Below are 72,089 nucleotides of genomic sequence, written 5' to 3' on the forward strand. Positions count from 1 at the left end.
CACATCAGAGGAGAGACAGTTGGAAAAGCTGGGACTTAAGGCAAAGCCTGTCTATGTAGCTGCACCAACTCCACCTGTATGCTGACAGCATGGCTAAATTACTAGACTTGGGAGAGCCAGGAAAATCCCTATAGTTGTCCGTTCTATCCCAACCCTATCTCCCACAGTTCCATGAAGACACATTGATTCCCTTAGCAGCATAATGGAAAGCTCTCTGAGAGTTTTCTGCCATTCATACCTTGTAGAATTATGTTCACCAACCTCTTGTCAAGATCACTTGGGGCTCAGGCATCTTCTACAGGTACCTTCTCCCTGGACATAATCTGCAACAATCTGATGCTGCAGCCATGTTGCCTTCCTGGGAACTTCCAGTAGGCTGAGAATAGGCAGTTTATTTCATTCATGCATCTTCTCTCACCTTCTCTATTTCCACCAATATTGTGGATATTTTAAAAAGGGATGAGAGATTGTATTTTGGTATAAAGTCTCATCTGCTACTATTTCTTACCTAGAAAATGATCTCTTCCTTTATCCACTTCACAATCTTCTGATAAAGATTTGAGAGCCAAATCAAGAACGTCTGTTCTCTTACCTCAGTATCTTTCCCTTAAAGCAATGTGCACAAAACAAAAATCCATGAAAATGGGCCCTGGGATGTACTTTCGTCATCACTTCATGTCTACACAGCCAAACAGAGGCAGGATAATTATGATAGGAGAGGGTTGGAATGACCTGGAAGGAATAATGAGCTGAATGAATGGCTGACAGACAACCCTAAGTCTGAGGGCAGAGAGATGAGTGAGACATTTCTACCAACAAGCCTGATAATCTCTGCCATCACCCTCATATTCCAGGAAAGACACAGAACATTCCCTATCAATACTGAGCTGTAATAAGCCACTGCCACAAGAATGGGTTCCCAGCCCTAGAGGATTGCTAGCTAGCAGAACTCTACAGACTTATCCCTCCCCCTACTACCCCCGTCCCCCATTTCATGTGCTAGGAAATAACTCTACAGCTTAAGTTTTGAAATTCTTTAGACTCTGCTTTTCCCATTTATGGTACATCTTTGCTATAGATATGTTTGAATGGGAAGAGAAAAAGAAAAAAATATACAAGAAGGTACATGATCAGATATTATTAGGCTATCCAGGTATGACAATAACAGTAACTGGGCTGATGCTTTTAGCTATGGAGAACACTGAGGTAGACAAGTCATATGGCAAGAATTATTTTGGAGTTAGAATCAACAGAACCTGAGGTTGGTTGGATGGAATTTATGAGCAGTAGGGATGGTTGAAGAAAACCCCAAGATTCTGGCATGTACATCTGGGCAGATGGTGGTGTCAATGAGTGAAATGGGAAGCAAAGGAAGAAGAGAGAGTCAGAAGGTGAGGAATGATGTGCTCAGCCCTAGACCACTGGTTTTGAGAGGCCTATGGGACCTCTCAACAGATTTCCAGGACACTGCCAAGAATCAGAAGAGGAAGCAGCCAGCTGTGTGAGAAGTGACGAACTATGTGGCCTTTTATTCTCAGCATTCAAAGAGGCCTCTTGAAGATGGGCTGGTGGATTGCAATTAAGGACATGAAAGTGAAGGCCTCCATCTCCCATGGAGTGGTTGTAGGTCATTGGCACACTACCCCACGCTCCCTACACTGCTCTCCTACAAATAGCACCTCTAGAGAGAGGAATGCCAATTCCACATCCATTATTGTTGGCAAATTAAAATGTGTCCTTCAATAATATGCAGAGTGAAATGAAATGGCATTCAAGGGTATAGAGGTGGTTATTCCATGCCCATGGATTCATTTTGATATTCATGAATCTTATGTAAATTTTCCTTATCACTGTGAATTAACCAGCCTGTCTCATCAACCCATATTCCTAAACCCTAGGTGGGTTATACTTGTGTAACCTCATAGGGAAAAATCAGAAAAAAAGATGTGGCTTCATGCCAATTAGTACACTGTGTTTAGTATACATACACAAGCTGTCACATCCCCATATAATCACATTCCCCTAACATCAAAGCCGATGCACACTGTAACAATCTTTGTGCTTTAGTAGGGCAAAGAATTCAGAATTTCCACCCTATCTAATTTGGTCAATAAAAGTCATGTTAAAAGTAAGGTTGTCACCTCTACAAACTGACTTTCAAATGAATATTACAATAGAAGTCTCAAGTCAAATTGTTGCCAGGTACACAAATGTATTGCTAATCAGAAACAAAACCTAGTTACTCTGGGAGAAATACTTTGAGGGAGAATCAATGACACTTTAAAAGGATGTAGAGGGCTGTTCCATCAGAGGCGCTGATGGAACAAGTAAAAGGAACACCCCACACACATCTAAGGAGATCGAAAAGGATGGATGTTCTGAAAATTATAAAGGGCTTATTGTATTGGGTGATGTGGTGTTCTGTTTCAAGACAGGGAATTAATATGTGGTTGTATAACATCAAGAAATATGAAGCTTGAAGCATGGTTGCTGTTCTTGGCAATACTAAGATTTGAACTCAGACCCTTAGGCGTGCCAGGCAAGTGCCCTATCACTTGAGCCACACCACTAACCTGAAGCCTGAAACATGGATGCTGAAAGATACTTAGTAGCACTGGTAAGACTGGATCTAGGCATGGACAGTAAGAATACAGAAGTAGAAGCCATGCACGTGGTGGCTAACACCTGTAATTAACTTCTCAGGGGGCTGAGACCCAAAGATCCTGGGACAAAGCCATTCTAATCAGAAAAGTCTGAGAAACTCTTCTCTCCAATTAACTAGAAAAATGCAGGACTAGAAGCATGACCTAACTGGTAAAGTGCCAGATGTGTGCAAAAAAAGCTGAGAAGTGTAAAGTACTGAGGTCAAGCCCTGATATCAGCATGTGTACACACAGACAGACAGACAGACAGACACACACACACACACACACACACACACTACAGAAGTGGAGTTATATCTAGATGCTCTCAGGGTTTTTCATTTGTGACCTCCTCAGAAAAATCTTTTCTAATCAGTTTACATAAAATGTCAGCTCCTTGCCCTTATTCTGCTTTGCTTTTCTCCTTAACATTCTATATTGCTGCCATTTGATCCATTGCCTATCTCTCTCAGCTAGCTGAAAGTTATAAGGTCACCAACTTTATCTGTTTTTGTCTGTTGCCAATGTCCTGGTGTCTGGTACATAATACAGAATCATTTATTGAATAAATAGAGTGGAAAAATCAGCTGGATACGTGAGTGAATAATAGACATAGATGATAAATGTAGATATATAACAGATCAATAAATGATTGATAGATAAGACAAAGAGCAGAGTGGCCACAGAGACAGTGGATGCGGGAGGTGGTAAGGGGAAAGTCCTGGGATTAGTTACAAGGTTTCTAGCTCAGTTACATAGGTCAATATTAATGTCATCAACCAAGGGAGGGGTGAGAATGATGGTGAGAGGGAGGTGGGGAGACAGCAAGTTTGGTTTTGGACTTAGTGAATTCAGTTTGTCTGCAAAACCCTCCCAGGGGAGCTCTTCAGGGGGAACTAGAAATATGGATGTGAAATTAAGTAGACAGGAACTCAACATGTAGCTATCAGCTGGGTTGAGAGTATTGGCAAAGCCTTGTGATTGTTCTGAGGTGTGGGGTAGGAAGAAAGCTGTGGTGGAGAAGGGGAGAAAGCTATGATGGCTCTGGCACCTTTTGAAGGGCTGGCGGAGAAAAAGGAACCAAGGGGACTTAGCGAGGACCAGCAGAGAAGGAAACCACAGAAAAACTGGTACCAGGTAAAACAAGGAAGTATATTTCCAATTGAGAAAATGGTCAAAAACTTCAGATGCAACAGAAAACTAGCATGGATACATTTTTTAATATTTCCACAGGAACTTTCATTGGTTAGCATGGTGTGCAATGACCTCTGCAACTTGTTTCCTTTTTCATTTTTTTCCTCTGAGCCGATATAGAGACCAAAATTCTATTTCAATAGAGGCCAACCTCTGTCTCTGTCTCTAGGAATAGACAAATCCATAATGAGAGGATATTAATCTAAGTTGTTTTACTAACATCACAACTGTAATGACTTGAGCTGATCGTTAATGTGTACTCACTGGATAAAGAGCTCCTGTGGGGTAATTAATGGACACCATATGAAGTCATTGTTTTGAGTATGATTTACAGACGCTAACAGTTTGCTCGTCATTAATTGAAGTAAATGAGGCATGTTGAGGAAGTCAGTTATGAGTACTTGGCTGAAAGTGATAAAAAAAATTCTCTGAATTGCCACCCATCTTTGTTCCCCATTCTCTGTTCCTCCCTTCACTGCCATCTTGACAGAGTATCTATCCCCCTCAGATGGTTCTCTGCACATCAGGACCAATACTTCATGTCTGAGCATTCTTATCTAATCTTTTGTCCTGGTTGATCACCATCAAACTTCATCCTGGCTTGGAAAACTCATCAGTTTCTCTGATACTACTGCCATGGTTTGAATACTTGTGCCCCTAAACTCAACAGCAGCCCTATTACCAAATTCTTTTGTTGAAACTCTAACCATTAAGCTAGTAGGTCTTTAAAGGTGGAGTCCTGGTGAATCAGATTGGTGCCCTTCAGCCATGTGAGGACACAGGTAGAAAACAGCTGTCTAATCAACAACCATGTCTTCTAAAATTCAATCTTGGTTCTTCAATCTTTCTCCTACTTCTCTGTTTTAAAATTTGATATAATAGCTGATACCTTTTCAGATGTTGTTACAGGGAACATTCATATACATAGTTCTATACAAATTTTTATATACAAAACACTGTTAAGGATGTGGCCCATTCAATTCAGTGATCAGTCTGGGAGATTCTTTTATATTAGAGTTAAAGACGCTATGCTCACTTAGGATTCCACAAAGCAAATGATTTTGAGAGGGAGTATCTGATGAATATCTAAGGATGAGATTGGCATAGTCTAATTCAGACTGAGAACATGTCTAAACTAGTTCAATTAAGAAAATATCAACTCAGAAGTAAAATAATATGAAAATTAAGTGGCTAACCTTAGGATACATGCTAACTCCAAGATACAAACAGTTTAAAAGGCAGACATATTGAAACCAATTAACATTATCTGGAGAATTTATCACAGGGGTTAAAAGTTCACTATTTCATACATTCTTCTTTAAATTTATTTATTTTTATTGTAAAAAAAGTCAGGCAATGAGTATATTTCTTTTTGAACAGTGTCACCTCTTCTCTCGCGTTCTCCCAATTTTTTTCTCCCAACAGCCCCCACAAGCTTGCTATTTCACACATTCTTAATAAAGATTAATTTATTTACTATGGCACATGCTTAGTTTGCCACATGCTTGAGGTAAATCTCTTGTCTACAAGATTTAAGATTCAAATGTCATTATATAAATCTTTTAGAATCTGAAGAATAAATAAAAGGCACCCATGTATGTGAAAACCAAATCTTCAGTCACTTCTTTCAGATGCTGGGGTTGTCCTGGTACCTACTGACAGAAAGTCCTTAGATTCAAAGTTCAATATCAAGTTGCTTAAATGAATGATGGATGATAAAATGCAGCTAAAAACTACAATAAATAAACCTTTAAAAAAACAACACCCTAAGGCCCAGATGCAATAGTGATATTAAAGTTGCCAGCCCTTCAATGGAACTTTTCTATTTCTGCAAAAGAGCTATTATTTCCCTGGTCTACAGGCTTGACATGTTAAAAGATTGCTTTATTTCTGCTAACTCTTAATGATAGCCAGACATCTGTAATTACCATTTATTTTGTCTCATTTTCACAGCAACTATATGATCTAGGCTATGAGTTCTGAAACATGAATGGTATGGATTGGTTAAGTGTTCACCTAAGGCCCATGTGCTAAAGGCTCTGTTCCTATTCCATGGTGCTATCCAGAAGTGATGTAACCTTTAAAAAGTAAGGCCTAGTGGAAGTTAGGACATTGGGGGAATGCCCACAAAGGCAGACTGTGGGACTCTGATCCCAAAGATTTTTTTTTTGTCTTTTTTATTTCCTGGCTGCCATTAATGAGCAGTTTGCTCCCCACCATAGTATACTGCCTCACCCTCAGCCCCAAAACAAACAGGGAAACCAACAATGCACTCACATCTTTAAAACTATAAGCTAAAATGAACCTTTCCTCTTTTTAACTTTTCTATCTCAAGTATTTTGTTACAGTGAAGGAAAGCTAACACAATGGGTAGTAACACGGTTTCTGCAGTCATTCTCTGGTTCTAATCCCACTATTTCCATTATTTCTCATCAGATGAATTTGTGTGTGTGTGTGTGTGTGTGTGTGTGTGTGTGTGTGTGTGTGTGTGTGTGTGTGTGTGTGTGTGTGTGTGTGTGTGTTGGTCCTGGGGCTTGAATTAGGGCCTGGATGCTGTTCTTGAGCTTTTGTGCTCAAGGCTAGTGTTCTACCACTTGAGCCACAGCTCCACTTCCAGCATTTTGGTGTTTAATTGAGTGGATTTTCCTGCCTTGGCTGATTTTAAACTGCAACCCTCAGATCTCAGCCTCTTGAATAGCAAGGATTATAGATGTGAGCCACTGGTGCCCAGCTCAGATGAATTTTCTTGTGATTATGTTTTCCCCTTTTTAAAGGGTACTCAAAGGCTGTCTATTACAACTGGTCTTATGCAAACTAAGAACCTGGGTTTTGAGGCTTCTATCTTAAAATAATTTTGCAAACTCTAAAATTCTGTCTCCACTTTTAGAATCACCTTCATTATGAAAATAAATATTTAACAAGTGTTTGTCAAAGCAAATCAGCTAATTTTCATTTAATTTCTGTTTCATTACCATGATGGCTTGTCAGATTGCTTACCCATGACAGACTAGATGTGACTGAGAACATTTTATCAGGTCAGTGGTAATAGGTTCTATCACAAAGACTCTCAAACTCTGACTTCACCATGAAATGTCCTGTCTACCCTTCATTGCATACTTAGAATTTAAATGATTAATATCTCAGACAAATACCACTTGTCTCCTGCAAAGCAACATTAACAGATGTCTCTAGAATTAGTTTCTAATGCTTCTCTCTCTCCTTCCCTTCTTTTTTCCCTCCCTCGTTCCCCCCTTTTACTCCCTCCTCTTACTTCTCCTCCCTTCCCTCCCTATTTCTTTCTCTATCTTTCCCTCCCTTTCAATTACGGCAGGACAGGTAGCATTTGTGACTTGGTTGTACTAAAAAGGGATGGTTGACATCCCAAATGGGAAGGAACTAGATAAGAGACTTGATTTTGTCACGCAATTCAGAATGGTGTGCAGTTTGAAATTTAAGAATTGTTACTTCTTGACTGTTCCATCAGTCTTTTCAGAAAATGAGTCACCATAGACAGCTGAAAACACAGAAAGCAAAATCCACATACATACTTGAGACTACTGTATTCCTGAGCACAGACACACACATATGTCAAACTACTGTACACATGAACACAGACACATACAAAAGCAAAACAACTTTCCCAAATAGATTCCAGGGAAGAGCAGTTTCTGAGGAATTTTAATAAGGCTTACTTGTATAAAATCATCTTAATGTCAAACAAATTTTGGAATTGCTAGATTACATAAAGATTAAAGAAATGTATAATACACATCATATTATCTCTGGCTTTTAATCTTACTTTGTTTATGAGATTTTGTTACTACCCACGGGGGGAAAAAAACAACCCCACTAACCAAAAGCACTTTGGTCTTACCAATTTTGAAACAATCTGTTATTGACAAATGTTTTGCTAGCTCCTAGTTCAAACTCCCAGAGAGCTTTTATCTGAACTCTCAAGAGGCCTCATCACTAACATCTCAAATGGCTTCTGGAAGGAGGCAATGAGCATATCCTCAGGGCAGATGAAGAAGCAGGGAACAATGACCACCCACTGAGCCCCTGGTTCATGTGCCAGAGCTTTGGCCCTATCTGGCAAAATTGAGGCCAACCCTTAGCCAGAACACAACCATACACACTTGTCATTCCAGCTACTTAGGAGACAGGGCTAGAAGATTCACAGTTAGAGGCCAGCCCAGTCAAAAAGAACAAGATTATATCTAGAAAAAAGGTTAAAAAAAATTAAGGAAGGAGGCTGGAAGTGTTGTGCAAGTGGCAGAGCACTTGTCTAAACAAGTGCAAGGCCCCAAGTACCGACAAAACGAAATTAAAATTTAAAAAGATGTAGAGCCTAATGGAAGGTCATTAGGTTCCTGAATGAATTGACCTTTTGAGAGATTTTTTCCTTGTAGGAATATTGAGTTTGTTTTCAGGATGGCGAATTCCTGTAAAGCCTGAGTCTTTCTCGGAATCATTCTCCGGCTTTCTGTCTTGTCCTGCAATCTCTCTTTCCCTTGCCCATCGTCCACGTGAGGTTCTCATGAAAGCCTAGCCATGTCAGATTAAACAAAGTTACTCAGCCTCAGGTATTTCATTATAGCAATACAAAACAGACTAATACAAAGCCCTTAGCTGAGATGGACCAATTATCCATTGGAATGATCTAGAAAGATCAGATGTTTTGATTTGAGGAGAAGGGAGTGAAAGCTAAGAACCTATGTTTTAAACAAGTGCCTCAGAGAAGTCTAGTGTGGCCAGAACACAAAGCCTGACATTAGGAAATACAAGCCTAGCCCCTATCCTACTTCCTAATCCTACTGTTCTCCATAATGTGAGTACATAAGTCATCATTATTCATCTATATTCATTTTGAGGCTCCTTGGAGTAAAGAATCCAAGGTATTTTGGTCAGGCTTGACTAGTGACAAATATCATACTACAATTTTTTCTTAATTAATACATAAAACAAAAATGTTATACATATTAATGGGGTCATATAATGTCTCTCTCTCTATATATATATACATATATATATATATATATATATATATACACACACACACACACACTAGGTAATATTTAAATGTGGTTAAACATATTTAGCTCCTCAGAAATTTATTTCTTTATTAGAGAAACACTCAAAATTCACCTAGCCTTTGGAAAGATCTAGTACATAGTCACTTGGCCACTGTACAACAGTGAGTTGAGATTCCTTGCTTTTATCTAACTGTAATGCAGTCCCCATTTACCAACCTTTCCCCGTCTGATTCCCTACCCCTCATGACTCTCCCCAGTCTCTGGCAACAACTATCTTATTCTACATTCTATCAACTTTTAGAGATCCTGTAGATGAGTATAAGCTCATATGCTTGTCTTGCTGTGCCTGGTTTTTTTCATTTAACATAATGATCTCCAGTTTCACACATTATCACAAACGACAGGACTTCATTCTTGCTTGTGGTTAAATGGTATTCTGCATTATATATGTACCAGGTTTTCTGTGTCTAAATTTCCATTGACATTTAGGCTGATTTCATATATTGGCTATTGTTAAGTGGTGCACTAGTGAACATAGGAGAGCAGATATCTAAGACAATTCTGTTTTCATTTCCTTTGGAGATATACACAGCAGGGGTATTGTTCATTCACATGATGGGTCTACTTTCACTCTTTGAGGAAACTGTTTGCTGTTTTACATAAGGGTTGTACTAATTTACATTTTTATCAACAGTGCACAAGGGTTCTCTTTTCTCTACATCCTTGCTAACATTTGTTGTCTTCAGTGTTTCGATAATATCCCTTCTGAATAGTTTATGACAATCTGTCTTCGTGGTTTTATTTTTAATTTATTTTTTATTGTGAAAATACTGTACAGAGGGGTTACAATTACATGGGCAAGATAATGAATACATTTCTTATCAAGCATTGTAGCCTCCTCCTTTGTTTCCCCTTCCCATCCCTTCCCATCCTCCCCCCCCCAATCCTCCCCGGCCCCCCCCCTCCCCCGCACCAAAGTTGTAAAGTTCGTTTTCGACATAACGACTTGTACTTCTCATTGTTGCAATAGGTGTCTTCGTGGTTTTGATTTGCATTTCTCTGGTGGTTCATCATACTGAACGTTTGCCTATTTATCTGTTGGTCTATTGAATATCTTTTTTGGAGAAATGTCTGTTTGGTTCTATTACCATTTTTAAAAATCAGATTGTTTTTATCTTTCAGGTATTGAGTTTTCCTAATTCTTTATATATTTTTGATACCACACTCTTGTCAGATGCATAGTTGGCAAGTACTTTCTCCAAGTCTGTTAGTTGTCCCTACACCATTGATCATTTTGTTTGCTGGGTGGAAGCTTTTTAGCACGATTTTGTGTTATTTTTATGATTGCTGAGATCATTTATCTGACATAAACATTATAGTTCATGGCTGCACTGATTCTGGGCCCTTTATGGTGGCAGAAGCGGGTGGAGGAGACTGTTCACTTAATGGCAGACAAGAAACAGACAGATCAAGACAGAACAGAAACCCAGGATAAAATGTGGTCTTCAAGGACATGTTTCCAGGATCTACATCCTCTACTTAGGATCCCCCATCCTAAAGTTTCCAGAACTTCCAAAAGTAGGACCATCAGCTGCAGACCAAGCATTCAACAGGAGCCTGTAGGAGAGATTTTATATTCAGATCATAATAGTTGAAAGTTCATTTGTATTCTGTGCTTTTGAAATCTTTTTCCCCAAAATACTTGTCCATTCCAATATCCTGAAGCATTTTTCCTATATTTTCTTCTAGTAGTTTTCTTTCTTTTCTTTCTTTTTTCTTTTTTTTCCTCTGTTTTTAAAAATAGTTTTGGGTCTTATAGTTAAGTCTTTAATCCATGTTGGGTGGCTGGTGAGAGACAGGAGTCTAGTTTCATTATGCCACATATAGATAACTGTACCATTTATTAAAGACTATCTTTTCTCCAAGGTATGGGGTTTTATTGTGGGAACTAGGATTTTGAACCTGGAGCCTTACACTTATGAGGTTGGTGTTCTACCACTTGGGACACTCTTCCAACCTTTTTTGCTTTAGTTATATTTTAAATAGGGTTTCACACTTTTGCCCAGGATAGACTCACACCTCCTTCCTCCTATTCCATCTCCCATATAGCTAGGATTGCAAGCATGTCCAGCTTGTCCTTTAAGATAGAGTCCAACTAGCCCTTTTGTTTAGGCCTGGGTTAGTCTCAAACTATGTTTCCTTCAAGTAGCTGGCACTGGCTCTGTTCCAGAGACTTGGTCTGCAGGTGGGCCTGACAATGAGAGCTCTTAAGCTCTACTTCATGTTAGAATTCAACAGCTCAGTTCCAACAGTTTCAACAGTTCCAAGGCCTCCCTTCCCCTAACCCCATCTCAGAGTATGAGTTGACCAGACTGTGCTATTTTCCTACTAGGAAAAGTAGTCCTTTGGCCACCTAGGCTGATACTAGGCTGTGTCACAGCTGTATCTCCTAAAGGATCTACACACTCACAAGGGTGCATTAAGGCCTTCCCTGCCTTTGGCAGTTGTGCAGGCTAAAACAGGAGTCAGTCCTGTTTCAGTCCCATTAGAAGGCACAGGTTTCTACCTAGGACTCTGCCTTCAAATGGGAATGTTCTAGAAGTCCATCTGTGAGCATTAACCTGGCAAAGGGTATGCTGATTGAATTTAAGGGATGGGTGGTAGTAGAAACAGTCCCTTTGCCACCAAGCCTGGCCATAAATTGGGTTGTACCTCAGCTTCCCAGTTACATGGGCACACAGGTGGCTGCCTGGTGGTGGGTCCACTGTAAAGGCTTTGTCTGTGAACTCTGGCCTATACATGTGACTTTCAGTTTCTACCAGATGTGTGCCTCCGTGGGCCTGACACTTGGCTCTGAAACAAAAGCCCTATGCTAGTTTTCCTGCCCTACTGGGCAGCAGGCAGGGTCCTCCGCCTTGTTTTGCTGTCATCGTTGGTGGGGGTAGAGCAGAGGCTTCAGTGGACTACCAATCCCAGCAGCTCAGGTTGTGGATACTTACCTGATGATAGAGTTCTTGGGATTCTATTCAGCACCTCTTACATAACAGTGTGCCTAGGCCTAAGGCCTAAGGCCTAAGACCTAGATTAAATCTCTCTCCCTTCCTCAAATGTAAGGTATCTCCATGCTGGGCTGCTGGAAGCTGGGTCAAGAGGGATGCGGGAAACTCTTTCCTTCCTACCTTGGCCAATGTATCTTTTCATTTCCTTATGTTAAAAGCAGGCACTATGGTCTCTCGCCTGATTTCCTTAGTTCTTGTGGAGGGCATTCAATTTGGGGCACCTGTGGGGAGAGAAAACAGGAGGGTATAACTCAGCCACTGTCTTGCTCCATTTCTGATTCTATAAGTTAAATAGGATAATCAGCACTTTCAAAGCAGAACTGAAGACACAAAAGGAGAAAAGGGCTCCTTTGGTGTTAACTCTGGTTATTTCAATATGGTTAAGAAGGTGGAGTTTCCAAGAAAAGCCACACAAATGGGCAAAGAGGAACAGTTTCATAAAGACAAAGAGAATGTAGCTATATCTAAAACTCTGAAAAAAAATATATATCTCATTTAAAATCTACTGGTAAGAGAAACATGCTAATTAAAAGTGTTTGATATTACATAAATGTTTGCAGTTTCTATGATGTAAATATCAGATAAATAAGCATATCAAGGTAAGGGGTGACATTGTCCAAACAGAAGCATACTAATTACTTGACTTATATAATTGTAAACCCTCTGTACATCACCTTTATAATAACAATTTAAATTTTTTTAAAGAAGTGTACAGCATTACTTTTGAAACACTTTAAAATTAGATATATTTCATAAAATAATATAGTTTTAATATATTACTTATAGTTGATTTCAACACAAATTGCCACAAAAGGGCTTTAAATCTCACTGTGTAAAAATTAACCTTATAAAATTTGCTCCAAAATATTGTCAGCCTATTTTTTCAAGAAGATCCTTGAACTGTCACTTAACTTGGATCATAGTTATACAACAGCATTTTGGCCCAGCCAAGTACATTGCTTGCTCATAGACAAGCCCAACATGGGAATTCTGTTGATTCCCGTCTCTCCAGTGGCCAACTTGACAAAATTCCAACTCAGTAAATGTTTTTAAGGTCTCTACCAGCAGAAGGAAAGAAACGGGGAACTCGGTGGCAAATTTTGCTCAGATTTCATTAAGCAAGCAAGTCACATGATCACTTCTAACCTCAAAGAGGTAGAGGAGGTGGTCTTAACACTTGCCTTTTAGGAGAACTGGAGTATTTCCTACCAGTCCCACTGATAACCTCACTTACCTTGGTCCATGGCACAGTATTAGAATGCTCCCCAATGCTGTGTCTAGGACTTGTTCTTTCAGTCCAACAAGTGTATGCTAACAAATCAACTATCATAAAACATTTAACTACTTTAGAGTCATATTAAAGCAAGGTCCCCTTTTGTTTTCTCAAAATCAGTTCTAGAACATCTAATTTGGGAGCAATCAGGGTCCTGGAAGGACATTTAAGTTGGTAGCACAACTAGGACAGAGATGACTGCTAGTCACAAAAGTATGGCATCCCTCCCCCATCACCACCCCGTAAGGTAGAGCCTAATACAGCAAAAGCTATATTTTTCCAGTTTACAATCCTTACAACAGTACATTGAAATGTAGATGGAAGTGCTGTTTGCTACTTTCACACCCAGCTTATACAACCTCAGACACCATTCTCGATTCTTAATCCTAGGCTGGGTTTTCCATGCCTGAGACAATCTTTAAAGCCACTTCAAAAGGATGATTTGTTTAAAAAACTAGGATTGACCTTGATAATGAAAAGGTCAACTGATTGCTTTGTTGAGTGGCAACAACCCAAGTACAACAACTTAAAGATAATAATAAGTGGAAAGAAAAGGTCAACCCGTAGCTATCTACAACTCTCTTCATTTTCTTCCGTACAGTCTCTGGCTTACTGCACTGCCTGATCAGAAGAGAAATTCATGGCAAAGAAAGAAAGAATTGCATTGCTGTAGAGGCATTTGGAAAAGGAAACAGGATAAGCCACTGCTTTCTAGTTTTGTAAAAGCCTTTGCTTATCATTACTACTCCATATAGAGACGATGTAAACATCACATCGATGGCCACCTAAGGCTGGAGGGCTACATTCTAAGTGTTTCATGACAGAAATAATTCATGATGCATGAAATTAGATGTATGATAATGCTTAGATTTCATCATACCCATTACAGTTTTATTAACTATAATACACTGTGATAAACATAATGTTAAAAGTTTGCCAAATTTATTTTCTTGCTTCTGTGGTCAGATGAATAGGCTGTATTTCCAACCACTCCTAGCATTCAGTGAGTCACATGACAAAGTTTTGGTCAATGGGAAGTGTGCACAAGATGCGTAAGCCATTCTCAGACTCAATGGAGAACTGGAGGCTGGGGGAGGAGAGCAGAACCACTAGTGAGAAGAAGCTAAGTCCTGAATGAAGGAATGCTTAGAATAGCACCTCCCCTTCCCAACCTATTTGCCCCATGAAGTGAGACGAAGGAAGTGGTGAAATATTATCACCCTAGCTCACGGCTTCATAAAGTTGACAAGAAGGGAACATCTCAACTCTGCAGAGCTGCAAGTGTCCTGCAGGCAGCAGCTGCTTGTGTCAGCACATAAAAAATACTCAATAATGAATGCTGAAGGAATGGATGAACAAATAGGACTGAATGTAGCAATTAGTGAATGAGCGAATGGAATTCCTAAATTCCTCAGATGAGAGACTCATTTTCTCCAAATAAGTTCAAAAGTGACCGAGTTTTCTTTCTGACATTCTGTCTAGTTCCCTATCCCTCCAAGCTAACACAATATGGAGTGACTAGGCAAAGATTAGAGCTTGGGAGAGCCAAATACAATAGCTTAGAACTGACCTCACCTTAAACTAGAATGTTCAAAATTGAAGGGAGAGAGAAGAGGGAGACAGGATGACACTCAAATGTTGAAGAAATTATGGAAAGTTTCACTTTTAGATTTTTTTAAGTAAACACTTAAAATAAGACTTATTTTTCAAACCTTAATTGACATACAACATACAGAAAAGTGTCCATTGCTTGGGCAGCCTAATGAATTTTATAAACTGATCTCACATAAAGCCTGCAACCTATACACACACACACACACACACACACACACACACACAAGGCCTCCAATCCAGAGTCCCTTCCCCTTCAAATCATTGAACACTGATGTTTAAAGAAAATGAAGGGTGGCAAGAAAGAAGGCCAAAAAAAAAAAGGTGACCATTCTCACATTTATCTTAGAGGCGCAGAGACTGGGGCAGAAGGCCACACCCAAAGGGAACTCAAACTCTCACACCCCACAGGGTCTTTCTACATCTGCAGAACATATTCATGTGATTAAACATTCTCAAATAAAGGGTATTTCCAGAAAAGGCAAGCCAAGCTTTGCAGGCAAAGGTAGCTTTGGAAGGCCTCAGAAGCACCTCCTGCTACAATGTCACTGTAGCCTTGTGATCAGGTCTTAGAACAGACTCCATCCCAGCCATGGATCTACCCCATCTTCCTCTCTTCCAGGCAATGTCCTTGATCTGGGGGGAGGATGGGAAATACCATGAACAGTGAATGAAGGAATCACAGGTGGTTTGGAAATATGTTAAGAACAAGTATGTGTGGGGAAAAGTGGACATGTAGGCAGGCAATTAGAATGATATGTAAGCAGATCAATAAAAACCCTTGACAATCTCTGATGGCCGTGAAGGCAGAGTTCAGGGGCGTCTCTTCAGTAAGCCACTTCCATGAGAGAACTTCTAGCTCACAAGGAGTCTTAGTATAAATCAGCCAATGTTGCAAGGGAACGACAAAAGGGGTCTAGAGGACGAATTTCTAAAGCATTGAGGCTCTTTATGTTAGTCAAACTGGGGTCTTTCTTAAGTTCACAGTCCATTTCCCTCCATCTTTCAGTGTTTCAATAGGAGGCAAATTGCTACATTTTAAGTCAAATGGTTCAATGGGAAAGAGTTGCTATCCAAGATTTGATTGGTCTGAAAAGCTTTCTTGCACAATATCTGTAAATGCAAGGGATTCTAGTGATGAAAGACAGTGAAAAAGAGAATGAATAAAACTATCCATTCCACAAACATGTATCAAGACCCTTGCTTCATGTGTTGCAAGCTCTGCTGATCAAAGCAATGAACTAAGCTGACACTCATCTTAGAGAATTCAAACATCTGTTAAAAAAGGCAGCCAAGGGACATCTATCCTCCCCTGAGAGAATCATGGTGGTAGCTGCTGCCGACAAGCTATGAGGCCTGGAGCAGCCACTTGACCTCTCCGTGCCTGTTTTCATCATCTATAAATAAGGATAGCAGTAGTGTCCCTCTCCTTGGGATAAATGGACATGCTCAAGTGCTTAGAACCATAAAGACACATAGAAAGAGCTATAACAAGTGACTGTTGATGTATTATTGTTACGTAGCTACCAATGTGGGAAATTTTCCAAAATCAGGAAGCCCCCACCCAGAGATTACTCAACCTGAGTAGTGGCAAAGCATGAGGATGAGGGAAGACTGTACAGGAGAGGAGAGAATATGGGAGGGAATAGAGGGAGCAGCACTCAGAGGTACAAATGTGGAGAAACCCAGCACGTATAGGAACAGAGATTAGTTTCATTCAGTCGTTCAGGTGATTTGGAAGTTGAGGCAGATTGTTAAGGAAAGATCACAAAACATACTGTGTATACTGTACTGCCATGCTAAGTAACTGGGATTTGTAAAAAGCTATTTACTTAAAAAATGTTTCTAGAAATGTGTGAGGTACTTTTTAAACTGTGTTGGCAAAGTTTAACTGGACAAGGAAATCAAGAAAAGTGAACTAGTTGGCCCATTTCTTTTAATGGAGAGTGAGCTGAGCACAATAGCTCATGTCTGTAATCCTAGGTATAAAAAAGACATTGAGCCAGGCACCAGTGGCTCACATCTGTAATATTAGCTACTTACGAGGCTGAGATCTGAGGATTGCAGTTCAAAGCCAGCCTAGGCAGGAAAGTCCATCAAACTCTTATCTTCAATAAACCACCAGAAAACCGGAAATGGCACTATAGCTCAAGTGGTAGAGCGCTGCTGAGGGACAGCACTCAGGCCCAGAGTTCAAACCCCACTACCAACAACAACAACAACAAAAAAGACAGATTGAGAGGTTCAAGGCCAGCCCAAGTCAAAAAGTTCATGAGACCCTCATCTCAACCAATAAAAAGCTGGGTGTGGCCAGGTACTGTAAACCAGCCACTCAGGAGGCTATTTTAGGATTGAAAATTATAACCAGCCCAGAAAAATACAAGAATTCTTATCTCCAATTAGCCAGAAAAATGCTGGAACTAGAGAAGTAACTCAAGTGATAGAGTACCAGTTATGAACAAAAGAATGAAGGAAGCCTCTGGGAAAGTTTTCCTTTCTGAAAAACAAGCACACAAGAAGACATGGCCTCTTCTTCCTTGGTATGTCATGTGTTGGTATGACACGTTGGGTTTCATAGCTGCTAAAGCAGCTAAAACAGAATAGTGCAAAATGTATTTTCAATTAGTTTATTCTGTTGAGAATTGGTGATTTCTAGCAACTTCCTAGGAGATAAATAGAATGGTTATTATCCTTTTGGTAGATTCAAAAGCCAAGAGAGATGAAATGGCCAGTGCAGGATGGCAAAGAGAGCAGGAGTCATGGATCCCTGGATTCTACAACACCATGATGCGGTTAGACTGCTTTGACCACGTATTATCACACGGCACTTACGTTTCCATCCGCATGGTATTCTGTCTCTCCAGCTGCACCATAAATCTCTCTGAATTCCACTGCAAAGAGCTTTCCTCATAATAAACAACGAATTTTAATACTTCATCTGTTTCCTGATCATTGACTTCCGACTGTCTTTTTATTTTCTAATCTGTTCCATCTTGGCATTTCCATTTAACTGGATATGATATAGAAGGCCAGACTCTTGTATTTGCTTTCACCCAAAATGATTTTTATGCCTAGTATCTTTAAGACACAATACTAGCTCCATACAGATTTAAACAAGAGAAAATTAAGAAACATGTAAATAAACAGAAAAGGGTGATGTTCATTTCTACTAATAATCTCATTAGTAAGACAGCCTTGACAAGGAAGAAGAGGAAGGAGGTATTTGCTATTACTGCTGCCTGGAAACATTTCAGTCAAATTTAGTAGTAGTCAAATTTCAGTGGCTATATTAGGATTTAAGACCACAGTACTATCAATCTCAAACCAACAATAAAGCCTAAAGAATTTGCAAACTTAGTCATAAGGCAGAGATTATTTGAATACTTGAACATTTGACTATTTCCTTCAGATGCAAAGGGACCCAAGCTTCATTTTCAGCATTTTTTTGTGGTTAACTGCCTTCAAACCTTGGGCCCCAGATCCTAGATTCCTGGAGGTAAGCCACCAATGTCCAGCACAAGTATTCTCATTTGGGGAAGATAAGTCCCTGTTAAGTCTGCTTGGGAAAAATGGCCCCTTCCCTTTGTTCTCTCTCCATGCAGAAACGGGAGATAGACCCCTGCCCTATTACTCCCTCCATGCAGAACTGCACACGGCCCTCCCTAGAAGTCCCCACCCAGCATCTGTAACCGCCAGGTAACTGGTCACTGTGCACCTGGGGGCAGTGGAAGGTCACCCAGGCTCAGTCAACTGCAATGGTGTCAGATCTCTCTCTGCCATTATTTTGAGCTGCTACACTCCACACCCTATTCTAGAGTGCAACCTAGTGGCTCTCCCAATACATTCCTTTCTATCAGGACCACCGTGGCAGTCTCCTTTTGGCAACCCTTAGAATCCCCTCTAAGTATTTGGGGGGGGGGTCCGGTCGTGGGGCCTGAACTCTGGGCCTGGGTGCTGTCCCTCAGCTCTTCAGCTCAAGGCCAACGCTCTACCACTTGAGCCACAGTGCCACTTCCGGCTTTTTTTTTTTTCTTTATGTGGTGCTGAGGAATCGAACCCAGGGCCTCAGGCATGCAAGACAAGCACTCTACCACTGAGCCACCTTCCCAGCCTCCCCCCCCCTAAGTATTTGGGAGGCAGCCTTTGCCTGCTGATGTCAGCTATTAGAGTACTATTTAAAAAGCTAAGACCTGAGGGGACTATGCCAAAGGAGATAGAACAGATCAAAGAATTGTTATCTTGATATCAGAGTGGTTCAGAGGAAATTATAATCACATACTTCTAAGAGACCTATAATTACACATGAGACTTGTGAGGCCCACTCCATCCTTCTAGTTGTCCCTGGAGCTCAGCTGGAGTTCATGGGAGCTCATGGTGGAAGATGAACTCTGGTGTAGGGACCCCTGGGAGGGAGAAGAGAGGGCAGCAGTTCAGCAGCTGACCATGCCTGGGGATTCTAGAAGAAATTGAGGTGGCCCAAAAGATAAAGATCTGCTTTAAGAATAATTTAGGATGACTTCTCTGTGTTCTCTAATTCCATGGGAATCAGGAGTCATTTCCTAAGGGACATCTGCCTGATGCTGTAACAATGTAGCTCCCTAAATTTCTCAGGATTCCAAGCACCCTCCTTCTATTTTGTCTGCAATTAATCATTGTTTATAGTAAGTTCCCACTCTCAACACAGTGTGCTCTCAATACAGTGTACTCTCGCACATGAACACACACACACACACACACACACACACACACACACACACATACACATACACACAAAATAAGAAGACCCCAGGATTTTCTCTGAGCTAGTGACATTTTGGGTTCTAAATGCTCTGGAGAGAGAGAGAGAGAGAGACAGACAGACAGACAGACAGACAGACAGAGACAGAGACAGAGAGACAGAGACAGAGACAGAGAGAGAGAGAGAGATCTTACTGCGCCAAGGAAATGAGCTCCCAGGCATTCCCTTTAACTCAGTTTTCAAGATCAATAGTTTCCCCTTCCCTGCCCCTCAGTGACAATGTATGAACCAGGGTTTATTTGAATTCCCATGAGGGAAATTCCCATGAGCTTTATTTAGCTCTTGAACTCCTCCTAGCAAGGGATGTAATAGTGTGGTTATGAGGCTATTTCTTCTTATAACTGGCTACAAAATAATACTCCATTTGTTTATGTTTCATGCATATTTTTGTTTGAATCTCTAATTTTAATTTTTTTGGGATTTCTCATTTTTGAAACATTACTTCAAAGAGCCCAAACAAAAGGTAAACACTGCTCACTCTCTTTTTCTTGCTCTCTGTGTTGTAACAGGAAATGCATTTCTGACACTTTTAAAATGAGCAATCACATGTATAATCAACTTGGTTAAAACTTCCTTCCTGGTAACTGCAACACTTCCTCTGCATCTGGATATGAAGGGAGCCCCAGAAAAGCGGAAGAATTGAGAGGTGCGCTGGGTAGGTTTGAATTTGTTTCGTTTTCAAAATATTAAACAAATGAACCCTCTGCATCATTACCTCCTCCGCTCTATCAGGTATTATTTCCTTTGATCTTTTTTTTTTTTTTTTTTACCCTTTGTTAATCTGACCTGGAATAGTAACACACTTCCTCCTTGACTAGAATATTTTTATCAGGATTTCATGTTTTACTGCCTGGTCCAGCCTAGACTGTGGATATCCACAGGTTCCGGCAATAGTTTACAGGTGCATTGGCTCTTTTCTGTTTTTGTTTGGGAGGAAGAGGGAAGACCAGGGCTATACAAGCCAGGCTTCATATTCTTACAAGTGCAGGCTTAGAAAATACTGTACTTACAGTGAGTCTAACATCGTTTCAGAAAAGGAGAAAGCTCCAGAGCCTCAACCATGAAGGCATCCAGTGAGTATTTGGTCAGTGTATGCTTTTTGCTGAATCTTCTATTGTATAAGACCATTTGAAATAACCAAGGTAAACATTGCTGTGTGTTTGTATGTTTTCTTGTTGTAGACCTGCATTTGTGCATGTTTTATTTCAAGTGCGCATTTATTTCCATGTATCTTATGGTTTCTTTATTTTTTAATTAATCTTTTATGTAGCAAAAGATCAAAGTGAATGTTTTAGGCTGCAAGGGACAGTTGTTTTGGTCAGTTGGTTTCATTTACTTACTAAGTATAACTACATTATATTTTAAGAGAAGGGCTATCAACTTTAAAAATAAGTTAAGGCAAGATTTAAACATAAATTTAGATCTAGTAAGACTTGCTTTTCTTATCTTTGCATCAAACTGTTCTTTAGGGTAAATATCAAGTGTTCCACTGTGCTTAAGGGAATAAGTAATTATGAACCTCCTTAACTTCGGTTATGTGGGAGACTGTTGATGCTTACTTAGTAAAAAAGACACTACAACATGGTGATAGTAAATACTCATTTCATGTTTCAATTTTAATATGTTTACAATGATATTTGATAGGTTTCTTTTTGCAGTGTTTCATATTTATACTTAAAATGTTTTACAGAGAGGAGACACCTGTTAAACATTTTCATAAGGAGTGGATAAGTTAAGTAGATGTGGATAAGTAAATTCTTGGTAGTGATGGAACTATCAGAGCAAAACAATAAAGAATCATTTGGGGCCTAAATAGCACTGGGGTCACTGGAGTACAGAAATTCAGCTTTCTATCATATCTAAAGCAGAGACAGATCAGATTGGTACAAAGTTAAAATTACCTGGAGTTTCCTGTTAGGCAAATATAGCCTTGAGTGCCTCCCTTAAACACTGCCCAGAAGTACCAGTGACAACTCAATACACATTTCATGTTTCAGCATTTGATGTATCTTCAAATGTTTGTAATTTTACCAATTCTAGTAATTTTTTAATTTTATGAATGAAATGACTAGCTTTCTCAAGGAGAAATTTTAAAATGAAAAGGAAAACCAAAAAAAAAAAAAAAAGGAAAGAAAAGTTAACTAAGGAGTAGATCTGGGTTCAGAGTGTTTGAAAATAGAGAACATGAGCAATGTTGGGTGCAGAGTCTGGGTGAGAGGAGAACTGAAAGACCACTTGAAGGAAATACGTCAAAGGCTGTTTTCAAAGCTGTGCTTTGGTTTCTCACAAGGGCTCACCAGCCCCTTCTAGACTAGGACCTGACTCCTAACTGTGCTGTCTTACCTATCTGTGCCTTCCAGTATACTTAAGAACAGTTATGTTTTGAGCTATTATATGTTAGGCATCGTATTAGACGAGTTTTTCCATATTTTTTTATAAACACTTTGCAACACAAAAGTATCAAGAGCCAGACACTGGCGGCTCACCCTGTAATCCTAGCTACTCAGGAGACTGAGATCCGAGGATTGGAGTTCCAAGCCAGAGAGAGATTCTTATCTCCAAATAACTACCAAAAGCTGGAAGTGGAGGTGTGGCCCAAGTGGTAGAGCACCAGCCTTTCACAAAAAAAAACACTCAGAGATACCACCTAGACCCTGAGTTAAAGCCCTAAGACCAACCAGTACTGGAGGGTGGGGGAGGGAGAGGGAGAGGGACTTAAGGTACCTGATCCATCTAGGTCTGCTAGTGCACGTCGAGGCTCCGCCCTTTCCCTGCATCTTGCCCAGGAACCGCCAAGGGAAGGCCTTCTTGTGACCAAACCCTCCGTTTTTCCGCTCCTCCCCAGGTGGCCTAGGGTATGGAGTTGGAGCACCATGACCAGCCGGTGGTTCTGAGGGAGGACAACCACCGCAGGCGCCGGAGAATGAAGCCCCGTGGAGCGGCGGCCAGCCTGTCCTCCATGGAGCTCATCCCCATCGAGTTCGTGCTGCCCACCAGCCAGCGCAACAGCAAGACCCCCGAGACGGCGCTGCTGCACGTGGCCGGCCGCGGCACCGTGGCGCAGATGAAGGCCCAGCTGTGGCTGCGCGCGCTGGAGACCAGCGTGGCCGCCGACTTCTACCACCGGCTGGGCCCCGATCGCTTCCTCCTGCTCTACCAGAAGAAGGGCCAGTGGTACGAGATCTACGACAAGTGCCAAGTGGTGCAGACCCTGGACTGCCTGCGCCACTGGAAGGGTCTGCGGCGGAGCCCCGGGCAGATCCACGTGGTGCCGCGGCACGCGCCCTCGGAGGAGACGCTGGCCTTCCAGCGCCAGCTCACCGCCCTCATCGGCTACGACGTCACCGACGTCACCAACGTGCACGACGACGAGCTGGAGTTCACGCGCCGCCGCCTGCTCACCCCGCGCATGGCCGAGGTGGCGGGCCGCGACGCCAGCCTCTATGCCATGCACCCCTGGGTGACCTCCAAACCCCTCCCCGAGTACCTGTGGAAGAAGATCGCCAACAACTGCATCTTCATCGTCATCCACCGCAGCACCACCAGCCAGACCATCAAGGTGTCGGCCGATGACACCCCGGGCTGCATCCTCCGCAGCTTCTTCACGAAGATGGCCAAAAAGAAATCGCTGATGGATATCCCCGAAAGCCAGAACGAACAGGATTTCGTCCTGCGCGTCTGCGGCCGGGATGAGTACCTGGTGGGTGAAACGCCCATCAAAAACTTCCAGTGGGTGAGGCACTGCCTCAAGATGGGAGAAGAGATCCACCTGGTCCTGGACACGCCTCCGGACCCAGCCCGGGACCAGGTGAGGGAGGAGGAGTGGCCGCTGGTGGATGACTGCACGGGGGTCACCGGCTACCACGAGCAGCTGACCATCCACGGCAAGGACCACGAGAGTGTGTTTACCGTGTCCCTGTGGGACTGTGACCGCAGGTTCCGGGTCAAGATCCGAGGCATTGATATCCCGGTCCTGCCGCGCAACGCCGAGCTCACGGTCTTCGTGGAGGCCAACATTCAGCACGGGCAGCAGGTCCTCTGCCAGCAGCGCACCAGCCCCAAGCCCTTCACCGAGGAAGTGCTCTGGAATGCCTGGCTCGAGTTCCGGATCCGAATCAAAGACTTGCCCAGGGGAGCGCTCCTGAACCTCCAGCTCTACTGCGGCAAGGCGCCCGCGCTCTCCGCCAAGGCCGAGTCTCCCGGGGCCGAGTCCAGGGGCCGAGTCCAGCTCCTCTACTACGTGAACCTGCTGCTGATCGACCACCGCGGCCTCCTGCGCCACGGCGAGTACGTGCTCCACATGTGGCAGATCTCCGCCAAGGGGGAAGACCAAGGGAGCTTCAACGCGGACAAGCTCACCTCAGCAACCAACCCAGACAAAGAGAACTCCATGTCCATCTCCATTCTTCTGGATAATTACTGCCACCCCATAGCCCTGCCTAAGCACTGCCCCACTCCTGACCCCGAAGGGGACCGGGTTCGAGCTGAAATGCCCAACCAGCTTCGCAAGCAACTGGAGGCCATCATAGCCACGGATCCACTGAACCCCCTCACCGCAGAAGACAAAGAGTTGCTCTGGCATTTTAGATACGAGAGCCTGAAGCATCCAAAAGCATATCCCAAGTTATTTAGCTCAGTGAAATGGGGACAGCAAGAAATGGTGGCCAAAACCTACCAACTATTAACCCGAAGGGAGATCTGGGACCAAAGTGCTTTGGATGTGGGGTTAACGATGCAACTCCTGGACTGCAACTTTTCGGATGAAAATGTCAGAGCCATTGCCGTCCAGAAACTGGAGGGCCTGGAGGATGATGATGTTTTGCATTACCTTCTACAGCTGGTGCAGGTATGAGGTGGTGGCTTATCAGCAGGACTTATTTGCATGCACACAGCCACGCATTCAGTTGTCAACAGACGTTCCTTGTTCCCAGTTTCATGGTTAGTCAAAGTAGATCCTATGAAACCATCTCAAAAAGTAGGAAACTCTCATTTATTGTCCTGGCAGATTTGCTGAGGAGCATTTTAAAGACATTAGTACTGAATTTCGCTTTATTTTTTAGAATTGTCCCAGTGGGAATACTTTGTTCTCTTATTGTTTTAATGATAGATGCAACTTGTTGAAGGCTGACTTGTTTCAAAGCTGCAAGTGATTTACTGTTTTGTATCTGTATGTATATATTACGTTACTTGACTTTACCCATGACTGACGGAGATCAAATTAACATTTGTGTTTTGTCCCCTCAGTGCTAAAATTTGAACTCAGGGCCTTACCAGCACTCTATTACTTGAGCCACATCCCAGCCTGGCAATCACATTTTATATCTAAGAAATTAGACATAAAGAAGCCAGGCACCAGTGGCTTACCTGTAATTCTAGCCACTCAGAGAGCTTAGATCTGAGGATAGCAGTTCAAAGCCAGCCCAAGCAAGAACGTCCTTGAGACTTAACCTCCAGTAAACTACTCAAAAAAAGCTGAAAGTGGCACCGTGTTTCAAGTGGTAGAACACTAGCCTTGAGCAAAAGAAGCTCAGGGACAGAGCCCAGGCCCAGACTTCAAGCACCAGGACCCACAAAAAAAAAAAAGAGGAAGGAAGAATGAAAGAAAGAAAAAAGGAAAAATAAATTAGACCCAAGGAGACCAAGATCACATACTTGGCAAGCAGACTCCTGCCCTTTTCACTGTGTTGATGCTGTTAGGAGAGAAGCCCCACTTCCGCTTGTCATTATTCTAGGTAGAATATTTAAAACAGAACTGGATTGCTACTCTGGTTCTCATGATGTTCCTCGGGATCCTGAGAGGCTGTCATATGCCTGAGGTTTAGAAGTTAAGAAACCAAGGAACAGCCCTTCTGCTCAATACTGCAGTTCTCAAATTATATAATGATGCTTGACAAGGAAAAGCAAGTAAAGCAATTAGAAGGAAAGTGCTATTTTAGAGCTTAAATGTGTTCATTTATGAATTCAACAACATATACTGAGAAGACTGGCATCAAATAAGTACTTACATTAACACATGTCATAACAAATTATGGCAAGTACTTTAGGGGGAAGTCAGAGTATTGTGAGCAAACAAGGGACCAGAAAATAATTTAGTTTCAACAAAAGGATCCAGGGACAGCGGTGACTAGGTGATGTTTGACTTGACATCTGTAGGAACAGCCAAGTGAAACTTTAAATATCAAACTGTCTAATACGTTTCTGTGTTTATAGGAAGCCCCTGATATTTTCTGATTAGTATTTTGGGTATTCTTAATGTTGAGTCTTTACCTTTTGAAACATTATACTAGCCTTTGCCTTCATCCATTTAATCTATTCAATATTTTCTTCTGCCTATTAGCTCAGAGACTGGCCTAACACTGAAGAATTATAGAATAACTAAGGTTTTCTAACTAAGGTTTTCCTCTATAACAAAACCAACATGGCAAATTTGCCTAAGCTCCTCTGAGAACTATGAATGATTTTTCATTTCCCATTTTCTAAGTAAAGTTTGCAGTGTTGGGAGATGAGGGTGTTCGTCTTAAATGTTTTAGATGAAAAAGGCCAGATAGTTATATTAACAATAAATTCTATTAACAACAAGATTAAATATAAACAATAAACAATAACAATAAACTTTAAATTTGAAGAGTAGCAACCATTTGTAAAGATATTTGAGACATTTTCAGATGGTTAAGTGACTCATTTCTGATGAAAACCATCTCCATATTGAGATCTACATTGTCTTTGCAGAAGTGAAACATGAAGGTCAGAAAGGCATTCAGGTTAGAGACTCAGAACACATTTAAAGTGAATTCAGTTTGCTACATAACTAATTCCTGGAATTAAGGAATGCCTTAAATAACCCCATCCCAGCACCCATTGGACATAACCATGAAAAGCCATTTTGAAAGCATAGATATAATTGAAACATTATGAAGTTAGTATCAGTAATTCCTAAAATACCATGAAGCCTCCACGTCCTAAGACAGAAACTAGAATGGAAATTTATTCTGTTGCTCTGGGAACACTCTAATAATAATTTGAGGCTTTTTAAAGTTTAAATGTATCTATTTTAGCCGGGCGCTGGTGGCTCACACCTATAATCCCAGCTACTCAGGAGGCTGAGATCTGAGGATTGCAGTTCAAAGCCAGCCCGTGCAGGAAAGTCCATGAAACTCTTTTCTCCAGTAAACCACCAGAAAACTGGAAGTGGCGCTGTAGCTCAAGTGGTAGAGTGCTAGCCTTGAGCTGAAGAGCTGAGAGACAGAGCTCAGGCCCGCCCAGAGTTCACGCCCCGCGACCAACAACAACAAAAAATAACTATCCTCTAGCTTTATATGTGTATTCATAATCTAAACAGTATTTCTTAGTTGTGCTGTCTTTAGCATTTTATGAATTACTTCAACATTACTAAAATTAGAGAGAATAATGTAAGAAATATACATGCATTTATCAATATTTAATTGCTTTTGCACTTTATTGGTCTGTTTCTTTGCTAATAAAATCAATATTCACGACATCAGACCATGATTTCCACAATACTAAACACTACAAATGAAGGCCAAGTTTTGCAAGAGAAGCATTAGAACGAGGGGTATTCTGATGAAGAGCTCTGAGTCTTCCACAACATGGCAGCGGGTGATGATGGTTCTATATTCATTGCTCCAGGCCTGTTGCGGACTTGCAGTTAGAAGCTGTGAGACCACTTCTTTCTTGTGATGAGATGACCAAAAGAGAAATGGTAGGGTTGACAGATCTTCACATCTAACCCATCTTCACATGTAATAATCTTCTCATGATTTGTGCTCTATTTCCACTCTCCATTTTCATTGTAATACCTCTCTTATGATATACTTTAGAGATTTGTGAGCTCCATCTCCATCTTTCCCCTTCCAATAAATCAAGTCAGCTCCTACTTGGAGCAAATGCTATCACCTCTTCACCTCTACAGTGAGAAAAGCACATGACTAGGAATCAAAGAGTTCTGATCTCTAATCTCTAATCCCAGTTTTGTCATCAGCTACTCTGTGATCCTAAGCAATGGTTAGCTGGGTCCTCTGTGTCTTCTAAAAGAAAAGATTGGATTTAAGTGACTAGTAAGACTCTCACGACACTAGCTAGAAAGACCCACTCAATCAGAGCAAGAGTGTCTCCGTTTTCTTCTTCCTGAATGATAGACACAGATGGCAATCCTTCAATGCCAACCTGTTTTTCCTCTAGGCTGTGAAGTTTGAACCATACCATGACAGCGCCCTTGCCCGATTCCTACTAAAGCGTGGCTTAAGAGTAAGTACTGTAGCTTTAGTGTGGCCTTGTTTGTGATGGTTTGGGTATATGCCCAGGAGTGGGACTGCTAGGTTATAGGGGAGTTCTATCTTTAGTCTTTTGAGGAACCTCCATGCTGCTTTCCAGAGTGGTTGAACCAGCTTATATTTCCACCAACAATGTAGTAGCATTCCCTTTTGGCCACATCCCTGCTAACATCTGTTATTTGTTTTCTTTTTTTCTCTTTTTGGTCGGTCGAGGGACTTGAACTCTGGGCCTGGGTGCTGTCCCTCAGCATTCAGTTCAAGGCATGCACTTTACTACTTGAGCCACAGTGCCACTTCCAATTTTCTGAGTGGTTTATTGGAGATAAGAGTCTCATGGACTTTCCTGCCCAGGCTGGCTTTGAACCGTAATCCTCAGATCTCAGCCACCTGAGCAGCTAGGATTACAGGCATGAGCTCCCGGCTCCCGGCAATAGCATGACATTGTAAGTCACTAGGAATTTCCAGATAAACACAGAACATGATTAATCATGACCATCTCTTCTTCCCACTTCAGAACAAAAGAATTGGTCACTTCTTGTTTTGGTTCTTAAGAAGTGAGATAGCCCAGTCTAGACACTATCAGCAGCGGTTCGCGGTGATCCTGGAGGCCTACCTGCGAGGCTGTGGCACTGCCATGCTCCAGGACTTCACCCGACAGGTCCAAGTGATAGAGATGTTGCAAAAAGTCACCATTGACATCAAGTCTCTCTCCGCTGACAAGTATGATGTCAGCTCTCAAGGTACCGTATTTTGTTGTTTCTCTTTACAAACGCCTTCACCTCCAAATGTCATTAGGCTCTTCCTGGAAGCTAAGCTGTTTCTGCCTCAGGGAAAATAAATATCTGCATAGATTGAACAAATTTTAAGTTCTTCCTTGACAACTTAGTTATTTTAAACGCTATATATTTATTATATATTATACATGATATATATCGTATATACTGTTCACAATACATATTATATACAATACAGTCGTAAATAGAATATAGTATATATGTGTATTTATATAGTGTGTGTGTATATATGTGTGTGTGTGTGTGTTGTGTGTATGTGTACCAGTACTGAGGCTTGAACTCAGGGCTTTATGCTTCTACTTAGCTTTTTCCCCTCTAAGCTGGTACTCTACCACTTGAGCCACAGCTCTACTTCTGGCTTTTTCCTGGTTTATTGGAGGTAAGAGTCTCGTGGACTTTACTGCCCTGCTTGGCTCTGAACTGTGATAATCAGATCTCGGGCTCCTGAGTATCTAGGATTCTAAAGCATAAGTCACTAATGTCCAGCTATATATATTCTTAATAATGAAGTTATGGTAATAAGTATGAAACCCTGAACAACAAAAACCATTATTAGGTGTAAAATGTGATTTTTAAGAACAGATTATTTCTAAATCATTACTTTTTTTCTCCCCACATATATTTAAATTTTTTCACTCTGACAAAGTAAATGATAATCAAGAAGCTATATGAATTTTTTGCATTTCTTCATGTATATCTATGTCTCAGAAAAAAATAGAAATATAAATATGCATCACCTTTACACACACATACATACACACACACACACACACACACACAAACCACCTTTCACCTCCACTTTGAAGTAATTTCTAATGTATTCTTACTTCCTATCCTAAGATATCCTGTCCCTTGCCCTAGGAAAATCAATAACTCCCAGAAGTTCAGGGATACCACATTAAATTATAGTCACTAATGCATTTTTCTGGCCTGAAAAGTTATGTAAACTTCAAAGCAAGGGAATAATTCCTTCTTTTTTTACTAACCCCAGACTTAGCTCAAAACAGATACTAATATCCCTAGCCAGTGGCTTAATTTCTTTTTTCCTTTCATTCTTTTTCAGTACATTAATAATTCTGCTTCCTAAAAAACGATCATAATAATCATCTGACATTCACAATGGCCTCTGTTCTGTTAGCCTGAGAGTGGTTTTTCTGGATTTAGGCTTGAAAATTTTGTCATAGCCCTGTCATATCCCAACTTCCTCCTTTGAAGAGAATTGACAGAACCCTAACTAAACTCCATTTAATGTTGTCTTTGCATGTCTGTTCCCAAGCCAGACAGTAGCTCAAAGTTTCAGACACTGGGAAGAGTAAGGCATTTGAATTCCTTAGCAATGCCCTCAAGTCCCCCTTCTGTGTGACCCGGGTGCCTGTGCCCTCCCCCACACCACCCCAGGTCAGAGATGTTGGCACTGCATTGCCTCCTTAACGGCCAGTTCCTCAAAAGCCAGGCATAGGCCACACTTCTTTCTCCTGCTCCACCCTGACCAAATGTATACAATGCCCAAAATACATTCGACCTTGGGAATATCGAGATAATGTTGGTAATTGCTTGGACTCACTTAACTCTTGTGTGCTTGTGACAATTACAGTTATTTCACAGCTTAAGCAAAAGCTTGAAAACCTGCAGAATTCCAATCTCCCACAAAGCTTCCGAGTGCCCTACGATCCTGGACTGAAAGCTGGCGCCCTGGTGGTAGGTATCACCGGGAAGTCTCCCTGTGGTCTTTTTTGTCTTGCACATGTCTAGCATGCTTTCTCTGGCCTGGTCCTTATGTAGAGCTAGGGGGTCCCTGGATGAGTTTTGGTTAATCCCTAATACCAGGTTATCTCCATCCCGTTTTATTTAACATCAACTGATTGAGTTATCCTTTGCCAGCAAGAAATGTACATATCCTACTAAAGTATACAACTCAAGAGTTTTTGACAAACACCTGGTAGCATATCCCTACCAGTATATAGAAGGACTGACCATTTTTAAAGAATTTATACATAAAGCTTTTTTGAGTCAAATATCAGCTGACCATATTATGTGTTATCTCTATATAAGCTCTCTATTCTGTACTCATCTAAACTGCTGTGCTGACAACCAACACCACACACTCCTGATCACACTCAAATATCAAGCCACTTGATGGATGAGTACCAGTTTTCCAGTACCATGCTTCCATCGAACACCTCTCAACTCTCCTGCTATATTTTACTATTTTTTAACTTCTTTTTTAAAAAAAAATTATTTTCTTGTAAAGATGATGCTTTAACTTCGGCATGCTATAAACGTCACAATATGTTATTTTTATTTCTGCTTTAAACAAAAATAGATTTAATAGCTTAAAGAAACTATAATTTGTCTTTACTCTTTTTTTCTTTTGGTGGTCCTGGAGTTTGAAGCAAAGGCCTTGCACTTGCTAGACAAGTGCTCTATCACTTCAGCAGGAGAATAAACTATTTTAAAGTATTCATTCTCATATTTTCTGCACTGGATATAATGCAGCAAAGTAGATTCCCATCTAGCATGATTTGCCCTTGATCTTATACATTTTTTACTGAAAGTTCTGCTATCATTAAATTATTTCAGCATTTGTTTATCTGAAAGTCTTTAATATCTGTTAATTTTTGAAAAATATTAAGAATATGAACAGGGTACTGGTGGCTTATACATCTCCTAGCTACTTAGGAGGCAGAAATCTAGAGGATCATAGTTCAAAGCCAACTCAAGCAGAAAAGTCTGAAAGAACGTAGCTCCAAAATAACCAGCAAAGGAGCTGGGTGGGGAGTATGGTTCAAGTGGTAGAGTACCATACAAGCAAGCTGAGTAAGAGCATAAGGCCCTGAGTTCAAGCCTCAGCCAAGCAAAGAGAAAACAGAATGAAGTCCTATAGGAATTGCTGTCCCCTCATAAACAATACAAACTAATACAGAATTTTAGCCTGCTGGGTTTTTTTCTTTTAATAACGTTTTCTTCTGATTTACATATTTTCTGATGAGATATCTCTGTCATTCTTATATTCTCTCTACAATATGCATCCTTTTCTCTGAGATTTTCTGAAAAAAATCATTTCTCAGCAAACTAATTAAGATGTACTTGAATGATTTTTGTGTTGAATTTCTCTGGCAGGTGGGTCTATAATTCTGAATTTGGAAACTTTTCAGCCAGTGTTTTTTTTCCTGTCCTCTCTTGTCTCTCTTTAGTGCAGTGAGTTTATTTCTGGACTGCTGGAGCATGGGCTAGCCTGCTCCCCTTTCTAGGTGCTCTAGCCTGGAGATGACCTCCAGCAGGAACCTGAAGCTATCTCAGGGCTATTTATCTTTTTTTCTCCAGAGCCATAGACTTTCTCTGTTTGTTGTCCAATGCCTGAAAGAATTACTTCGAATAGTTCCCCTAGTCTTCTGCTTGTTTATGGCGGGACAGCAATTCCCTTAGGACTTAGCCTTGTGGAAAGGAAAACAAGCTCCTACCTGTAGTGTTAAGTGTTATATGTGATTACTATTAATTATAGGTATTTATATTTAATAAAGGTCCCTGTATAACTTTAGGGTTCTTTGGAGCACAGTTTGAGAACTATGGGTTAAAGTGTTGTGAATTTATTCCATAGAAAAAGTGAATACTTTCCTGCATATTCAGTGGAATAGGATTCATGATATATTAACACATATTTGAAATTGTGGGGTTTTGAAAGGCCACATTGCTTTTTGTTTTTTTGTTTTCTCAGTACTGAGGTTTGAACCACTGAAGCTCTGCCCCCAGTCTTTCTTTGCTTTTTTCAGCTAGGGTCTCATATTTTTGTCCAAGGTAGCCTTGGTCTGTTATTCTCCTATTTATACCATTTGTGTAGCTGGGACTGCAGGCATACCCACCTTACTTGTTGATACATGTTGTGCTTTTTGCCTGAGCTGGTCCTGAACTGGGATTGCAAGTATGTACTACCAAGCTCAGCAATGTTTTTCCCTACTGTATTTTGAACTTACTAGACAGCAAAGTGTAACTTCCTTGCTAGATAAGTTTCTTACCACTTGAACACTTTTTACTTTTGTTATTTTCTATATAAGGATTAAAATTTTTGCCAGGGCCAAAACTACACTCTTTCTGTCCCCTGTATCACAGGGACTACAGGTGCCAGAGTTTTGTCTTGTTGTTTTTTAAATCGTACAGAGCAGATGTGGTATGTCCACATCTGCAACATACTTTGACCTTATTCTCCTCCATCACCTTCTCTGCTTCCTTCCCCTTACTCTAACTCCCTCCAATTGTCTTCAATTTAGGCTCATAACTTCTCATTTGTTTGTTTATATCCATATATCCACAGTCTGCATATGTGAGAAAGTGTGCATAGCATTTGTCTTTCTGAATTTCTTTCACTTAACATGACAGTCTCCATATCCAACCATTTTGTAGCAAATGGCATAATTTCATTCTTCTTTATATTGTATAAAACTCTATTGTGTATATATGCCATATTCTTCTCACCATCTGATTTTTTGAGATAGGGTCTTGCTCCTCATCCCCAGACTTATGGTACCACTCTCAGTTTATTTGTTGCTAACTCTCAGTTTATTTTTGCTAACTTTTTGCCTAAGCTATCCAAAAATGACAATCCTCTCAATCTCCAACACCCATCTAGCTGTGATTACATGCAATCACCACCCTGCCCAGCCCTAACTTTTATTTTTGAGTGAATACTAAACCACATTTTCTCTACTTTAAATTTTTTAGACTTGGGATCAGGGGGAGGGATGGGCAAGAGGCAAGTGTATATAAGTCAGGTTTTGCCTTTATTTCTGTTAAATTTCATCTGGTTAGATTTGGCCTGTAGGATACAATTCTTTGATAATGGTGTTTTAGACACTATGATAGCATTAAAAGTCTTAGGAGTAAGCCAAACACCTGGGCAGATAATAGAGGAGTTTCTCTTAACTAAGGAGGATGTGGGAATGCAGAGTCTGTGGGCCTGGAGGGGGGACACTGCTAGCATCTCCATAGAGACCTGGAGCTCTTGAGAATACAGTTGAACCATTGCTTCCACTGTTGTCAATTTGCTCTCATATAATATTTGAGGCTTGAAATTACTTTCTGCATTTTTACCCAAATGTTGAAAATCATTTTGCAACTAGGACTCTGCCCTGGTTGTTTACTGTGGGATTTGTGTCTCTACAATGTGTATTTATTACACATAGGAAACGTGTGAACACTTTCTTACAGATTGAAAAATGCAAAGTGATGGCCTCCAAGAAGAAGCCCCTATGGCTAGAATTTAAGTGCGCTGACCCTACAGCCCTGTCAAATGAGACCATTGGGATTATCTTTAAACATGGTGATGATCTGCGTCAAGACATGCTCATTTTACAGGTACGTTCATGTTTAGGAATCTTCTTCAATTACCCATCTGAGAAAAGAATTCTATATTAGATCTAAGTCATGCCTTCTACTGATCCTAATCTCATTCAATCATTTCACATAATAACAGCAACCCAGGGTCATATTTCACTTGGTGAAAAGAGCTATGAGCATTCGATAGGTAGATATAATCTAATGTGCATCACGGTCTGCCCATCCCTTCAAAGATGTATATATCTAATATTCCCAGTAGCCAGATACACTTCCTACCTAACTTCTTTTACACATCCCATTCTGAACTTGATAGTATAGCATGTTGCCAGATTTACCCTAGCCCCTAGTTCATTCCTGTTCACAGACACAGCTCCATGCTGACGGACATGCACAAACTCGGGTGAATGATTTAATGTAAAGGAGAGGTGATGAACAGCTAGGTGACAGAAGAGATCAGTCCGGTGACTGATAAGAGTGAACATGTTATTAGGGCAAGGATGTCACATGTAGGGAAATATTCATAACAAGGTAGAATGTTTTAATGATCTATGGCTAAAATGCACCCAGAAGAAGTATGTCTCATCCTCTCCTCCAAAGTACATTTCAGGGACCAAATTTATGAGCCTTACAATAATGAGATTCGCTAGAGTAGCAAGTTGATCAATAAAAGCAGAGGCACTTGATAAAATAAAGAACCAGACACTAGTTGCTCAGTTTATTTTTGAAATCAGCTTGGGAGGCTGAAATCATGAGGATCACAGATCAGTGCTAGCTTTCGCATATACATGAGACTCTTTCTCAACCAATAGCGGGGGGGGGGGGGGGGCAGTGTCACAGCTGCATGGGAGGATCTCCATCCAGATTAGCCAAGACAGAAACTTCTGCAAGACTCTATCTCAAAGGAAGAAGCTGGGTGTGGTGGTGTGTACCTAGCATCCCAGTTATGATGAGAAGCCTAAGAAAGGCCAGACGTGGTCTAGACCTCTGCCTGGGCAAAAAGTGAGACCTATATTAAAAATAGCTACAGCAGCCTAGGCACTGGTGGTTGTAATCATGCTCATAATCCTACCTACTCAGGAGGCTGAGATCCCAGGATCATGGTTCAAAGTCAGCCAGGGTAGGAAAGTCTGTGAGATCTTATCTACAATGAACCACCAGAAAACCAGACATTGAGCCTGGCTCAAAGTTGTAGAGTGCCAGCCTTGAATAAAAGAGCTCAGCAACAGTGCCCAGGCCCTGAGTTCAAGTCCCATGACTGACAAAAAAATAGCTAGTGCAAAAAAGGGCTAGAGGAGTGGCTCAGCAGTAGAATGCTTGCCTAGCAAGCATAAGGCCCTAAGTTCAAACTCTAGTACCACCAGAAAATAAAATTAATAATCAATTATTACTATGTATATAATATATAATCATTAATAATCAATATTATAAATTAATAAAATTATATGGAATCAATATATAATTTAATTTTTCAACATATGATATCATTATATAATTTATAATATAATTTGTATAAAATATGAAAATAATAAATAATATATTAATATATTGAACATACAGCAATATAAAACATAATATATTAACATATTTACTATACTAATATGTTATATATTATATTATGTGTTATTATGAAAATAATATACCGTTTTATATATAATTACAATATAACAAAAGAAAGTACATATTCTACACTTTGTAATCTATTTTATGTTATCAGATAAGACTGCTGTTTTTTCAAGGAGAAGAAAAATGTACTGAATAAATATGTATTTATAGTAGAAATGTTCCTGTGTTTTAATGCCCAGATTCTACGCATCATGGAGTCCATTTGGGAGACTGAATCTCTGGATCTGAGCCTCTTGCCATATGGTTGCATTTCAACTGGTGACAAAATAGGTACGTAGTTATGACAGAAGGAAATATACCACTCAGCTAGTTGTAAAATAGCATAATTCTTTCAGTTCAGGCATTTAACAAGGGAAAAATTGAAATCATCATCATACAAAAAGAAGAAAATGTTGCCAGGCTAATGAATATGACTCTCAATTCAAGATAGGCGTATGTTGAAGATACGTGAGTGCATGACTCAAATTCTTGTGACTATACATGGAAATTACTTTAGTAAGACCTTGGTCCCTCCTGTGCTTCTCTACCTCAAAGCTTTAATTCCTCATTACACATTAAACCCATCTCCCACAAGTAACATTTAAAATTAGACAGAAAGATGTCACTTCTTTTTAAACGGCAGGATTCACATTAGCAAAGCTATTACACACTACAATATACTCAGGTACTTTTATGGACATTTAACATCTTAGTATCAATCAAACCTTTTTTTGCCCAAGTTTCTGATGTGAAAAGTGTACAAAACCTTTGGCATTTGTCCCTGTAACTCTAAGACAGAGAGAGAGAGAGAGACAGAGAGAGACAGAGGCAGAGACAGACAGAGACAGAGACAGAGACAGAAACAGAGACAGAGAGACAGACAGAGACAGAAACAGAGAGAGAAAGAGAGAGACAGAGAGAGACAGAGAGAGACAGACAAAGAGACAGAGAGACAGAGAGAGAGAGAGAAAGCTGGGAGTGGTGGCTCATACCTGTAATTCTAACTACTCAGGTTGCTGAGATCTGAAGACCACAGTTTGAAGCTGGCCTGGGCAGAAAAGTACATGAGGCTCTTATCTGGCAGGAGTGGAACTGTGGCTCAAGTGGTAGAATGCCGGCCTTGAACAAAAAAATGTAAGAGCTAAGGAACAATGCCACATTCCGAGTTTAAGCCCCAGGGCCAGCAATATATACACACAAAAATAATGAATAAATAAATAAATAGGTAAATAAAATAAAAAACAAATATACAAATGCCTCTCCTTATTACCACCCAAAGCCAGCACTTTCTCTTCTCATTCAGGGACCTTGAGATAACATCCCACACAACTTTTATGTCTTCCTCCTCTTCTTTCTCCCTACTAATCCATCCAACAACTCAGAACTGGAAATTAACGCTGTGGCAATAAAGCCAAACCAGCCAAAAACAAAATAAGATGAACAAAATCAAAGCAACAAAACCTCCTGTCCTTCCATTCAACCAAAATACAGGTCTTCCTCCTTTGGGGCAGATCCAGACTCTGGTCTCTATCCAACTCTGCATCTTTGTCTAGGAATGATCGAGATTGTCAAAGACGCCACAACAATTGCCAAAATTCAGCAAAGCACAGTGGGCAACACAGGTGCCTTTAAAGATGAAGTCCTGAACCACTGGCTCAAAGAAAAATGCCCTATTGAAGAGAAGGTGAGTTCCTGTGTCCCCTCCCCCACCCAAAGCGCTCCAAGATCTCATCTACCCTGTAATGGAGATTCCACCAAAGGACCATCCAGTGTCCTACCTCCAGATATGCTGCATAGTGAAGGAAGGCCTTTACCCATGAGACAGTGGGGTTCAGGGCTTTCCCCTGATGACATAGCATATCTGAAACAGAGGCACTCCACATGTCTCTACTATTTCCTTCTCCTTTATTCTATGCTTTGCATAGAGTTTGGTTCTAAAAACTAATCTTTTAGTGCTGTGTGTGTGTGTGTGTGTGTGTGTGTGTGTGTGTGTGTGTGTGTGTGTGTGTGTGTGTGTGTGTGTGTGTGTGCTAGTACTAGGGCTTGAACTCAGGGCCTGGATGCTGACTCTTAGTTTTTTCACTCAAGACTGGTGCTCTACCACTTGAGAGTTTGGTTCTAAAAACTAATCTTTTAGTGCTGTGTGTGTGTGTGTGTGTGTGTGTGTGTGTGTGTGTGTGTGTGTGTGTGTGTGTGTGTGTGTGTGTGTGTGTGTGTGTGTGTGCTAGTACTAGGGCTTGAACTCAGGGCCTGGATGCTGACTCTTAGTTTTTTCACTCAAGACTGGTGCTCTACCACTTGAACCACATCTTCATTTTGGCGTTTTGGAGATAAGAAACATTTAGATTTGTCTTCCAGGGCTGACTTCAAACCCTCATCAGTCACAGATGCCTGGCTAGTCCTTTTTGTGGCTGTTTATTTTTGTTGTTCAGCACCAAGATTTTAGCAACTATATGTAAATTCTTTCCTACCTGGGAAATACCACATCACCCAAACAAGCAATGTATAACTTACTGTAGTGTAAATGGTAAGTTAGGGACATTGAAAATGCCAGGCTGCCAGTCCTCTGCAGGGAACAGACTCCTCTCAAGCTGGGTGCTTACACTGGCTGGCTGGCTGGCATTTAAAGCTCTATGGCTTAACACTCCCAATTTGCATATTTAGCAGCCGTTTGGAGGAAGAAACGCAATTAGTAACACTTGCTAATCTGTTTTACATGTGGATTTGCGAGTACAGACCAACTCTATGATGGTCACGAACAAGACACACGTTCACCAGTGAAGGAGAAATTGCTCTGGCTTCTGTCTAGTTGTGGGCAAGTGATTCACGGCAAGGATGTGAACCCTATAATTAAATTACTGTTGCTTTTGGCCTTGATCATCCGCTCTTCCTCGAAAATATAAAGCAGGGAAATGTAAAAGCTGGCACTCAGTAGATACAATGCTAATGAAATCAGGCACAACTCACTGACTCTCTGAAATCAGTTGCTTTTTTTTTGAAAGCGATTTGTAATAGATTTATGCTGCTCTTTGTAGTTAGAAGGCAATTAATATTCGACACTTCTTTAGTTTCAGGCAGCTGTGGAGAGATTTGTCTATTCCTGTGCTGGCTACTGTGTGGCCACTTTTGTTCTTGGAATAGGCGACAGACACAATGACAATATTATGATCTCAGAAACAGGTGAGTTTGTTTGTTGTAGAACAGTCCTTTATTGTAGTAAAATGCACATCACATAAAATTTCCTGTCGTAACTATTGCCAAGTGTTCAGTTGAATGGCTTTAAGAGAATCTGATTGTTGCCCATCTATCACCACCGCCCTCCCCTCCAGAATATCCACTTTCTCCACATGTCCTTGTGAAATACTACCTCCCCTTCTGTCCTCACAGCACACAGCCCAGAACTCTCATGCCTTCATTGTCCTAGATAGATCCCACCCCTTTGAGGACTCAGGAGTGCGTAAGGGAAGAAAAGTAGGAAATGAGGCTTAAAAGTAAAAGTTAACGGTTTGGGGATGTGGCTTAGTGGTAGAGTGTTTGCCTAGCATGCATAAAGCCCTGCATTCGATTCCTCAGTACCACATAAACAGAAAAAGCTGGAGGTGGTGTTGTGGCTCAAGTGGTAGAGTGCTAGCCTTGAGCAAAAGAAGCTTAGGAACAGTTCCCAGGCCCTGAGTTCAAGCCCCAGGACTGGCAAAAAAAAAAAAAAAGTAAAAGTTAAGCCGGGGGCCAGTGGCTCATGCTTTGTAATCCTAGCTACTCAAAAGGCTGAAATTTGAGGATCACAGTTTGAAGCCAGCCTAGGCAGGAAAGTTTATGAGACTCTGATCTCCAATAAACTAATCAAAACAAACCAGAAATGGTGCTGTGGTTCAAGTGGTACAGGGCTAGCCTTGAGCATAAGAGGTTCAGGGACAGAATGCCCAGACCCAGAGTTCAAGCCCCAGGACTAGCAGGAAAAAAAAGTAAGAATATGGTTCTTGGTTGGCTCAGATAAAAATGTCATCCAGTCCCTATCTCAACAAATGAACCAGGCATGGTCATGTGTCCTTGTAATCCTTGATACTAGAAGGTATCATTACAGGATCATGGTCTAAGCTCAGCCTCAGGCAAAAACAGGAGACCCTATGATCAGTAAATAAAGCATAAAAAAGATGGAGATATGGCTCAAGTTGTAGACTAGGTGTCTATTAAGTGAAGACCCCAAATTTGAACCCCAGAACTAAAACAGGTAAACAGTAATTCAGAGTGAAAGCTTGAACTCTCCCTTCTTGTCTGTCCATTCTGATAGGGGCCAGTACTGGTCACTGTATTATATTTTTATATATGAATTTTGAATAAATAAAAGACTAGAGTCTGCCAGACATGATCGCACACACCTGTAATACTAGTCTCAGGGGCTAAGTTAGGAAGATCAGGAATTTGAGGCCAATCAATGCCCTGTAATATCCATCTCAACAAACAACAAAAAGGAAAGGAAACTGGACAAGGTACCCCAGTATTTATTTATTTCCTGTAAGGATAAGCATAACACAAGAGATAAGTCATTTGTGGACTATCAAAATGATGAAGGAACAAATGAATATGAAGAAATGATATGGTGGTAGAAATTGACAGAGAAGGGATTCAAAGTGACATACATATTAGCGCTCTTCAGAGGCAGCAGGTGTATAGAAGCCCCTCCCCCAGGCATGAGCTATCAGTCTGTCCCTGAGTAACTTGAAAACCATGAGCAAGTCTTAGGCATATCATGGTGACATATTAGTCAGGGTGTTGAGTGTATGTTTCTAAGAATACTTTTGAGTCAAGAATGTCTTTTAATGGCATTTGGCTCCCGTCAGAAGCACAGCAGAAGGTTATAAAACACGCCTCATTCAAAAAAATGCTCTGTGGCTACTACTTCTTTCACACACCTGCTAAGACCAAAAATACCACAAGCTAAGAAAACAGGAAAAAATACACTTGCACAAGATAGCACATTTTTAGTCAATCCAAAAATCATTTCAAGAAACTAAAGTGTTATTACAAGTACTCATGCTATGTAATGATGTCAGACATTTTCTTCTTTTAAGGAAACCTATTCCATATTGACTTTGGACATATTCTGGGGAATTACAAAAGTTTCCTAGGCATTAATAAGGAAAGAGTGCCATTTGTGCTGACTCCAGACTTCCTGTTTGTGATGGGGACATCTGGAAAGAAGACAAGCCCACACTTCCAGAAATTTCAGGTATGTCTCCTTTGACTGCAAATACCAAGCAACCAGGTGTGGCAGCGCATTGCTTTCCCGTCTCCTTCCTCCTTTCACTTGGGGCTCATCCAGCCTTTACTTCTGCTATGGCACCCCAGCCTCCCTCATTACTTCTTCCCACTCCCCAAGTGGAAACTGATGTGTCCCAGTTACCCTCCTACCTAAGACAAAACAAGTGAAGAATTTCCCTGAGTGGTGACGCTTAGGGTGACAGTACAGGAGGCCAGGGTGAGGCCGGGGTGGGGCTGGAGGTGAAGAAAGGCCGGGAAGGGAATCAGGAAAAAAAGGCTTAGGACTGGATATATATCCAGTCATTGCATCGACTAGAAGACTCAGACTTCACACAGAGTTTGGGGGCTCTCCGATCATCATGAGCTGAATTTTATTTCTATGTGTTTTTATCACATGATGAAGACAGAGATCTCCTTGGCTTACCTCCTGGGCTTAACTTGCCTCTGCAAAGTAAGAAGGAAGCATCCCTTTCCCCATCGAAAGCTATTCAGCCTGGCCCACTTTCTACTCCGAGCTTAGATTTGTCGTACTTGTCTAGTGTCCACTTGAAAATGTCCACAAGTCTCCCATAGCTCTGGGAATGTTCAGTCTTTGCATATTCTTACATTCTTGCCTGGTCTATATCCTCAGTGTGTGTGTGTGTGTGTGTGTGTGTGTGTGTGTGTGTGTGTGTGTGTGTGTGTGTGTGTGTGTGTGTGTGTGTGTGTGCACTCATGCATGCATGCGCATGCACCAGTACTAGGGCCTAGACACTATTCCTTAGCTTTTTTGATCAAGGTCAGCACTCTACCACTTGAACCACAGTTCCACTGGCTTTTTGCTGGATAATTGAAGATATGACTCACAGACTTTCCTGCCTGGGCTGGCTTCAAACCTCGATCTTCAGATCTGAATAGGTAGGATTACAGATATGAGCCACTAACACAGCTCATATCCATTCTATCTTGTTGTTTGTTGGTTTTTTGGATTGGGGTTTTTTTTTTTCTTTTTTGGTGCTGAGCCTGGGGCTTGAACTCAGAGCCTGGGCACTGTCCCTGAGCTTTTTGGCTTAAGGTTAGCACTCTACTACTTTAGCCACAGCTTCATGTCTTGGGTTTTGGTGATTAGTTGGAGATAATAGTCTCACAAATTTTTCTGCCCAGACTGGCTTCAAACCATGATCCTCATATTTCAGCCTCCTGAGTAGTTGAGATGATAGGCCTGAACCACCAGTTCCTGACTTATATTGTTTTGACTCAGAAATTTGAAGTGTCCAATAAGAACATTTTACACTTTTAAATCCAATAAACATTCATGAATACAGTTCAACATAAAACAGAGAATGATTTTCCTGAGTTCCCTCTTAAGTAGCCACCTCCACTAGTGTAGTTAAACATGCGACGATTTGCACTGTGCCTCTCAGGAGCAAGTCTTTTCCCCAAGTTCCCTCCTGAGTCCTAAGTTCCAGGTGATGCTGGGGAGGTACCATGGGCCTTGAGCTTCCTAGGAACATGTACCAGGAAGTATTTCCTTGTAACCGGGTATTCCTGGTTGTTCTTCAGGCTGATTTTCCACTTAATAATTACAAGTTCCAGTGGTATCACAGAAACAGAGATTTCTATGGTTCGATAATCTTAGGGTTTCAGTGTGTGTGTTTCTGCATAAACACAAATAGGTTTCAGACTTGACACAATTCAGTCCTGCTTTGCTTTAAAGTTTAAAAATGTATATTTTGTAAATTTCCTGGAAGAAATAAACATGCTTTAGAAAAAAAGAATCTGGAAGAATTCTACCTTTTAAGGGGAAAAAGTAGTCAGTTTTACCTTCCTGGAAATGAGGTTCATCTGACTAGCAGCAATAAATTATCACTCAAAGAATCATACAACCACAGGAATTTGAACTTGATGGAAATTATATATATATAACACGTTATATGTAATATATAATACATAGTATATAATATATAACATGCAACATATTATATACACACATATTTCTCTTCCTTTTTATGATGAATGGGATTTGAATTCAGAATCTCACACATTTGCTAAGCGGCTATTCTCACTTGAGCCAAATGTCCCAGCCCTTTTTGCAAATTAGCTTATTTTTAGGGCAGGGTTCTAGCTTTTTCTCCAAGCTAGTCTCAGACTACAATTCTCCTCCTACCTGTCTCTCCTGCATAGCTGGGATTCAAGCATGAACTACACCTAAAATGACCCACCTCTCCTGTGACTGACAATGTTTCCCTAAGCCTACCCCACAGTAACTAGTTTTCTTGTTTTCTTTGTTGTTATTATTGTTACTTTCTGTCATGAAAAGATCTTTAATATGGGGAGGCCAAGGAGAGAGTCCCTGGCCTCACTGGCAGCTTCCACCCTTGGCAATACACTTGCAATAAGCCCTCACACAGGCTTTCCTCTTGTGCTAGGAGTGTTTCTCCACCTTTTTGACCACGCTGCTCTTTGAAACAGACAAACTTGACTTTGAATCTTAGTCCTGCTGTTTAAAAACTGTCTACATGGGGAAACTTTCTCATCCTTTCAGAGCCATGCTTTCTTCATGGTAAAGATGAGATAAGGCTTACTTCATGTGATGTATTTAGGGATTATTTACTTACTGTGTTTTTTATAAAGAGAAGGGTTCATTTAGTTTACAGTCCTGAAGGCTCCAGGCCAAGCCTGAGCAACTGAGGCTCTGGTCCTCTGCTGAAACCAGATGGTAATGTGAGCTCACATCTAGGAGCAAACTGCTCCCATCTCCAGCCAGGGGCAGAGCTCAATATGTATAATACTTAGGCCAGCACTTAGAACAATGGAGATTCAGTAAACCACAGTCAGCATTAATATGTCTATCACAGAGGATCTCCAAACTTCAAAAACTGCTAAGCCGAGAAAACATTTTTGCAGTGCGATCCTAGGCAATATATAAAACGTAGTTTGTTCTGGTTAAAAAGCACATGGACTCCCAACTCTCCCGTTCTGCTTTCCCTCCCCTCTCCCCCTCTCTGCTCACCTTCTTCCATCTTTCCCCGCCTTCCTTACACAAGAGGAAGCTAAATACCAGAATCAGAAAATCATGAAACTACAGAATTTCCAAAGTTTTCCTGCTTGGCAAAGATGGGTAGCAAAATATTCAGCATTTAATTCAGATGGGAAATTTTTTACTTTCCTCGATTCTACTACTCCAATATGCGCTGTTTCTTTGTCCTTATGCTTTCTTTTGGAATTAAAATTCTTAACCCTCAGGGAACACATGTTTAAACACTATTGAGCAAACAGAGCTTCGGAATCTTGTATAACCAAGCTGTCATCTTTAGGCAAGCTGGGAAATGATGTGTACATTTGCATTTTGGATGAAAGATGTCCTCATTTCCAGTGAATTGCTAATTTGGACCTGATAAGGTTGATTAATACAAGGTGTTTTTTGTTTCAATAACTTGTGAAGAAAGATGCAAAGAAGTTGACCCATTTTCTGCTAAGATGAAGTGAGCTTTTCCACAAAGAATAAAACCATGAGTGCCCATGGCTTGGGAAGGGAAATGAAGATCTGAAAGAGGAAGGCTGAGCTGTCTCACCTCTTTCCCTTCTAAAGTAGCTGGTCTAGCCTGGAACTCTTATTTTTATTTTTGCCAGTCTGGGGCTTGAACTCAGAGCCTGGGCATTGTCCCTGAGCTTCTTTTGCTCAATGCTAGCACTCTACCACTTGAGCCACAGCTCTACTTCTGACTTTTTCTTTCTGTGGTACTGAGGAATCGATCCCAGGGCTTCATACATGCTAGTCAAGCACTCTACCACTAACCCATAGTCCCAGCCCCAAGCCTGGGACTCTTATTCATAAGTTACTTTTAGAATAAGGAAATAGTTTCAAAAGAAACTATAATTACAGAGACACCGAATTAAGGTCCACTATTTCAGTCTAACAGCTCTGGAGCAGCATCTTACCAGACAGGTATAACTTAATGATGACAAGTTTCATAAATCTCCTTAGAAAAATATCTCCATGGGAGAGATGATGGAAGGAGTGACACTGATCAAGATGCATTGGACATATAAATTGACATAATCAATCAAAAACCTTTTGTACAACTATTTAAAGACAATAAAAATCAATTTATTCAAAAGAAAATACAAAGCATTAATATGATGAAGATGTTATTAGGGAAAGAAAAGACAGAAAACCATTTGTTTTTAAAAAATGAAAACAGAGCTTAACTGATAATGTGTGTGTGTATGTGTGTGTGTATGTGTGTGTGTGTGTATGTGTGTGTGTGTGTATGTGTGTGTGTGTGTATGTGTATGTGTATACTGGTGCTTGAACTCAGGCCTGGCCACTGTCTCTAAGCTTTTTTGCTCAAGACTAATGCTTTAACTTTGAGCCATAGCTCTACTTCTGGCTTTTTGGTGGCTAACTGGAGATAAGAATCTCACAGATATTCCTGTATGGGCTGGGTTTGAATCATGATACTCAGATCTCAGCCTCTTGAGTAGCTAGGATTACAGGCATGAGCCACAGACACCCAGCCAGTGATATTTATTCAAATAAATATTATACTTTTTCCCAAAGAGCAGAATGCAACATGAAATACATACATATAGCACACATTCAATACAAGACAGTTTTCAAGGAGCACAACTTCTCTTATAAACCTGTATGTTTAAGATCTTTGCACACAATAGGCACTAAGCAAATGTGCAAGGTAAATCTGGTCATCTGGGGAGCCAGTAGCATTCAGAATCACAAACATGTAAAGCAGGCAGTTTGGAAATGTCCTTCAAAGGCTCTTGCCCCTAGATGTCACTGTTAAGAAGCGTTTCCTCAGCCTTCCAGTCCTGCTCCTTGTATTACTTGAATCTAGGCTGCTGGAAATTTTCTTGCAAGTGTTCCCAGGCCCTGCCCTGTCTCTAGTACCGCAATCTTGTCCCATGCCAGGGTACACAAGGCCTTCAGCCTGCAGGATCAGCGTGTGCCCTGTCTCCTTGCAGAGTGCAGACTCAGCAAGTTGTAAACTTAGAGTTTTGCAAGTTAAGTCCACCTCTATTCTGGAGGGCCAGGATAGAGCTGTCTGTTAAGCTGTTTCTAGGACTAAGGCATGGTCCTCTCTTGTCCAACTCACTGGAGATAGACCATCCATCTGACATTCGGGTGAGGATCACTCCACCTTCTACTATTCCTCACTACTATTCTCTGCCTCCTCCTTTATGCAGGAGTCTCCGTGTGTGTGTGTGTGTGTGTGTGTGTGTGTGTGTGTGTGTGTGTGTGTGTGTGTGTGTGTGTGTGTGTACTTGTAACTTGATGCCCGGCCCTTCTCAGTCTCCTGTACCACCCTGTCATAGTGACCAGGCCCTGTTCACCCATTCAATGTCCTGTCAAAAACAGGATATTGATTCAGCATGCATTTGTTAAATACCTACTATATTTCAGGTGCTGGGCTATGCATATAAGGTCCACATTGCTCTTGGAAAAACTGAGAGCTTTCCAGTTTAGTCTTCTTCAAATATAATTATTCTCCAATCCCTTGTGATTTTTACGTCAGTGAGCCTTGCCCCAAGACTGAACTTGAAGTTTTCCCCCATCTCACACGGGCAGATTGTCTCTACTATGCCAAGCGCAAAGCAGACATACTGTTCCAGATGCCATGCAACAGAAGGGAGACCCAAACAAAGTTGGTGCTAAGAAAGACCATGCAGAGCAAGTTAGGAGTGGTTTAAAGAAGGGGCAATTACTCCTAGCCTGAGGATAGAAAAGGTTCCTTCAGACAAGGAAGTATTCTTATGGGACCTTTGGGGCTGAATCCAATCTCCTTTTGTCAGTAAGATGCAGGGATGAGAGGGAACATCCAAGCAGAAAGAACAGCATGAACAAGTAGATTGAGAAAAGTACATGCAATCAATATTTAGAAACAACTGCCCAGTGTGGATGGAGCATAGGTATCCATGGGGTATGTAGTAGAATTTGAGTCAAGGAATGAAATTTGGGTCCAACTTGAAACACTGCATGGGCTGGAAAAAGCAGTTAGAGAACAGAGCAAAGCAAAGAAGTCCTTGGGAGCTCAGTGGATTAACCAGAAATTAGTCTAATTAAGGTCTATGGTAGGTCAGATGGGCCATGAGAAGTGCATCTGTCACAATGTACCAAGCTGATGAAGCATTCCTTCTTGGAATGTGTGCTCAGGACCACTAAACTAGGTCATCCTCCTCCATCTCAGGATGAACACTGAGTACTTCACATCTTTCCATGTTATCCATGGGAAGAGACCTACAAAGAAATGCCCAGCATCAGCCATTTGTAGCCATCTGAACATGTTGGTGTAATGTCTCCTCCACATGAAAAGCTCTGTGGGGTCATCAGGTTGTTAAGCCTTCATTAAGTTTATTGAATTTAATCACTGTTCTTTTGGCAGAAGATATGAATCCAAGACTGGAGAGATGGCCTTGGGCTGGATTTATGGGCTAATCTATCAGCAGTATCACTCAGTGCCTAAGATATTAGACCTAATCAAGAGTAACTATTCTTCTGACATCATTCTTTCTCACTGTTTAGTTTCTCTGAGAGAATTGTTTTGTCTGCCTTAAGAATACTATCAAGGATGCCATTTGTCATGTTACAAAGTGTTTTCTCCATAAAAATTCTCTTGAGAAATTTGTATGGGGCTTAGTTGCTACAAAAGTACTGTCTCGCTTAAAGAAATAGAGTTATGATTTAAAAACAAAACTCTTCTACTCATTGGATGAAGAAATGAATTAGAGTTTCTTTTTGACTAGAAATATTTGAAAATTACCCATAGTAATGTATAGGATTTGTGATATGAGGTTTTAAATCAGTTTCGGATAGTTTTCTTTGTTATTCTCTTTCCTTTTTCTATATTATTTTGAGTTTTGTATATCCAACAGTTACGACTTAAATTCTTATTGAAACAAGGTAAATATACATAGAGAGAGACCAATGTATACAACAGATTATTTGCAGCCTTTAGGTTTCTAACAAATACCTCGCTAAATATTTGAGAAGACAACTGTTCAACCCTTTTCCTTTCCAACATCTAGTCTGAGGATAACTTTCAAGTTCATGGTCATAAGACCCCTAATTCCAATTCAGTAAGTACACAGCTAATTGCTAGATATCCTTTCCTTTTAGTTTTACCAGAGAGTACTTTTGCATTATGAATTTTGCTAATCAACGACCATCTCTTTCAAAATAACTCCTGAAGGTATTGGTTTGACAATGCATGGTTTCTATAAATGATAAAATTCTTAACCCTGGACTAAAATGTTTCTCTCCCACAGGGTTCTTTCTCTAGCAGACAGACACATCACTGCTGAAGAAAAGTAAATAAGTTGAGACTTGTTTTTCTTGAATTATGAATATACGTAAGCTTCTCATCTCTCTCTCCCCTCAGCTAAAAATCCTTCACTGGAGCTTTTGCTTTCCTGGCTTTTCCTTGCTTTTGTTTGTCCGTCTGTAACTTGTTCATTTTTGTGAATATATACAGTAATACCTCACTTGAACTTCATTTCTGGAGGAAAATGGAAGGTTTTGATTGTAAGAAAAATATTCCATGTAGCCTTGGATGGTCTAAAGCAGATACAGCTCATAAATGCTTAAGCAATTTGATGATTGTGAATGGAAATAATTTGTTTTTAGTCAAGGAAGTTAGCAAAGTGGTAATAATTTTTTTTGTTTCCAAGACTTATAAGGGTGGTAGTTTGTAAAAACAATTCTTCCTTTTAGTATTTAGACTCTGTAATTAAATTGACAATGAAATTAAGAGCAGCTAATAAATAGGCTCAACCTATTTATTAGCTACTAATATCATTCCAGCTAATGACATTAATCATAATGTAATGCTTTCTTCATTAAACCAAGTCTCTCAAACCAGATTCTACCCCTGCTCCCTTCTCCACTCAATAATGCAAAGCCTTAGACAGATAATTGAGTCAATAATGTTTGAAGTCAATGTCAGGTAGCCCTGGGAGCAGGGAAAAATCCTTCAAGAGCTAGTAACTTCTGTCTTCTGGGTATTCCCCTAAGTTCCCAAACCACATCCTTCTTGTCCCTTGAACCGCAGGCCAGAGCAGCATGGTCAGGAAATGTTACAAACCCTGTAACTGAGTGCAGAGGACAGAAATGAAACTTTTGGTGCTTAGGGGGAATAGCAGGTGCTCCACCATTGTCCCACAGCAAGAGTGGCACTCACAGATGCAACCAGTGGGCACATCTGTCTAATCCTCAGAGGGCCAGCGTGAAGACAGCCTCCCTTCAACACTGGTTAGAATCAGGCTTATCACCCATTCCAACCTACCTTACCCACCAATGTCTGGACCATGTTGAAGAGTTGTTTAGATAGATGGTTTAGGTGGGAAAATGTCATTAGCAATGAGAGATGAGTGTGTTCAAACACAACTCTTCATGATGTCTACTAACAAAAGCCAACCTGTGATAGGTTGTATCATAAATGGCAACTCCTTTGTATAATTACTTAAATATAATTTTTAAAAATCATATCGGGGTAGAAAGGTGGCTCAGTGGTAGAATGCTTGCCTTGCATGCATGGAGGCCCTGGGTTCGATTCTTCAGTGCCACATAAGCAGAAAAAGCTGGAAGTGGCACTGTACCTCAAGTGGTAGAACGCTAGCCTTGTGCTGAAGAGCTGAGGGACAGCGCCCAGGCCCAGAGTTCAGGCCCCACAACTGACAAAAATAAATTAATTAATTAAATAAAATAAAAACATATCAAAAGAAAAAAAACCCAACCCATTAGATCTCCCCACAGCCATATGAAACTGGTATGATTATCACTAAGGATCTGAGTTCATTCAGCTAGGTGGGGCTCTGCTGTTTCCCCCGGCTCCTCAGCCCATCAGAGGTGGCCATTTTTTCTGATATGCATGGGACATGCAGTTCTATTTGGAGAGGACATTTTCTTTTTCATAGAAGAGGCTCTGTGTGAAAACCAGCACTAGCCAAACAATTAGAGCCAATAAAAGGTACTTGAGCTGGGGATGTAGCTCAGTGGTAGAGCACTTGCCTAGCATGCACGAAGCCCTGAGCTCGGTCTTCAGCAAACCTTCCCCAATAATAATAGTTATTCCTATGGGCGAGATGGCCTTCCAGAGCAGGACAATTCCTTTCCCATAATGGGTCCCTTTGTGTAAGGCAGGGACTTTTAAATCCACATGTCACCATAATACAAGTATTTACTGAGTACCTATGGGTTTATGTGGAAATTGCCTCCCCTCAAGTTAATTTCCCTCTTTGAAATTTGTCTATTAAAAAGAGATTGACCACATAGTGGGCTCTCACAGGAGGGGATTTGCCTGGAGTCCCCCCCCACCCCCCAGTGTATAGAACGTTAGAAAATAATTAAAAATCAAAATGTGCTCTAAATCAAAATCAAAAGACATCCGCTAGCACACTGGTGTGAAAATTGCAAGAGTTGGGAAATTAATGAGACTATAGCCTGAGGTGAAGTCTGCTGTTAGCCTCTGTAATTACCCAGAAAGGGGGAGTCATCAGTGTGTCCTATGGGTGAGCAAAGAAAATGATTTCCGGACATCAATGGAGTCATTAAGAATGCAAAAGCGCTAATGCACTGGGGCCACAGTCAGGGAACACTTAGACCTGGGCTCCAACAAGAGCAGCCCAGACAGACTTTGGGGTGTGTTGAGGCTCCTGCCTCATGAGAAATGGAAGAGGCGCCGAGGCTGTGGTAGGAAAGGGAGAGGACTGATAACTCCTGCTTTCTCACTGTGGCGATTTATATAAATTGCCTCATTTAGAAGATGCCAGAGTAGTCCAGCCTGTGTCCAGCCCTGACACAGAGTGACAGAGGCCCAGCCATTGTCATTCCAGGAACTCTGCCACATACAAACGATACATATAAGATCATTTAAAAGCAAACAGAAAAAAAATCACTGTTAATGTTATTTCCAACATTCTCCTTGGCAGTCCTGAAGCTTGGTCTTGGAGATGTACACTTACTAAGCAGGTACTCTACCATATAAACCACATCTCCATCCCCTTTGTAGGGTCTCATTTTATGCCAAGGCCAGCCTGGGAAGCAATCCTTCTACTTGTACTTCTCCATGTTGTTGGAGATGACAGACTCACCAGGGTGCCCAGCCATTGTGTTTCTCCAGTGCTACCATGAGCAGCCTATTGATTGAGATGGAATTTAGTGAACTTTTGTGTCCTAAGTCACCTATTTTGGCCTTCCAGTAGGTAGGATTACAGGCCTGAGCCATCACAGCTAGATTCTTTCTTTTTTTAAATCTAGAACCCTTCTGTTAATGATAACATATATGTCATAAACACTTTTATGTATGCTTATTGAACATCCATCTTCACTATCATTCATATAGCTGCAAGCATCCAACTGCCATTGCTTTGCAGGAACCCTTTTCCAATCCATCTCCTAGGAATGGTTGGGTAAAAGCATATAGCTATTTAAGAAGTCAACTTTGTTAAAGAACATTTCACAAACAGCAAAATGTACCCTTTTAGGTACAAGTTCTCACTGCAACTAAGTTCTATGACATTTATAAGCTTTCTTACAAATGATGCTTTTGATGCATGCTTTTAAATGATGTGCTGGTCAAGTTACACCTGTTCCCATCACCATCTGCCTATGATAGGCAATGTTGGACATTATCTTCAAAACACTGAAATTCCAAATTTTCCATTCTGCAGATGAGTAGTTTCATATTTATGTTTCACTTCCTTGCTTCCTAATAAAGCAGCGTATTTTGTAGGTTTATTATCTATTTTTGTTTTATAGTGTGAATAAAACATATCATCCTGTGCCTATTTTTCCTCTTTTGATCAGTCTGCCATTTAAAAAAGTTGTTAAGTAGTTGCACAAAGGAAGTGGCATGTAGCAAAGCACTTTATAAATGCAGTGCTTCTTGACAGGTCACCCCTCTCAGCGTTCACACCGGTTCTTCCCAACCCACTGCTTCTCTCACTTTTAACTTCTTGACTATTCTTCACATTTATTCCTCTCCCCTTGGCCCCACCCCACCCCTTGCATTTACCCATTCCTGGTGCTTGATTGGCCTATTTTTAGTCCACTATTTTTTTCCTTTTTTAGGGATTGGTAAGAATTTTTAGCAGGGCTGGGAGAGTGATCTATCTTGATGTAAATAGTTGTGTTTTGTTTTTTTGTCATTGACCTCTATTAATGACTGCTGATCAATTTTTCCCACCAACACAGATTTCTGTAATCTCTACTTCTTTCCCACTTTGAAGTCGTCTCCATAAATGCCTTCCCACACCATGATTACTTAAATAATTACTTCTTTAATTCATTGAGAATTTATTTTGGCATATAGTGATCATTAACAAATGATTGTTCCAGTCTTATTTGTCAAATCTTTTCCCCACCAGTTTGAGAACTAGCCTTTATTGTATATTATATTTACTATACTCTCTCTTTTTGTTCTGTTTCACAAAATTCTTTCTTTATTTGAAAAAAGTCAATACTTTTTAACCACTTTTTTGGAGGGAATTTACTGCAGATTGAACTCACAGCCTCACATTTACAGAGCATTTATCCTACCATTTGAGTCACAAGCAGGGTGTTATTTATGTCCAGGCTTCCCTGGGCTGTGATCCTCTTACTTGTGCTTGCCCATATATAGCTAGAGATGACAAGCACATACCACCATATTAGTTGAGATGGCATCGAAAGAACTTTTACGTCCAGACTGGTCTCAGACTTTGATCTCTAATTCCCAGATAGCTAGAATTACAGTCATAACCCACCACACTCAGCTCACACTATTCTTTAGAAAACATTTTATATAGTATCTATTATGGCAAACATTGGTTTTCATGACTATGATTTTTCAAACTGGATAAACTTAAAATCCTTTCTCAATTTAAACATTCAAAATGTATTTTATTATATATATTTATATACTATGTCTATATTATATGTTATACATATAAATATAGAATAAATGTATAATAATATAATATAGTATAATAATATATTATACATATAACATATATCATATAATATTATATATTAAATATAGAATAAATATATTATATAATATAATAATATTATAATATATATTATACATATAATATATATTATGTAATATTATATATTAAACATAGAATAAATATATAATAATATTATATAATATATTATATTATATAATATTATGTTATATACTTATTATATATTTATATGTAAAATATAATCTTGTTATATATTTATTCTATATTTATATGTTTTCAGGCTAATAAGAATATTTCACGTCTTGAAAATGAACATATTTATCTCTGAGAAACATTCTAAGTGGCTTCATTTAGTTAAGTTCTCTTTTATGTGATGTACTAATGTTTGAGTTTCTTAAAATAAGTTCTACATTGTTTGATGTGTATGTTACTCTAGCTACATGACATCATGTCAGTCAAACCTGTCATGTTCTTGTGGTTACTATTAAGCACTGAATCTGTTTGTTCCATTATATTCTCCAATTGGTAGCTCCTATTTTCAGATTATATTAATTAATTTCTGGTTTTTTTTTAAAAGAGGCTTTATTAAAAGCTAGCTGAAATAACATTGAACACTTCCTCCTTTCAGTGTCCAAAGAAGATAACTATGTCATTCACAAATACTTATCATTTTATCTTCACATGACTGATCTTATAGTTCATTTCTTTTCTGGCATTTCACTATGTAGAATCGTTTTGATAATACAAGATAATTCTTCACATATATTAGTTTACATGCTACTTTTTAAAAATCAGGGATAGATATTAATACAATTATTCTTCTGATGAACAAGTCTTGCACTTTTGACATGAATCTTTTTTGGCACATTTTTGTCCAGATTTTATTTGAAACATTTGAAATTTTCACTTGAAATATTTATACCTATAATGATTGACTTTTGTCTTCCTTGATGTGATACCTTTGTAAGTTATGGTATTGAGGCTGGGCTAGTCACATGTTATGAAATTGAGGACCTGCCACATTTTCCCATGCTCTGGAAGTATTTACATGACCTGATCACACTGTTGTTTAATGAGAAGGCCTAACTCACCTGAATCAGCTGCTTCACGGCTTTGAGGGGAGGCAGCAGCCATCATACAGTTTCAGAGCCTCTCACACTAAGTATTCAGAGTTTATATCAAAATTTCAAAATTAATTCAACCATTTTGGAAATCAGCGGAAAGCTAACTCATCTGTTTTTTTTTAGAAGCGAACAAAGTGGAAAGATGAAAACTAAATCTCAGACATATTTGTTGACACCAAGTTTATTAATTCCAGGATGGTGCTCAACACATGACTCAGTCCTCTTCATAGGCTGCAGATACTTCTACTTCTATTGTAAGTGCCTAGGAAAGAGACTGAACTGAAGAGTTAGATGAGGAGAGAAGATGGAACTTACCCAAATCAACTAATTGTCCTTGAGCACAACACAAAGTGTTGCTGAGATGAGTTTGTGTTCTTGTCAAGTTCTGAGGCTGAGACCCACTTCACTCATGATGGCTTCACTTACATAGTCTTCAGCCTACAGTTTACTGGAGCTTCACTGACAGCCTTTTCTTTTCCTCCATGCAGGATGTCTGTGTCAAGGCTTACCTGGCCCTTCGCCATCACACTAACTTACTGATCATCCTGTTTTCCATGATGCTGATGACCGGAATGCCCCAGTTAACCAGCAAAGAAGATATTGAATATATCCGGGGTGCCCTGACAGTGGGGAAAAATGAAGAGGATGCTAAAAAGTATTTCCTTGATCAGATAGAAGTTTGCAGAGACAAAGGATGGACTGTGCAATTTAACTGGTTCCTACATCTTGTTCTTGGTATCAAACAAGGAGAGAAACACTCAGCCTAATACTTGGGACTAGTTCAAAACAAAACAAAACAAAACTTAAAACCATACTGTTCTCCAGCTTACAAATCAATATGTCAGTCATCAGATGTAGATTTAAACATGTAATAGGACATGGTGGAATTTTTTTTTTCTTTTCTTGTGCTGGTACTGGGAATTGAATGCAAGCCTCACACTTTTGCCTGGCTTTTTCATTTATGGCTTACTCTTAGCCATACCTCCACTTTCCCTTCTGACACTTTCCTGGTTAGTTGGAAATTAGAGTCTCTTAGACTTTTCTGTCCCAGCTGGCTTTAAAATGCCTCAGTCATCAGATCTCAGATTACAGGCATGAGCCACAAGCAATCTGGCTTGGAAATTCTTTAGGATAATTGGTGATCTTTGTTTTCATCAGTTTACTCTCAAATTTGGCTCTAAAAGTTATGATCATTACGACCTCTGTTTCATTCCATAAATGATGCTTCCAAATGTCCCCTTGCTGTCTGAAGCTGTTACAGGTATGCTTCAAGCAGAAAGAGTAAGTTAGTCTTTTCTGTTGCTTTTGAAAGCAGAGTCCTACACAGTCCTGTGCAGCTAAAATGAACCAACACAGAGAGGAACAGCTGAACCCAGGGCCTCAGCCTTCTTTGGATGATTTGGCTGTAGAGTTATGAATAGGAAAACCAGAGATGAGCTCATTTACCTCAACTCTGCCCAGACAGTGAATGATCTCAAACAATTTGAGTAGTCTCACACTCAGGAGCAGGAAGTAGCTAGAGGGACTCTAGCTAGCATATATCCTTCCTGTTTTTCCAGCCTCTTCTGTGCTCAGGTGCCACTCCCCCACATTCTGTATGGATTCCTGAAATCTTCTGCTAGCACAGCCTCACCCTAGAACTCAGAATTAGCTAAAAAAAATTCTAGGATTACCTAAATTATAGGTACTGATTTATGAAGCTGTTGAATGGATTTTTAAGTATATTATCAAAGGAAGCATTCTAAAAAACATGACAGTATAGAAATGGTTTTATATTTTGATCTGAAGAGGATTCTTCTTTACTTTTGTAATAGACAAAAATATTTACTATCTGTAAAGGATTCAAAGTTGGGAAATTAGAAGTTGCCTTCTAATTTCTCAATTTAAGCTTCTCTTTTTAAAAATTTCATTGTCAAGGTGATGTACAGAGGAGTTACAGTTACATAAGTAAGGTAGTGAGTACATTTCTTGTCGAACCTGTGACCCCTCCCTCATTTTTCTCTTACTTTCCCTGGCCCCCAATTCCCCAGCCCCCAGTTGTACAGATCATTTCCAACTGATTGTCTTGTGAGTATCGCTGCTGCATTGGTTCACCCTTTGTCCTTTGTCTCACCGTTTTGTTGTTCCCCTTCCCTTCCCTAATTCAGATAAATGTATACGAAACACCAAGGGTACCAAAAATCAAATACAGTGACAACAGGGGATAAACCATAGGGAAAAAATACAAAAAAAACCAAGATGTGATCACATAGTACATTAAAAACAACAACAACAAAGAAAACCTCTTGTGTCCATGTCTTGGAGTTCATTTCGCTTAGCATCAGCTATTCTGCTCATCTGCTAGGATTATCCTAAACAGATACTAATTATTACAAATGAGGGAAACTATGGGACCTATGCTTCTTTGGGTCTGGCTTACTTCACTTAATATGATTTTTTTCCCAAATCTTTCCATTTCCTTATATATGGGGCAGTGTCAGTCTTTCTGATGGAAGCATAGAATTCCATTATGTGTATATGTGTGTGTGTATATGTGTGTGTATGTGTGTGTGTGTGTGTGTGTGTGTGTGTGTGTGTGTGTGTGTGTATACCACATTTTCTTGATCCATTCCTCTATGAGGGGCATCTGAGTTAGTTCCAAATCTTAGCTATGGTAAATAATGCTACGATGAACATAGTTGTGCTGGTAGCTTTAGTATGGCCTTGTTTGTGATCATTCAGATAAATGCCCAGAAGTGGGATTGCTGGGTTATAGGGGAGCTCTATCTTTAGTCTTCTGAGGATCCTACATAGTGCTTTCCAGAGAGATTGAACAAGTTTACACTCCCACCAACAGAATAGTAGCATCCCCTTTTGGCCACATCCCCTCCAGCATCTGTTGTTATTAGAGTTCTTGATTATAGCCATTCTAACTGGTGTGAGGTGGAATCTCAATGTTGTTTTGATTTGCATTTCTTTTATGGCCAGAGATGTTGAACATTTCTTTATGTGTCTATTGGCCATTCTTATTTCTTCTTCAGAGAGGTCTCTCTTTAAGTCTTTAGCCCACTTATTAATGGGATGGTTGTTTCTTTGGGGAATGTTTTTGGGGGATTTAATTTTTTTGAGTTCTAAGTATATTTTAGATATAAGACCCTTTTCTGTTGTATGGCTAGTGAAGATCTTCTCCCAATCTGTGGGCTTTCTATTGACGTTGCTAGCTATGTCCTTTGCCATGCAGAAGTTCTGCAGTTTTATGCAACCCCTTTTGTCCAACCTTTCTTTGATATGTTGTGTTTCTGGGTCTTCATTAAGAAAATGTTGGCCTATTCTAAGGAACTCTAGGGTTTCTCCTATTCCTTCCTGTAATGTTTTCAGGGTATCTGCTTTTACCTCAAGATCTTTGATCTATTTGGAGTTGATTCTGGTGCAGGGTGATACATAAGGATCTAACTTCAATTTTCTAGATGTGTGTAGCCAATTCTGCCAGCATTGAAGAGGCTGTCTTTGTTACATCCTGTTTTTTGTTTTTGTTTTTTTTTTGGCTTTCTTATCAAAGAGTAAATGGCCATTGTCTACAGGTTCATTTCTGGGTCTTCAGTTCTATTCCACTGGCCTGCTCTTGTGCCAGTACCAAGCTGTTTTTATCACTACAGCTTTGTAGTAGAGATTGAAGTTTTGTATTGATATTCCTCCACTGTTCTTCCTGTTAAGGATTATTTTTGCTGTTCAGGGTCTTTTATTATTCATATGAATTTTTGGATTGCTTCTATTTCACTAAAGAATGAAGTTGGGATATTGTTGGTATTGCACTGCATTTGTAGCTAGCCTTTGGCAGTATTGACATTTTCACAAATCCTCCCAATCCAGGATCATAGGAGATTTTTCCACTTCCTTAGATCTGCTTTAATTCCCTTTTGCACATTTTTAAAGTTTTCATTATAGAAGTCCTTCTTTAATTCCTAGGTATTTTAAGGCTATTACAAAAAGAGTTGCTTTCCTGATTTTAGCTTCACCCCTCTGATTCTTGGCATATAGAAAAGCTATTGATTTTTGTGGATTAATCTTATAACCTGCTACTTTGCTGAAGTTTTAGATCAGCTTGAGTAACTTGGGAGTGGGATCTATGGGGTTCTCTAAATATAGGATCATGAATCTGCAAAGAGGGAGAATTTTATTTCATCTTTCTCTATTTGGATCCCCTTTATGTTTGCCTTTTGCCTTATTGCTTGAGCTAAGAATTCTAATCCTATATTGAAGAGGAGTGAAGAGAGCAGTCATCCTTGTCTTATTCATGATTTTAGAGGAAATGGCTTTAACTTTTCACCATTAAGTACAGTGCTAGCTGTAGGCTTGTTATATAATGCCTTTATTATATTGAAGAATGTTCCATGGATTCCTAGTTTCTCAAGAGCTTTAAAGAATCTTTTTAAAATAATAATGATAATAATAATAATACTATTATTATTATTATGTCAGTCATGGGGCTTGAACTCTTGGCCTGAACACTGTCCCTCAAGACAAACACTGTAGCATTTGAGCCACAACACCACTTCTGGTTTTCTGAGTGGTTTATTGGAGATAAGAGTCTCACGGACTTTCCTGCCCTGGGTAGCTTTGAACCGGGATCCTCAGATCTCAGTCTTCTGTGTAGCTAAGATTATAGGCATGAGCCACCAGCGCCTGGCTCATTTTTAAAACATTAAGTATTTTTTTTTTGGGGGGGGGTCCGGTTGTGGGGCCTGAACTCTGGGCCTGGGCGCTATCCCTCAGCTCTTCAGCTCAAGGCTAGTGCTCAACCACTTGAGCCACAGCACCACTTCCAGCTTTTTTCTTTTTGCTTATGTGGTGCTGAGGAATCAAACCCAGGGCCTGGTGCATGCAAGGCAAGCGCTCTACCACTGAGCCACCTTCCCAGGCCCTAAAATATTTTAAAACAGTAAAAAAAAATTAAGAATAGCTTGAAAAATCATTTTCCTTGAAAAACATTTTCATTTCTTGAATATCTTCTTATTAGAAGATACTAGAGATATCTTATTAGAGATCATTAAATTACTTATACAATAACCTTAATTGCATAAAGTTAATAAATTCACTAGAAATAACTATATTAATAGAATCTATACTGTAGTATAAATAGATATAAATGTTTTATTTTTAAATTTTTCAGCACAGATATTTGCCTGACCTTCACATAACCTAAACTTTCATTTTCTGTTCTTTTTTTTCTTCTTCTCCTTTTCCTGCTTCTCCTTTCTTCTTCTCTTCTTCGTTTTTTGTCTCATACTTCTCCTATTCTTCCTCCTCTTCATTCTCTATTTCCTCCTCCATCTTATTCTTCTTTCTTATTTTCTTTCTTCTTTTTCCTCTGTGCTTAACTGTGGCTGCAAATAAAAACCACCAGGGACACTTTTTTTTTTTTTTGGGGGGGTCTGGTTGTGGGGCCTGAACTCTGGGCCTGGGCGCTGTCCCTCAGCTCTTCAGCTCAAGTCTAGCGCTCTACCACTTGAGCAACAGCGCCACTTCCAGCTTTTTTCTTTTTGCTTATGTGGTGCTGAGGAATTGAACCCAGGGCCTCAGGCATGCAAGGCAAGCGCTTTACCATTGAGCCACCTTCCCAGCCCCACCAGGGACACTTTTTAAGATACCTCTGCCTGTGCCCCACTCTTAGTTATAAATTAACTAGTAAGATGAGGTCCAGGAGTCACTCTCTAGTTTTCCAGGTGAATCTAATGCTCATCCATCAGAGTACACCCTGCATGGCTTGCCACTGGTTAGGTAGAGCCCCTGGCTCAGAGCTACCCTGCAAAGAACTACTCTTCCTTGTAACTTGTCCTTTAAACTCTGCCACCACTGTCTTCTGTACAGAGAACCATGGCCCCGTAATAACATTTTTAGTTCTATGAATGAAAATTGGATGTTTCATGGCATTTCTAGACCTTGTTTCCCTATTATTATTTTGAGTAATCATGAGAATGGTGCTTTAGAATTTGAAAGAGGACATTTTCACTGTGCTTCTAAAGAATAGGCAAGCTCAGACCTTGCAAAGACTCATTTAAATTGCTGAGATAATCATCTTGATAATAATAGAATTGGAAAAAATATATTTATATTTAGAGTGTCGGCATATACGCACATTTTGCTCTTCAAATGAAGAGCATCAAAAAGCTGAAACACACACACACACCACAATAAGCTTTATTCTTCCATACTCGATAAGACTGTATTTTAACTCTACATACTTCCAGAGAAACAAAAATCTGTTTTGTATTCTTCCTTCCTTTACTGTTACCATTGCATTACATGACCAACAATTTCTATACCTTTCAAAATGTTCTCAAAGCTAGGTGATGGTGCCACTGGGGAACAACCCATAATTACATCTTCAATGTGGAATGAGAAGAAAAGTTGTCAGTCAAAGCAAGTGCTATGTGTATCTAGGAGTGGCCACAAAAAATTTCAGAATCTGATGCAGATTGAAAATGTGGGAACTACTGTTCCAAAATAATTAAGACCCATGAGATGGACCGGCAGAATGTTAAACCAAGCATAATGCCTTTCTGAATGGAGGGCCGTGGGTGAAGACACAGGATGATCCGACCCAGTGATACATGCCTGAATTAATGGCCTCAGTGTCAGCTTTGCACAAATAGACTTTGTCTTCATAAGGATAGGTAAGAGTAAAAATATTGTTCCAGTTAAATTTAAGTATCTTCTCTCTGAGGCTATACACTTGGACCTAGGGGTTTTCTCTTAGGCTAAAACAATGGTGACTAAAAGTAACCAACCACATGTTTTAGAACTATCTCCGCAGCACTATATCAGACTCTTTTTAGTACTTTGGAGAAAGCAGGATACACATCACAGATAAAATATATCAACTCTGGAAAGCTTTTGACTTCCAGAAAATTCTATAGCAAGTATATTTTTGTAGGAGATTAATTATTCTAAAAACATATCCAATGCTGAAAATCTGTACCATAATTTGGAATCTGTTAACTTTGCATTCATGGAAACTAATTTTTTTTGAAATAAGAATGACAATTTGGGACTGGGAAGTGGCTTAATGGTAGGGTGCTTGCCTAACACCCAGGAAGCCCTGCATTCGATTCCTCAGTACCACATACACAGAATACACCAAAAGTGGTGCTGTGGCTCAAGTGGTAGAGAGCAAAATAAGCTCAGGGACAGTGCCCAGGTGCTGAGTTCAAGCCCCAAGACTGACAAAAAAAATTGAAAGTAAGTTTCTAGAGCAAATTCTCATCTTTGGTTTGATGGGCTCTACTTTTTATGATTATGTAAAAAATTAGTAATTATATTCAACAATATGAAGAAAATAAAACAAGTTGGGATATTTCGGTTGGTTTATTTTGAATTTCATTTAACCTACCTAAAATTCTTATTTATTTATTTATTTTTGTCTTTTGAGACGAGGTCTCACTATGTTAACCCAGGCTGGCCTTGAATTCATGATTCTCCTGCTTTAGTCTCTATCTGCTGAGATCATAGGCATATGCTACCATTCTTGGCCCAACCCAATAATTTGTATTAATAAATTCAATTCTAGTCTGTGTATTTGCTTGAATATTCTCCAAGACTCATTTCAGGACAGGTGGCAGAAAAACTTAAAACACATACACTTCTCTAGAGCACCTATCCAGAAAGCTGAGCTGGTCTCCTACACAGTGTAGCATCCTCCCTTGCAAGTATTATAATTACAATTGTTTGTTTAAATAAAACAAATAATCTGATATCTTGTATATATTTTAATGTTTAAAATTACAGATAGTGCTGTACCTCAAATGTGTTCTTTGTTTTTTTATTTTTGCCGTTCTGGGGCCTTGAACTCTGGGCTTGGGTACTATATATGAGCTCCTTTTTACTCAAGGCAGGTGCTCTACCACTTGAGCCACAGCACCACTAGTGGCTTTTTTTTGTGATTAATTGGAGATAAGAGTCTCACAGACTTTCCTGCCTGGGCTGGCTGGTTTGAACTGCCATCCTCAGACCTCAGCCTCCTCAGTACCTAGAAAGATATTATTATTGAGAATTCATTACCTCCCAGACACTGTACGCTGAACTGGAAACTGAAATATGGAACAAAACTAACTTGAGCTCAGTCTTAACAGTCTGTATAATACACTAGTGTTTCTTGGAAGTTAAAGATAGATTGGTGTCTGTAAAAAATGGTTCTACTCATGCAGTGAACTTGAGACGAGGTCATTAGGATGAGTCCTTAATGAATAGGAATGGTATCTTTATAAGCAGAGAAGTGACATGCAGGACAAGCCTCACATGCTGAAGGTAGGGACTGAAATGATGCTTCTATAGGCCTAGGAACACCTGATGGTACTAAAGCTGGGGGAGGCAAAGAAGGATGTTCCTGTCGAAACCTGTAAGGGAGCCAACACTCTGATTCAGACTTCTAGCCTCCTGAACCATGAAAGGGTATCTTTTGATTGGTTTAAGCCACCCAGTTTGTGGTATAGTAACTTTTTTGCAACATCCCTAGGATAATAATACAGCTCAGCATTAATAACTAACAGCTTGTGGAAGATTTTTCTTTGGAGGAATAGAATATAATTTATATTCATTGTAAACCAGTTTGATATTTTCTTTCTTATCAAAAACTTAACTGCATGTAAAATATGTGAGAATGATAACATTCTTCATATTTCTAATAACTCAATAAATAAAAAAGACATACCTCCTCTAAAATTGTAGTAATTTCTGAAGGATAAATCATTGCAAAGATTTATGGTCAAAATGTTTATCAGCATTCTCTGAAATAATAATTTAAAAAAAAAATGGAAACTAGGCACCAGTGGCCCAAGCCTGTAATCCTAGCTACTCAGGAGGCCGAGATCTGAGGATTGTGGTTCAAAGCCTGTCTGGCCAGGAAAGTCTGTGAGACTCTTGTCTCCAATAAACCACCAGAAAACCGGAAGTTACGCTGTGGCTCAAGTAGTAGAGTGCTAGCCTTGAGCTGAAGAGCTAAGAGACAGCACCCAGGCCCAGAGTTCAAACCCCACAACCAAGGGGGAAAAAAACAAAACCAGAAACAGCCTAAAAGTCTATACCTAGAGGATTGATTAATTAAATCCCACCTCTACAGTGAAATACAATGAAGCCCAGAAGAAGGTAAGATAGATCAAAGTGTATTTGCATCCATTAGATCTATGGCATATTGAAAAATAAATAAGGTAGGCATAGCACAACAAAGCACTAAGATTATATTCAAGTTAAGAGTAGGTTTGTATGAAAAGGTTAAGAGAAAATACACACATTATGCTGTTGAAGATTTTTTTTTTTTTTTTTTTGTCCGTCGTGGGGCTTGAACTCTGGGCCTGAGCGCTGTCCTTCAGCTCTTCAGCTCAAGGTGAGCACTTTACCACTTGAGCTACAGCGCCATTTCTGGTTTTCTGGTGGTTTACTGGAGATAGGAATCCCACAGTCTTTCCTGCCCGGGCTGGCTTTGAACCTCGATCCTCAGATCTCAGCCTCCTGAGTAGCTAGGATTACAGGCGTGAGCCACCAGCACCCGGCGCTGTTGAAGATTTTTATACTTTGCATTTATTCTTTCTTTTGGATTTGGAATAAATTGAAATTTCCATTATTATTTTGAGCTTCTCAACAAGAAGGGCAAAGAATTAGTGTAAGAAATGTGGCTGAGCCGGGCGCTGGTGGCTCACGCCTGTAATCCTAGCTACTCAGGAGGCTGAGATCTGAGGATCGCGGTTCAAAGCCAGCCCGGGCAGGAAAGACGGTGAGACTCCTATCTCCAATAAACCACCAGAAAATCGGAAGTGGCGCTGTAGCTCAAGTGGTAGAGCGCTCGCCTTGAGCTGAAGAGCTGAGGGACAGCGCCCAGGCCCAGAGTTCAAGCCCCACGACCGACAAAAAATAAAAAAATTAAAAAAAAAAAGAAATGTGGCTGAAGTGGTAGAGGGCTTGTCCAGCAAGCATGGGGCCCTAGGTTCAAATCTCAGTATTGCCAAAAAGGAAAAGAAATGCCCTTTACATTTGCTTTTGTTCATATCATGCCTTACTAAAAACACAGAAAAATTGTTTCTCAAGGTGAAAAAAAGTCATGTGAAGTCAATTATCAAGCACTGACATCACAGCTCGTATCAGAACCTCTGAGCATAAAAATGACCCTGTGGAAGGTTTCTGCTTTATCCAAATGTACCTAATTTGATCTGTTCCTGCAGAGGCTGGCTGGGAGGAGCTGGAGTTGGGGGGAGGGGGACCCCCTGGGGGGCTCCCTATGCAGTCAGTGAGAGCTGCCTTGCCTGGCCAGCTCCTCCCCACGCCACAGCATGTGGCCACGCTGGGCTCTCTAGCTCATGTTTGTGGTCCCCTAAGAGGTGCAAGCAGCCCCGTTTTCATTTGTTCTGAATGCCAGTTTCTTTTCTAAGCATTTTCTCATTAGTAGGAGTGCCTAAAGCTCATTGCCTGCTGCTTTGGCAAATGTTTTCCCTTCTGTGGCCTTGGTTGTGAGTCTGGGTGCATGTTGCCCCTGGCACTGTGACAGGAAAGATGTTTAAGGGTTCAGGGACATACCAAGGAATGCAAGTCCACTTTTGTTTGTTTGTGGCAGCAGTGGGGCTTAAACTCAAGGCCTGGGCCCTGTCCTTTAGCCTTTTCTGCTCAAGGCTGGTATAAACCCACTTGAGCTACAGTTCTGCTTCTGGCTTTTGGCTGGTTAATTGGAGATAAGAGTCTCTCAGGGTTTCTTACTTCAGCTGGCTCTGAACTGTGATTCTCAGCCTCCTGAGTAGCTAGGATTACAGGTGTGGTCTATCTGTGACCAGTTAGGGGAGTCCATCTGTAGAACCTCAGCAGTACTCCTCTGTATGTCATAAAAGATGGGCAGTTATTTGAGGACCAAATTCAGATGATCTCACTTACACTTAAGAATTAAGATGACTCCCTAGTTTCTGGCAGAGAAATCCACCTGTTATTCACAGCCATATAAAAGGTTTATGGCTGAAGAGTGCCTTCCATCACCAGGTTGGGGTGAGGGGCAGCAAAGTGCCTTCTCCAGCGTCTCTCCACACATGGCACACCTTCCTTTAGTCACCACAAAGGACCTGCTCTACCAAACAGCCAACTGCTAAGGGTAGCCCCTGAGCATGGACACAAACAGCTGACAGGTCCAGGCTCTGCTCTGCACAATCCATGGTTCTGGAAAGCAAAGGAGATAAGCCTTCATTTTTCTTGAAACACCTCCTTCTCAAAATAGCAAGAACCATCTGTAGCCTTCATCAAGTAGATGGGTTTGATGCCTTTAATCTGCAGCGACTCAAAGGAGTCAGACTCCCAAGATGTGAGTCTCCAGTATGTGGTGTGGACACAGGCCAGCACTTTGGGGACAATCCATTTGGGTCTGTGACAGATGGAGCAAGAGCAGGTTTGCAAAAGAATGGCAAATGAGTTTGTGAATGTATTTAATGCTGGGTGCCTATAATCCTAGCTACTCAGGAAGCTGAGATCTGGGGGTAGCAGCACAAAGCCAACCTGGGTAGGTAAGTCTATGAGATTATTCTCTCCAATTAAGCACAAAAAAGCCAGAAGTGAGGCCAGGCCTTGATGGCTCACACCTGTAATCTTAGTTACTCCAGAGAGTGAAATCTGTAGATTGAGATTCAAAGCCAGTCTGCATAAGAAAGTCTGTAAGACTCTTATCTCCAAATAACCACCTGAAAACTAGAAATAGAGCTATGCCTCAAAGTGGTATAGCACTAGCCTTGATTAAAAAAAAAAAAACCCTCTGGTACAATGTCCAGGCCCTGAGTTCAATCCCCATGACAAGAACAAAAAAGCTAGAAGTGAGGCTGTGGCTTGAGTAATAAAGTGTTAGTCTTGAGCAGAGGGAAAAAAAAGCAAAGGAAGGAAATCTTAATTTTATCACATAGTATCTTTTCAGTAAAACTTCAAAGAAAAAATAATTTCCATTCTCTGTCAACATCAGAGACCAAGAAATTTAAATAGCATCCTTCTTTGATGAATTATTCTAATCAATGCAAATTGGCTTCTGAGTCTAAAGAAAATTAGACAGAACTACAATCAATTGATAATACTACCAATTCCCATTTATTTTTATCAGCTTTATTGAAATTACTTTACATAAAAATCAATAATTATTAAACATAAAATTTGAAGAGTTTTAATAAATATGTATTTACCACTATAGTCAAAGAGCAATCCAAGCTAGGCGCTGCTGTCTCATTGTACTTTAGCTATACAGAAGGCTGAGCTCTGAGAGTTGTGGTCCAAAGCCAGCCTAGGCAGAAAACCTCATGAGACTCTTATCTGCAATTAACCAACAAAGAGCCAAAAGTAGAGTTGTGGCTCAAATGGTAGAATGTTAGCCCTGAACAAAAAAGCCAAGTTAGAGTGTGAGGCCCTGAGTTCAAGCCCTAGTGCCAGCAAAGAAAGGGAAGGAAGAAAGAAAGAAGAGAGAGAGAGAAGGAAGGAAGGAAGGAAGGAAGGAAAGAAGGAAGGAAAGAAAAAAAAGGAAGGAAGGAAGGAAGAACAATTCCATTATTCCAGAAAGTTCTCTTGTGTCTCTTTGTAGTAAATTTTCTCCGACTACTTCTAACCCCTAACAACCACTAAGACATTTTTACCACGGCCTCATAGAATATGTTGTCTTTTGTGTCTGGAGTTTTTCACATTACATAATGTTTTTGGAAATCATCTATGTTGCCTAAACAAAATATTGTCTAGGAAGGCTCATTTTCTGCACGGCTTTCCTGCAGTTCACTCTGGAACCAAATGTCAAATTTCATTTTTGTTATCCTGTGTCTGTGATGATCTATGCCAATGACTCCTGCCATATCTTAGATTACTGAGAAACCCCATTGTTGCTGTGTATACGAGATAAGGGATGATAGGAAGCGTTTATTTCAGAAGCTTCATTTCCTCTGCTTTTGAAATAGTGCAGGGAGAGAACACAGTATCCTCCTCTACAGCCAAAAGACAAACAACTAGCATGGCCAACAGAAGAGTTCAGTAGCACCTGAAGTCAGCAGAGAACCATAGAAAGAACACCGTCTGGAGCAGTGTTCGTTAAACTTTAACATGCACATGGATTTCCTGCCATGCAGATTCTACTTCTGTAGGTCTGGGTTGAGGCCTGAGAGTCTGCATTTCCTCAACGCTCCCAGGGGAGGCTGAGGCTGCTACTTCCTGACCATACTTGGCATGGCAAGACTCTACCACATAAAGCAGATGCTGTGAATGGGGTGAGCATGGTATCCCATGATCTCTGCCCCCTGGTTTTCATACTATGTCCTCTCCTTGAATATAAACTGGGCTGACTGGCTTCCAACAAATGAAATATCACAAAAGTGATACGATGTCACTCCCAAGATTAGGCGATCTATGTTTGTATTTTTCATCTTATTAGCCACCTCTCATTCTCTTATTCTCACAAGCTCAACTTTGAGGGAGCCATCTGTCATGTCACAGAATACCCTATAGGAAAGTCTATATAGCCAAGAACCCAGAGCTCCTCAGTAACAAGCGTAGCAGGGAGAACATGGCTCTTTCCAGTGGAGCCTGGTGAGTATCCACAGCCAGAGGATGCCAGGCTGGGATTCCTATCCAACAGAAACGATAAGAAAATAAAGATGGGAGTTTTAAGCCTTAAATTCAGGGGTCATTTGTTTGTATGAATGGATAGCCACTACATTTCTGGATCATTCTTAAGATTTAAAAAGGCACAGTAATTACTATACATGAAAAATAACTGAGCACCGTGCTTGGAATAGGAGAGTTGCATGATAATGTCAGTCAAACCCCAAACCACCAGAGTCAGACCCCCAAGATCTGCAGCTATAGCCACTAACCTGAGAATACTTCATATGTATAAAGTCTGCCAGTTTTACCCTGTCAGGAAACCATCAGACCAGAAAGCCTGATTGTACAAAGACAAAGACCCAACTAAATGCCCATGTGTGTTTCACATAGATACATAATCAATCCCACTTTTGCGTATCTGTCTGTCTCTATCTATCTCTATAGCCAGCTATCTATATCTGCATGTCCTATGCAATCCTACTTTGTAAGACTAGGTTTCCCACAGTTTTGGAGCTGGATGGTGTACCAACAGGCTCTCAGGTGATGATGAATGCAATGACGGTATAAGAGGGGAGTGGCAAGCATCACTGTGAATGGAAACTCTCAAGAAGCATTTAAGGGAATCTAGCTCCGGGCTCAGAGCTGCCATTCTCTTAACAACCATCAGTGCCCTTCATTTCCAATGGTAAGAAAAAAAGACTATAATCAGCATTCAAGCACCTTGCATGCCTGGAGAGCTGTTTGCTTTCCTTTTGCCTCCCTTTAGATTTTAGCCGGTGCCACCACAAATCACTGAGGCAGCTAGGACTAGCTATGAGGTAATGAGGTGGTACTGAAGAGGCTATGTGCAGTCACGGGTGGAGCACTGAAACCAGTGTTTGAAACTGGGTCAGTGCTACCAAACCCTGTATGCTAATGACTATGAGAGCTCCTGAGACCATATGCACTCAGTAAACCTTTATGTGGTGACTACTATATATACACAGTGCTCAGATGTAGTGAGCCTGAGAGAGCAAACATAATCAGGCACCACCTGGTGGTGTGACCATGTAGCTTCACAGCTGACTAACAGAAAAGCCTGCGTTAAATTATCATCCACCAGCCATCCATCATCTGCTGGTGCCTGCTCTGTCCTAGCCTGGGATTGGGCCAGGGATGTAAAGTTGGATCTCTTGACTAGGAAGACAAGACAGGTGAAGATGCCACAAATGCCAATGTGGCAAGAGTTCTTTCTAACTAAGGGCCTAGAAAAACCTCCCTGAAACACGTGAGTTAAATCCTGAGGTGCGAATTGAATCTGAACACGCAAGTCAGAGAATTCTAGATGGAGTGAAGGTAGGTGTCAAAAGACAAAGACAACAAAGGATAGAAAGGTGAGCCAAGAAATATAAATTTTAAAGCTGGACACTAGTGGCTCATGCCTGTAATCTTAACCACTTAGGAGACTGAGATCTGAGGATCATGGTTCAACACCAGTCCAGGCAGATAAATCAGACTGATGCTTATCTCCAATTAACCAACAGAAAACCAGGAGTGAGGGTGAGTCTCAAGTGATAGAGTGCTTGAATGAAAAAGCCAACCAAGAGCTTCTGGCCCCTAGTTCAAGCCCCAGTACCTACACACACACACATTACAGTAAAATGCCATGATAGGAGTGTCAGCTGAATAGCAAAAGAATGGAAGCTAAGAGTGAAATGGCAAAATCTAAAAGGTCTCAAACCTGAGCAGAAGAGGCTGGGTTTATTCTTCCGGTAACTGAAAAGCATGAGTGACATTTTAGGGCAATCCAATAGTGATATGCCCTCACATTAGCATGCATGTTAGTTACCTTTGCATTGCTATGACAAAAATGCCTGGTGCAAACCACAGAGGAAGGATTTATTTGCCTCATGGTTTCAGAGGGCTCAGTACTTGGTCATTTGGTTCTATGGGCTTGTGGTAAGGCAGTGCATCATGGCTGGGGAAACATGGCAGAGGGTCACAATTACCTCACAGCAGAAAGGAGGCAGAAGGGTAGTGAGAGACCAGGGAACTAGGTATAACCTTGAAAAACACATCCCTCATCCACCCTCCCCCACAAGTGACCCTATCTCCAACTTGGCTACACCTCCCAAAGTTTCCATTACTTCATTCAACACAGGAGCCTGTAGGGGATATTCCTTATTCAAGTCATAACAAGGACAGACACCCATAGCCACCCATGGGCTATAAAACACATATTCTGAATTTTTACAGCCAGAGCTCATGTATAATCTGTATATTCCAACCACTATCCAGAAGGGAAGAACCAAGAAATCCAATCTCCCTTTTCTTGAAGAAAGTATGAGAACAGAATGAAAAGAACCTGGGAAGTAGGAAGTCATGCGCCATCCCTGGGCAAGCCAAGTCTGCCGCCCAGGTCTTTCACATTGTGTCCTAGATAAAGAAGGGACAGAGCTACGGTCTGAAAAAAAGAGTCCTTCTATGTCTACCCAAGTCTTCATAAGCCTGAGTGTCTCCTTCCCAGGGACAACTTTGAATCTCCTTGACTGTTTCTCTTATAAAAGAGCACTGATCCCATTTACAAAGGCACTGTATCAGTTCCATAAAAATCCCACTGATGCTTCCATTAGAAACCACTCTGTGACAAGGGAACAGCATTTCTGTGGGGTCACCCAGCCACACCCAGTGTAAAGAACCTGAACGAGTGTCTGGCACATAAAGATATCTTTGTGGTGCCAATATTCACCTCAACACTGGCTTAAACCAGATATGTAAACACCAACAAGCCACAAGCCAGAGCCATTTGGAAAGAAATGGAAGAAAAGTTGATTGTAGAAAAGCTGAGTGTTTCCAGCCCTTTGGTTGGAAGTAAAAAGAAACACTCCAATTGAATAAGAAAGTGAGATTTGTTTTCAGAATATAAATCTACCTAACAAAACCTTGGCTCAGAAAAGGCACCCAGGCCTCCCATTTGGAAAGACAGGAACTAGAATCCATCAAACGTTTTTTCCAAACTCTGACTTCTCTCCCCTCCCTTTGTTCTCTGAGTTCTTCAGCCTCTCTCTCCCACATATTAGCTTTCCTCCTTTGGGTTGCGCAGCAGGGGGTTAAACATGGCTGTCACCTTCCCTCTGGTTTGATAAGCTTGTTTAAGTCTCCATCACCTTTGCCATTCCAATTCCAATTGTGTCCTCTCAGGATTCCACCTCAAGATCCATCAGTTTTGACTGGGATATGTTATCACCTGATAGAAACAAGGCTTCCAGAGTCTACCCCAAACCACACTAAAACAGAGGCAAGGTAGCCGGCAAAGTATCTTAAAGTCTTGCTGTCAGCGAAGATGTGTAGAAATATTTTGACCAAGTTTTCTATGATTGTCTTGCTCAAGAGTTCCTTGCCTATTCACAAATACATAAAGACAGTCTCTCAAAGTCACATAGCTTAACATACATATGACCAAACCAGGAAGACACACCGGCTCAATCTGAATGACTGTCATTCATTAGTAGCCATCACTATAGCAAGGAAGAAAAGCAACTTTCTTAGTCGCATTGCATTTAGTCCTGGACTAAACCCCACAAATGAACCCAGGCCATTTAATTTCTAGCTGAGTATGCAGCTGACATTTAGTGAGGGAAGCATGAAAATGATTTCAGGGTATGTGGGTGTGTTTCAGGCAAACACTTTCCTTCAGCAGCTTCTGATTTCAAATGAGAACCCTAGGCACTAGCAGGCACGTTTAGTGCTTAATAAAATTTAGAGAAAAGAATAGAATAGTTATATGGTTTCCCTGGAAACCCTTTCTAAAGGGCTTGCACATTCATCTTCTCAGGAAGCAGGTGCTGCATCCTGGGGATTCTTCCCTGCCCACCTTAGGCTGTGCATTAAAGGGCCAAGGTCAAGGCTCCTGGACGATAGCTCCACAAGCAATAATCGGGCTTATATTGCTTAAGGTTCTTTAATATAAGAGTCTCCTCATCAGATGGTTTGATGAAGGGGAAAAAATGTGCTTGAGTTCCTTTTGACATCTTTGGAAGCACATGCAAGTTCTGAAGAGAAGTGGAAAGAGTCCTGTGTATTACAGGATGGTGGGTGGGGATTCCTCAGGGAACCAGAGGAGATAGCTCAGTAATCTTTACAATTATCTGAATCAGAATTGTCAGTGCAGTCATGTTCAGACTACATTACAGATTAGAATAAAAAGTACCTAGAAAGGGATCATAGATAGAAGATAGATAGATAGATAGATAGATAGATAGATAGATAGATAGATAGATAGATAGATAGATAGATTGATTGATTATCAGCTAGGACCTTTTACAATTTCAAACTTGGGTAAGATTACCAAAAAAGGAAAGAAGGAAGGAAGGAAGGAAGGAAAGAGAGAAGGAAAGAAGGTAAGAAGGAAGGGAGAGAGAAAGCAGGAGGGGCGGGGGAGGGAGGGAAAGAGGGGAGGAGAAGAGAGAAAGTGGAAAGAAGAGAGAAAGGAAGGAAGAAGAGGAGGCAAAGGAAGAGAGGGACAAAGGGAAAAATAAAGAAGGAAGAAGGGAAGAAAAAGAGAAAAAGCAAAAGGAAAAGACAAAGCGT

General features: G+C 40.5%; 1 protein-coding gene and 1 long non-coding RNA gene across 9 annotated transcripts; both read left to right on the forward strand.

Moving 5' to 3' along the window:
* Positions 1-3,647: 3,647 nt before the first annotated feature.
* LOC122111958 lies at positions 3,648-17,747 on the forward strand. The gene is made up of 2 exons (XR_006148062.1): positions 3,648-3,779; positions 17,514-17,747. It is a non-coding gene; the product is annotated as an uncharacterized LOC122111958 (long non-coding RNA).
* Positions 17,748-20,196: 2,449 nt separating this feature from the next.
* Positions 20,197-55,368, forward strand: Pik3cg (phosphatidylinositol-4,5-bisphosphate 3-kinase catalytic subunit gamma). 8 transcript variants are annotated; one of them, XM_042684694.1, is made up of 12 exons: positions 20,247-20,342; positions 20,643-20,683; positions 22,456-24,456; positions 27,810-27,875; positions 28,416-28,641; positions 30,290-30,393; positions 33,898-34,044; positions 35,829-35,919; positions 37,182-37,312; positions 38,697-38,808; positions 40,698-40,855; positions 54,443-55,368. In XM_042684694.1, the coding sequence occupies exons 3-12, from the start codon at positions 22,468-22,470 to the stop codon at positions 54,719-54,721; spliced, it is 3,303 nt and encodes a 1,100-aa protein (XP_042540628.1). In that variant the 5' UTR covers positions 20,247-20,342; positions 20,643-20,683; positions 22,456-22,467; the 3' UTR covers positions 54,722-55,368. The 8 variants fall into 8 exon arrangements, with proteins under 8 accessions (XP_042540630.1, XP_042540632.1, XP_042540627.1 ...); XM_042684696.1 differs by lacking the exon at positions 20,643-20,683 and having other exon boundaries at positions 20,197-20,265; XM_042684698.1 differs by lacking the exon at positions 20,643-20,683 and having other exon boundaries at positions 20,235-20,256.
* The last annotated feature ends 16,721 nt before the right edge of the window (positions 55,369-72,089 follow it).

The sequence above is a fragment of the Dipodomys spectabilis genome, unplaced genomic scaffold (genome assembly GCF_019054845.1).
Source record: "Dipodomys spectabilis isolate Male_0828 unplaced genomic scaffold, ASM1905484v1 ptg000089l, whole genome shotgun sequence".
In the NCBI taxonomy this organism is placed as follows: domain Eukaryota; kingdom Metazoa; phylum Chordata; class Mammalia; order Rodentia; family Heteromyidae; genus Dipodomys; species Dipodomys spectabilis.

What these genes read in the sequence shown, in the direction of transcription:
- Pik3cg (XM_042684696.1), top strand. Translation starts at nt 22,468, where the DNA reads ATGGAGTTGGAGCACCATGACCAGCCGGTGGTTCTGAGGGAGGACAAC. An exon ending in TGAAAGCTGGCGCCCTGGTG is followed by an intron (nt 30,394 to 33,897) that starts GTAGGTATCACC and finishes ACTTTCTTACAG; the next exon opens with ATTGAAAAATGCAAAGTGAT. An exon ending in AAGACATGCTCATTTTACAG is followed by an intron (nt 34,045 to 35,828) that starts GTACGTTCATGT and finishes TTTAATGCCCAG; the next exon opens with ATTCTACGCATCATGGAGTC.